The 60,948-nt window shown below is 33.6% G+C and overlaps 3 protein-coding genes across 3 annotated transcripts; all 3 read left to right on the forward strand.

Annotated features, from left to right (window-relative positions):
- Positions 1-10,572: 10,572 nt before the first annotated feature.
- On the forward strand, positions 10,573-36,189 carry LOC129945691 (uncharacterized). Its single transcript, XM_056055546.1, has 6 exons — positions 10,573-11,437; positions 11,562-11,685; positions 23,206-23,373; positions 34,797-34,930; positions 34,998-35,207; positions 35,273-36,189. Exons 1-6 carry the CDS (start codon positions 11,372-11,374, stop codon positions 35,975-35,977), a joined length of 1,407 nt encoding a protein of 468 aa, XP_055911521.1. The 5' UTR covers positions 10,573-11,371; the 3' UTR covers positions 35,978-36,189.
- Positions 36,190-44,020: 7,831 nt separating this feature from the next.
- On the forward strand, positions 44,021-54,070 carry LOC129947090 (uncharacterized). The gene is made up of 5 exons (XM_056057525.1): positions 44,021-44,544; positions 52,401-52,683; positions 52,947-53,275; positions 53,345-53,409; positions 53,469-54,070. Exons 1-5 carry the CDS (start codon positions 44,470-44,472, stop codon positions 53,785-53,787), a joined length of 1,071 nt encoding a protein of 356 aa, XP_055913500.1. The 5' UTR covers positions 44,021-44,469; the 3' UTR covers positions 53,788-54,070.
- Positions 54,071-58,772: 4,702 nt separating this feature from the next.
- On the forward strand, positions 58,773-60,243 carry LOC129947091 (glycine cleavage system H protein, mitochondrial). Its single transcript, XM_056057526.1, has 3 exons — positions 58,773-59,215; positions 59,642-59,917; positions 59,981-60,243. Exons 1-3 carry the CDS (start codon positions 59,095-59,097, stop codon positions 60,076-60,078), a joined length of 495 nt encoding a protein of 164 aa, XP_055913501.1. The 5' UTR covers positions 58,773-59,094; the 3' UTR covers positions 60,079-60,243.
- The last annotated feature ends 705 nt before the right edge of the window (positions 60,244-60,948 follow it).

Raw genomic sequence — 60,948 nt, forward strand, 5'->3', positions numbered from 1 at the left:
AGCAAAAATTGTGCAACGTAGCCCTTCCATTGAAAAGTAAAAATATTATTCATAATGTGAGCTAAGAACTAACAGGAAAGAAGATGGAGGTGTATGATGACAAGCTACTTTTAAGCAATTCAGCTAAAATATCTTCTTATCTTTGGAATCACTAAAGATTTTTTTTTGAAAAAAAAAGAACCGGCAAAGAAGTCAGCAACGAAATCATTAGAAGAAGAAGCATCACAAACAAAATAATGACCGAAAAGGCCGTGAAACCGTGTAGAAAAAGCTAAACCTCAGTAAAAAACCTTAAATGGTTTTGTGTTTGGAACTAACATTTTGTGGAATGTAAAATTTATCAAGTGGCTAACCTCAATTTTTAACTTCCCATAGGAAGTTATTGTAATGGGTCCGATTTGTCAAATTGAAAATTTTGACATTTCTCAACGTTTCAAGGTCCGTAGAGTCGAAATAAAAGATTTTTAGAAAGATGTCTGTGCGTGCGTGTGTACGTACGTCCGTACGTTTCGTCCCCCCTAGCTCAAGAAGCAGAAGAGATATCGACTTCAAATAAATTTTGTTATACAGATAATAAGGCAGAAAGATGCAGAAAGGGCTCTCAAGAAAATTGCGTGGGTGTTTTTTTTACCATAGCAGTTTGAAAAAAAGCTGAAAATTTTGGTTAACCCTAAATATCTTACGAACCAAAAACGCTTTGAATTAAATTTTATATAATATATTGTAACGTAAGATCAAAGAAGTATATTTTTGAAAAAAAAAATCTATTTAACGGTTTTTTTTATAAATCAATAAAACAAAAAAAAAATTGTCACCTCCAAAATTTTACGACTGAAATATGATTTCATCTCTAAAACAATTTTGTGCAACGCTGAATAATGTTTTTGACATCTGATAAAATTTTGAGAAAAATCGAATTGACAGTTTTTTTTACAAAAAATAAAAACCTAAAAAAAAATGTATAAAAGTTGATAAAAATTGATTTTCGACTCAAATATCTCTTCAAAAATTTTAAATATTGGCTTCAAACTAATTTTATCTTATAAGAAATATTGTTTTCAACATTTGGTAAAATTTTAAAAAAGTTCGAAATGACAGATTTTTTACAAAAAATAAAACTCTAAAAAAAAACAATACTAAAACTTGGTAAAATATTGCTTTCGGCTCAAACAGCTTTTCAAAAACTAAAAATATTGGCTTCAAACTTATTTTATTTCACAGAAAATATTGTTTTCAATATTTAGTAACTTTTATGTAAAAATCCACCAGTCCGTTTTTTCATAAAAAATAAAATCTACAAAAAACAGTGCGCAAATTTGGTAAAAATACATGTAGATAAACTTTTAAGCAAGACAAATCGACAGACGGGATGTTAAGTTATCAGTGTGGGTCGCATCCCAACCTCTTTTTTAAGCACCCTTTGGGGTACAGTGTCATTGAGTTCGGAATACAAGTTAATTTCATCTTTTATCAGGACGACTACCCAAAGCACACATCTTGTACAGCAAGTTCGTGGTTATTGTATGACTGCTACTTCGAGTTTTTCAAAATAACTTTAGAAACATTTACGACCTTAAGACTTCGACACATTGAGGAAGCCATTAAATGGAAGGGATGTGCAAATAAGTATACTAAACTTTACTTGCCCAATTATGGGTGAGATGTTTAATTATAGAGTTGCTTTTGTTTTTAATATGAATTAGCTTTTTAATGGCTTAAATTGTAATTTTGGCTTAGTTAAAATCAAAAAATTTCGGAATATGCAAGTAAAATTGTTTTTAAGTTATTTTCTTAGAGAAATTGCATTGCAAAAACATATATATTTCACTGAGTCAATGTATATAACATATTTAATGTTTTTATGTTAAGGTTTTCTAGTTGTTTTTGAGAACATATGTATGTAGAGTTTTAAGTATACTTATTTTTCATTTTACACAAAGTTACAGAAGTCACTTACAATAATTTTGAAACTCTGCTAAACGAAAAAATAACAGGATATGAATATGATTCGTATTTATTAGACTCCCGTTCTGTAAGATTTTCTTTGATCTCATTTATTTCCTGACATACCAAAAATCAAGAAGTTGAGTTATCGTTTTGGATACGTACAATGAAAAATACATTTTTTTTAAAGAAAATATTTTACCACCCTTTGCAAATTTTCAACTCTAGAATTAGTCTTAACCAAGAAAATAATTTAAATACGATATTACAGTTTTATTTGTTGTACATTATTATATTTCTGGATGTTGTAAGGTTCTTGATTCGAAAAGCTAAGTTATTAGAGAAATGCCTTCTGTATTTTTCTGCAGTTTAGTACATTCGGAAAATCTTTTAAAAGTCCTACAAAATAAAATACTATTATTTGGTTCATCGTTTCAAACACCTTGAGAAAGTGGGGTTGACGGTTTGGCTTTTTATAAAAGATACCACTAGCAATTTTTTAAGGGCATAAATGGGAAATGATTAGTTTGAGCCGCATCTCATTCTTTTTTTTTAACTCTAGAAATCATTGAAATATCATAAATCTTAATTTAATAGTTTATTTATTTTGTAAGTAGATTTGATAACTTAAAAACAATTTTTAACAAATTTTAAGTGCCGTCTGCTTAGAGGTAAAAGTGACTAAGTGCAATTTAAAAACTCATTTGGTGCGAAAATTAAATTTTCGTCTACTATGAGCCAAGTGTTCATTTAAAAAAGTTTATTGAGCGTATCCCCGTTTTTTTGCTTTCCTGAAAAAAATTTGATTTTGTTAATTAACGACTTTTACCTCCAAGCAGACAAAATGGAACAGAGAAATGAAACTATAACTTTTTTGACATATTATGATTTTGAATTTTAAAATAAGAAATATTGAAAACAACATTGATAATCTACAAAAAATTAAAGGTGATTCTGATTTTTTTTTCACTTTTAATAAAAGTCGTAACAACCAAATTTACACCTTTTTTTAAGTTATTGAGATTTTGTATTCTGACCAAAATAATACTCAACAATTACAAAATTTGCTGTGCTTTTGCTTAAATCAAAACTTTTTAAAACTTATAGTTTGTATGTTTATTTTTAAATGTTCACTATGGCGTATACGCAATATTTTATGATAGAAATTATCGAAAAGTTGCAATCCAATACAAAAACTTATAAAAGTTCAAACGTTTTGCCTTTCAAAAGAGGTATAGCAATAAGTTTTGTTTATTTGGTTAAATTAAAAATAAAATAGTCACTCAAGGAACCGGATCTTGCACTTAAAGGAAGCTTAACTCAAGTGATTAGGTAAAAATCAACAAAAGCAAGGTCCTGAGGTTTTGTTTTAAGAATGTCTCAGAGTCACTCAACGTGTTTATACAGCATATGTACGCACATACATATCATTATTTCAATTTTGAATGACAAATTATTTGTAGGTTATCAAAACTGATGTCCGTTTTAATTCCATATTCTTTCACGTTATACCAGTCATTTCAATATTCCATTGCGGTGACCTTCCTAACAATAATTCCTGAAAAAAAAACATTTTTTAGTAAACAACGTTCTAACGCAAAATTCTTTCGTTTTTGTATGTTTTTTTATGAAGCTGTTTGAATTGTAGAGTTAATTATATCTTTAGTGTACATATTTATCCAACTTCAAATAAATGTTTGAACTACACATAAGAATACATATAGTATTTATTTGCTTAGCTAAAAGTATGTAGTTGGGAGTTTATTCATGTTCAACGAATATCTGATATATTAGCTCTCAGCAATCAAAAGCTTTTATTGGAAATTATTACGCTTACAGTAAAGACAAAATGATAATCTCATCCAAATATCCAACAATATTTTATAGTCCGGGACAGTATTAGATATTCAAATCGAAAAAAATTCAAAGAAGATCAATTCCGGTGGAAGTAAACTGTTTTTGCAAATTACTCAAAAACTATAGTTTTTTTTTTTTGAAAACATCAGAAGGTACACATTGTAGACCATGTGTTTTACATAAAAAAAATATCACACTTTTTTTGTAAAGTTAATAAATTTTGGAGAATATTGGTTGAATAAATTTTGGGTGTATTTTTGTGTTTGGAATTTTTGTTGTTGAGCTATAACTGCTAAAATAAATAATTGTTCTGTAATATCGCTTGGTTTTTGTTTTTGGATAATGCTTATGACTTTTTTAATAGCCATTTAACAAGCTTTAAAATAAGCGTTACATCATGAATATCTGTCAACGAATCGTTTGATTCCCAAAAATTGACTAAAACGAAGGAAGCAAGGAAGAACTCTGGAGGACCTTTATGCTATTTGACGCAATGTTTGAAATTAGTTCAATTTAAAAAAGTGCTTAAGAATTGATAATCCCAATTGAGTTCTTTTCTTAAAGAAATTTGTTTTGGTTCATGCATTTTATACTAGAGGCCACAGACATGAATACTATTTGACAGCTAAAATGTAACGAGGTTCATGCATTTTATACTAAATGTCACATAAAAGACTGGAATACTATTTTGCAGCTGTCATTTTTGAAGATGTTATCTTGTCATATTTGAATGTGAAAAGTTCACCATTACTTAAAATGAACGATACACTCTTAAATAACGTATTAAAATTTGTCAAAATATTGGATCATGTAAGTATACTAAACGGTGATTTTTTAAGAGCTTGAGAACTTTAAAAAAAAAAAAACGCATAAAATTTGCAAAATCTCATCGATTCTTTATTTGAAACGTTAGACTGGTCCATGACATTTACTTTTTGAAGATAATTTCATTTAAATGTTGACCGCGGCTGCGTCTCAGGTGGTCCATTCGGAAAAACCAATTTTGGGTAACTTTTTCGAGCATTTCGGCCGGAATAGCCCGAATTTCTTCGGAAATGTTGTCTTCCAAAGCTGGAATAGTTGCTGGCTTATTTGTGTAGACTTTAGACTTGACGTAGCCCCACAAAAATAGTCTAAAGGCGTCAAATCGCATGATCTTGGTGGCCAACTTACCGATCCATTCCTTGAGATGAATTGTTCTCCGAAGTTTTCCCTCAAAATGGCCATAGAATCGCAAGCTGTGTGGCATGTAGCGCCATCTTGTTGAAACCACATGTCAACCAAGTTCAGTTCTTCCATTTTTGGCAACCAAAAATTTTGTTAGTATTGAACGATAGCGATCGCCATTCACCGTAACGTTGCGTCCAACAGCATCTTTGAAAAAATACGGTCCAATGATTCCACCACCGTACAAACCACACCAAACAGTGCATTTTTCGGGATGCATGCGCAGTTCTTGAACGGCTTCTGGTTGCTCTTCACTCCAAATGCGGCAATTTTGCTTATTTACGTAGCCATTCAACCAGAAATGAGCCTCATCGCTGAACAAAATTTGTCGATAAAAAAGCGGATTTTCTGCTAACTTTTCTAGGGCCCCTTCACTGAAAATTCGACGTTGTGGCAGATCGTTCGGCTTCAGTTCTTGCACGAGCTGTATTTTATACGGTTTTACACCAAGATCTTTGCGTAAAATCTTCCATGTGGTCGAATAACACAAACCCAATTGCTGCGAACGGCGACGAATCGACATTTCACGGTCTTCAGCAACACTCTCAGAAACAGACGCAATATTCTCTTCTGTATGCTCTGTACGCTCTGTACGCATTCGTGTGGTTGGTTTAATGTCCAATAAAGTAAACTGAGTGCGAAACTTGGTCACAATCGAATTAATTGTTTGCTCACTTGGTCGATTATGTAGACCATAAATCGGACGTAAAGCGCGAAACACTTTTCGAACCGAACACTGATTTTGGTAATAAAATTCAATGATTTGCAAGCGTTGCTCGTTAGTAAGTCTATTCATGATGAAATGTCAAAGCATACTGAGCATCTTTCTCTTTGACACCATGTCTGAAATCCCGCGTGATCTGTCAAATACTAATGCATGAAAATCCTAACCTCAAAAAAATCACCCTTTAGTATCGAAAAAATTGCAATTTATCAAAAAAAAGTTTTCTTGTTCGTTTCGAAAAAAAGCTTGTGGAGCTTATGAATCTCGTGAAACAATATGAAAAACTTCACCGCCGCAGAAATTTATTGAATTTTATAACCCTTTTAATAACTTTAAAAAAAATCTATGTGGCAGTATTTGGGAGATAACATCAATTGTAACTTTTTGCTTCGAGATTCTTGTTTCAAAACCAACTTGTGGAAAGAAAAAATAAACAAATTTATTCTATAAAACTATTGGAATGTCTTGCTTCAACTTTTCACTTCTATTCCCAATTTGGTAACTTGTTATGTAGAGTTTCGGGAGTTTTAGTACTATTTTTTTCAAAAAATGTATAGTTTTCTAAAATGTAATTAATCATCTTTCCTTTTCTCTAAAATATTTATTACTGTAAGACGAATTATAAGGGAGTTTTAAAGATCCAAAATTCAGCTTTGTCCATTTTTTGTATCTTATTTTCCTGGACTATTAAACTTTCAATACGATGAAATCAACAGCAACATTGACACACAGAAAAAACTCTGTTTCGCACGTCACAAAATATGTACCGATGTACATAAAATGTATCGCTGATGTATTTGTTTTCAATACACCCCCAATGGTTCTCTATACTAACAAAATAAATTTAAGTAGCTCGCGCTGACACCACCTATCTGAGATTATATTATTTATAATAAAAAAGAACAACTGGCGTCTGGCTGAAAAATATATGTAAAATCGAATAAAGTACATGTCTCAGTTGAATGAATATGTTGTCATAATTTATTTTCTGACTTTACTTACTGAACTGCAAGAACTTGGATAAAAAATGGTTTTGATGATAGACGTCATAATTCTTAAAACCGCATGTTTTCACTTTGGACCTTTTTAGGAACAGGTTATTTCAATTTCACATAATATGCCAATGACAGTTTTCCATCAGAAAAAAACTTCCATAGGATTTCAACCATGAACTATTTTCAATGACAGACATTTTCAATGATCGCTAAAAGCGACCTGTCAAAAAAATCCAATGATTGGCTTCAATGGTATAACTTGTTCATTAGGTTCGCTATTCTGACGTTTTATGATTTTATCTAGGTTTCACTTATTTTTCTTCAAATTAAAGAATTCCAAAACTTCCATATTTCTTTTTATTCGTGGTGAAACGTCAAAACGATAGTCGCCTGAAAAAGTATTCACATTGATCTCTCTTCATCCCACAAGTACTAATTTCTTAAAAAACATTAAAATAGTGTTTCATTTGTCATTGTTTTTTTTCAAAAATTAATTGGAAATAATATAAAATACTTATATGTCAAATTGAGTCACCACAAATGATTCTAATGTGAGCAGTGCCTTAAATATAACCACAGACAAAATTAAATTTGTTAAACCTTGTTCAAATTGAAATCTCTAGATGTCGCTTATTTTGTAGTATTGTGGCGACACTCTAACGACAGTCACGCTCCTTTTGGTGAATTCCAACATTCAACATTTTATCTTCAAAGTGTACAAAAAACTGAACTAGAAAATTCCAGAGCAAAACAAATTTACAGTTCAAAGTGTACAAAAACCAAACTGCCAAAGTGAGCACATACAAACTGAATTTTTGAATATTCCTACTTCATACTTTCATTTTTTTTTTGAACTCGATCTGGTTTTCTGATATCCCACAACACAGTCTCTTTAATTTGAAAATTAGTATTCATTTAGCTTTACTTAATTGTTGAATTATTATTCTTATTATTTTTATTAAAATTGTTTAACAAGTGTTTCTTTTCTTCAGTTCACTTGCTTTTGTGGTGACTTTCGCACTTGTTTAGTTGGTGTCAATAAAAGACACCACATCACTTCATCCAACCCCATTTTTCGAAACGTCAAATTAAAAAGGAAACAATCACAGACATTCACAGTAAGGGGGCAGTTAGAGCTATCATTGGTTTTCATCATTGAAACCAATCTTGGAATTTTGTTTGACAGGTTGGTTGTAGCTTTCATTGAAAATATCTGTCATTGAAAAAAAAAATCCTAATTTAAATCCAACCACAATTTTCTATTGACAGGAATCTGTCATTGGAATGGCCTGATATTGAAACAAAAATCAATGAAACAATTCGTTTCACTTATCGCTGTTTAAGAAGAAGAATTTCCGTCCGAAAAATGGAAACAAACGTTTTAGTTCTAATCTATTAAAGGAAACTTTCAATTTTTTAAGTTTCTAAAAGGTCGGATAAATTCATGGGTAAACTCATGGAACATGGAACACTATTTGAATTGTTTTTATTACTTCCCATAGGAAGTTTTTGTAATGGGTCCGATTTGTCAAAATTTTGACATTTCTCGATGTTTTAATGTCCCTAGAGTCGAAATAAAAGATTTTTAGAAAGTTGTCTGTGCGTGATTGTGTACGTACGTTCGTACGTCCGTACATTCGCGATGTTTTTATCGTCGTCCATAGCTCAAGAACCAGGAGAGATATCGATTTCAAATAAAGGGCTTTCAAGAAAATTGCGTGAGTGGTTTTTTTACCATAGCAGTTTGAAAAAAGGTAAACATTTTGGTTAGCCATAAATATCTTACGAACCAAAAACGCTAGAGACTTGAATTAAATTTTATATAATATATTGTAACGTGATATTAAAGAAGTATATTTTTTGAAAAAAATCCATTTAAAGTTTTTTTTATAAATCAAAAAAAACTGAAAAAAAATTGTCACCTCCAAAATTTTACGACATAAATATGATTTCATCTTCAAAACAATTTTGTGCAACGAAGAAAAATGTTTTTGACATCTGATAAGATTTTGAAAAAAATCGAATTGACAGTTTTTTTATAAAAATAAAAATCTAAAAAAAAACATTACTCAAAGTTGGTAAAAATTGAATATTGATTCAAATATCTTTTCAAAAACTTGAAATTTAGGCTTCAAACTCATTTTATCTTATAAGAAATATTGTTTTTAACATTTTGAAAAATGTCGAGAAAAATCGAATTGACAGTTTTTTTACAAAAAATAAAAACTTAAAAAATAATTAATAAAAACTGGTAAAAATTAATTTTCGACTCAAATATCTTTTCAAAACTTTGAGATCCTAGCTATACTTTAATTTATCTTTCAAAAAATATTGTTGTACACATTCAGTAAAATTTTGAAAAAAATCGAATATACAGTTTTTTTACATAAAATTAAAAACCGAGAAAAAAATTAACAAAAGTTGGTAAAAATTGATTTTCGACTCAAATATCTTTTCAAAAATTTAAGATAATAGCTTCTAACTAAGTTTTACTTATAAGAAATATTGTTTTCAACATTAGGACAAATTTTGAGAAAAATCGAACTGATAGTTTTTTTTACAAAAAATAAAAACCTAAAACAAAATTTAAAAAAAGTTGGTAAAAATTGATTTTCGAGTCAAATATCTTTTCAAAAATTGTAGATATTGGCTTTAAACTACTTTTATCTTTAAAAAAATATTGTTGTTAACATTCAGTAAAATTTTGAAAAAAATCGAATCGACAGTTTTTTTACAAAAAATAAAAACCTAAAAAAAAATTAATAAAAGTTGGTAAAAATTAATTTTCTACTCAAATATCTTTTTAAAACTTTTTTAATTTACTTTTATCTTTCAAAAAATATTGTTGTACACATTCAGTAAAATTTTGAAAAAAACTGAATTGACAGTTTTTTTACAAAAAATTGATTTTGGACTCAAATACCTTTTCAAAAATTCGAGATAAAAGCTTCTTACTAATTTTTACTTATAAGAAGAAATATTGTTTTCAACATTAGGACAAATTTTGAGAAAAATCGAATTGACAGTTTTTGTACAAAAAATAAAAAACTTAAAAAAATGTAACAAAAGTTGGTAAAAAATGAATTTCGAGTCAAATATCTTTTACAAAATTTGAAATATTGGCTTCAAACTTATTTTAATTCACAGAAAATATTGTTTTCGATATTCAGTAATTTTTATATAAAAATCGAACACACCGTTTATTTTCAAAAAAAAATAAAATCTACAAAAAATAGTACGCAAATAGTACAAACTTTTAAGGAAGATAAATCGACAGACGGGATGGGAAGTTATCAGTATGGGTCGCATCCCAGCCTCTTTTTTTTTGTCACTGTATAAGTGTAAATTCTTGTACGTTTTAACGAGTGTAGCAGAGCTGTCAAATTCCCATCTTAATATGTTTTAAATATTGTATATAAATCTGACGAAAAATCCAGATTTGATCTTAAATCAAAAATAAATCAATTTATTTTGCCCCATGGAACACAAAAACTGTTAAAATTTGTGTTTTGACAGATCTAGATTAAGAATAAATTAATTTATTATACCCCTGGAAAATGCCATAAGTAAGCTTGATTTTTCATAAACCACTTGACAGACCTTAAGATTATATCGTGACTTAAAATCGTTAATTTCACGTTAATCATTTCAAATATGTGTGTAGTATATTGTTATCTTATCGTCGCCACCGATATTGAGAATATCTCGAAAAAATGAGAACAATGCGAAAATAAAATTCGAATCTTATCATATCAACAATTAACAGCAAACAAAAAAAAAGAAGAAAAACAAAAAGTCAAACCATAATGTTTGTCCAAAAAGCACCTTAACTATAATACCTTGTGGATTGGTTTAGTTTCAAGCACACAAACTGGGTGACTTTAACCCTCTCAGTTCGTAAATTGTTCCGCTATTCACCTGAATTTTATTTTATTTTGAATATAATTCTGTACAGACCCGCCGCCGAGATTGTGACGGACACAGAAGCGGTATTGTACCTAAATACCTACCAACCTACATAATTTAACAAACGACAAGTCGCGACGTACGAAGACTGAAATACTGCGTCCAGAGAGAGCTTTATTTTTGTATTTTGTATCTTTCTTGCAAACAATAAATTTGTTAAAAACTGAAATTCAAATTAAAATAAAAACAAAAAAAAAAAACAGCATTACGTGTAGAATCGATCGTCATTATTATTTGTGGTATTTACTTAGTTTTTGAATCTCTCAGATACGAGCACGGGCGGGCACTCATTTGTTGCATTCAACGCTCGCTGATCCGGTGCGGTGTGTCTGCCTCTGTGTCACTGATGTTGGCTTTGGCTTCAGATCCGAAAATAAAAAAAATAAATTGTTTATATTTAAAAAATTGTACATAAACTATGCAGAGAGAGGGTGTGTTTTTGTATTATAATTGATTCTTGATGTTACTCATCATCGCATCACACTCGCAGTGTAAATAAACAAGTTTTTTATCTGTTGGATGCAAACAACTCGAAGCATGTGAAGTTTGTATCTAAGTTTGTGATTTATAAGATTGTTTAATCCGACTGTATAAAAAATATTCACAGGAAAGTGAATACGATATTTTTTAAGACAAAATAAAAATTTTATTTACAACAATGTCCAAAAGTGTTAATACAAAATTTGCAAAATGTTTTATAATATTTATGGCAACCGTTATTCTGGTTAGTAGCTAAATAATTGAAGTTCTTCTTCATCAATAAAAATGTGTAGTGTTATAATAAAGTGTCTTATCGACTGTTATTAAACTTGAACTTAAAAACCGTCTTTAATTATGTCCGATTACAGGTGCAAGGAGTTGTTTACATTGGACTTGCGATACAGGGGATTAGATTGCACAATTGTTCGGGAGAAAACTCAGATCCTGTTGGAAAAACATTCGAGTTTATATTGAATTTGATATATTTTTCAAGTGAGTATAGAAGAGAGTGTTAATCATTCAAGTTCACTAGATAGTATAGATACGATTGGGTTAAACCGTTTTTTTTTTTTAATTTTCTTTAAAGAGATAAACATATTTTTTTTGTGATTGATTTAATTCTAGGCACATGACCATAGGGTATCTCTATCATATTGTTATACGTGATAAGATACATACATATATATATTTTTTTAATAGAAAATTTGAAATAAGATATTCATACATTATTCATGTACTTTTTATTTCGTTGAAAACTTGCTTGAAAAAAAAACACGTGCTTAATGACATTTAATTATAATCTAAAAGTGAAACTATTTTTTACTGTTATTTTATATGAGCTGTTTTAGATATTTCGATTTTAACAACTGGTTTGATGCATTTTTTAAATTATGAGACTAAATGTCAAACTTTGAAGCTAAACACATATATAAAATTCTTTCTTTGATGCATACATATAAAGAGATAGTTACACTCAATCAAGTTTATTTGGTTTCTTAAGACTTTAATAAAATAAAGTCGATGTAGCCAAACCATTTATAGTTCAAAATCAGCTGATCTCTCAAAGATACCTCATTAGTTGGAACCTTCTCAACTCGAATAGAGAAAAAGGTACTTATCAATGATAAAATTATACAAACAATTATTTTTTTAAATATAAAAACCATCTTTCATTATTATCACGTCACGCACTCTTACACACACTCGATGACTGCGTTCTAGTGTTAGACAGGATATCCTGGCAAGATGAAATTTAAGATACCTTATTGAACTAGTTGGATACCTAAATTGAGATAGCTGTCAAAAAATAAACAACTGTTCACAAAAAGACGAAAAACTATTTTATTATTATTTTATCGATAGTTGCATTCCTCCCTTCAAAGAATTCAACCCGTTCCTCTAGGAATGCCCTTGAGCCCGATTTCGGACGTACTGCAAAATACAGAGATTGCTTCTTTAGTCGCACTACACGAATGTGGAATGGTTTACCAGACTCAATATTTCCCACTCATTGCAATGTGCTTAGTATCCCCGCTATTGTTCTGAAGAGGTGTTCTTCAACGCTAGCAAAACCACTGCGTAAGCTTTTCCAACTGTCCTATTCTAAAGGTCTCTTTCTGAGTGGATGGATAACTGCATTTGTCCAGCCTGTCCCTAAAAAAGGCGAATCCTCCTCACCATCGAACTATCGTCCAATTGCACTTACATCCCTTCTTTCCATGGTCATGAAAACGCTGATCAATTTTCAGATTAAGAAATTTTTTGAAGAACGAAAGCTTCTTAATGACCGGCAGTATGGCTTTCGTCGCAATAGGGCCACTGGTGATCTCATGGTTTATCTCACCGAACAATGGAACAAATCTTTACATCGTTTTGGAGAAATGGAGATTATTGCACTTGATGTTTCAAAAGCATTTGATGAAGTTTGGCACCAAGCTCTCTTATTTAAAATGCGTGCTTTTGGTATTGATTAATCCCTTCTTAGATGGATTAGAAATTAACTTTCTAACCGTTCAATACAAATTGTATTGGATGGTTTCAAGTCTGAAATTCATAAAATAAATGCTGGTGTCCCCCTGGGCTCCGTTTTGTCTACGACGCTCTTTCTCATTTTTATAAATGATCTTTTGTCTGAAACTTCTAACCCACTAAATTGTTTCGCAGATGACAGTACCCTCAGCTTTTCATATTCGTTTTTAGATTCTCGTCCTTGTTCTTAGGATGTGGACTACCAACGGTAGCGTATGATAAGCTCATTAAATTCTGATCTTGACAGCATTGTTCAATGGGGAATCAAAAACCGTGTAGAATTTAATGCTTTGAAAACTCAATGCTGTCTTCTGTCGCAAAATCGTAACCCTCCTCCAATGCCACTATCCATGAGTGGTACCTGTATCGAGCAGACTGAACAGCTATCAGTCTTAGGTATGTGTATTACAAACCGCCTGTTGTGTAGTGATCACATATTTGACATCGCCAAAAATTCTGCTAAGTGTTTAGGTTTTCTCCGACGATGCAAGAAGCTTTTTACCCTTCTGATCTGGTTATAATTTATAAAGCCTATGTTTGTCCAATTTGGGCAGGTGCTCCTATAACCCACTAGAGTCTCTTGGACAGAATTCAAAAGAGAGCTCTAAAAATGATTGGTGACCGTTGTCTAACTGAAACGTATGCATCTCTCGAGCACCGTCGTAAGGTTTCATGTCTCTCATTATTTTATCACTACTTCCATAAGCAATGCTCTAATGAAAAAGCCAGTTGCATTCCTCCCTTCAAACAATTCAACCGTAATAATCGTTCTTTTAGGAATGCCCATCAGTTTACCCTTGAGGAGCCCAATTTCGGTCGTACTGTAAAGTACAGAGATTCTTTTTTTAGTCGCACTACACGAATGTGGAATGCAATATGCAGACAGGCAAAACTAATGTGAATCGTTATCTCCTTTTTAATCCTGTCCTTAATTTCTAATTGCTCACACTGTGTTATAATTGTAAGGGTATTCATATCCCCTTAAGTGCCAGCATAATATATATAAAAAAAAAAACATAAAATGAAAAAAAAATAATAGGCTGGGATGCGACCCGTCTGTCGATTTGTCTTGCTTAAAAATTTGTAGGGTTGCACAGTGGGTACAAACCGCGGTGAAAAATGTTTAAACTTACAAAATAAAAAAGAAAAATTTAACAAATTTTAAAAAAAAAATATTTTGGAAACTAAATTTTTAACAATTCTTGTGCATTTTTTATTAAAAATTGACTTTTTTTTACAAACAATTTTCTCAAATTTGAAATATGCGGGTCGGAACATAAAAAAAGTCTATTTAAAAGGTCCTTATTAGTGATGACCCGTGATATTTTTCTTGTGTGATTCAATCGGTAGTTTTTGATGTCCTTATTTCTGGATTCAGTGGCTTCCTCACTTATCTCGCCTATCGAAATAAGTCCATGATGCTCAATCACGGATGCACCATGCAATAATTGTGAATTGAAGCAGGTAAATAGTACCATGGATATGCTTCGATTATTTGTTCAGCTGTATTTAAGGCGAAAACTCTGAACTTATCTGCATCGATATTATGACCTGAATTCAAAGCCTGCAAAATAGTTGCACATCTCTCAATCAATATTTCCATCATTTGAAGAACCACTTCCTCCCGGGTTCGGTCTGTCTACCATTAATCCAAGTTTTGCTCTGAATTCAGCTTGTTATATTTTCATTTTTTTTTTTCAAATTCTGTTTGAACAAGAAACTAATCCAAACATGGAGTGGGGATAGATCAAAACATAAACTTTTCTCATTGACCTCTTTTTGAAGGCATAATTCAATGTTGTCCATTTCCTTTGGTGTCAGTCCACATATGTAACATTTTGAAGATGTTGTTTCGTTAAGTGCGCTGCAGACTTTTCCATCAACCACAGTTAAACATAAGTTATTAGTGATTGTCCATTCTTTATCATTAATAGTTATAAAGGCTGCAAGGTCTTTATTTTGTCAGTATAATATTGTTCTTCAAAAACAGATACAGCAGTTGTTTCTTTTTTAAATTGAAATCTAATTGACCGACAGTATCGTGTTGAGGCAGGTCGAGGATTTTTCCAAACAACAACATCTTCATTATTGTCATTTTTTTTAATGAAAGCTTCAGTGGAACATAAGATGTAACAAATAAATCGCTGTCTTTAGCATTAGGATCATGATAGCTTTGTTTGTGCTCGCTTTGGCCTGTAGTTCCATCAAATCCCCATTTCCCTTGTAACTGTAGGCTGTTATATGAGTCCCTGTTGAGAGTTTCAAGAACTTTTTCCGAAGTAAGAATTCTTGTTGCCGTGTGGTTAAGTAAAGCCTGTAAATATACTCCGGCACCTATCTCGGTGACAATAATTTTGTCGGCATGAGGATAGCAGTTCTTTTTTTCCTTCTCAATAATTTTGTAGCTAGGCATTCCATTTTTTTTAATCTTGGTGTTGACAAAAATCTGAATAAGTAAGTACTGGTTCTTTGTAACCCTTGCTTCTACAAACAGCGATAGTACTTCACAAGGCGTTGCACTCATTGTATTTTCTTTTATATAATATGACGTTTTACGCAAAGCTGAAGCAATTGATTCGTCGGTTCTCGATATTTCAGCCACACGTTTACTCCGCGCAGAACATTCTTGAAAACTTTTTTTAGGACGACGGCGTTGTTGTGATGTACTTGGATAATCTTCGTCAGGATAACTGAAAAAGACAGTCTCAGCCAAGATGAATAATTTCTTATAATTGAATTTTGTAGGGCTTTATTGTTCTTCCGAAATTCTGTTAACTTCTTGCATACGAAATAAATTCGGTCATATATAGGTGATCAAATTCAATATTCAATATTATCAACACTTTCATAAGGCCAACTTTGTTTAATGTTTTCCAGGATTTGGAACGCATTGATAACCTGCACCTACCAAAGATAAAAAGATTAGTTAAAACCGTTTTTTCTTTAAACCGAAAATTCACAAAATATGGTTTTTAAGTTACCATAACTAAAAAAATTCTTCTTTTTTGAGAAGCTAGAACACTCTTTTACATTTTAGTACCTCTTTTGTAGTGAACACTCTAAGGCAAACCAACTAAATCTTTAATTTACTGTTACTTGAGCTCAATAAAAATTTACAAAAAGTACATCGGGTAGGGGTTCTATTACATATTTTAAGTTATTAAAATACAAAATGTATGTTTTTAGAAAGTACTTATCTTTTTGTTTAATATTAATAACAAAAACACTTAATTTAAAATAGTTATCAGCATCACAAGTTCCCTAATAAAAAAGTGCACCGTTAAGCGAGCTAAATATTTACTCATGTTTTAGCTTTGAATGGCTAAAAAAAAATGAAAAAAAAAAATACAAAAATTAACAGGATTTTTAAGAACCTGATTAACACTTTGAGTTCTTGATTAGTGACATTTATTTTTTTAATTTGGGCTGTTTTAGGTTAAGAAAGCTGTTAGTTGAATTATTCTTAAAAAATTTTAAATTACCTACAATATTTTTCATATAAAGAAATAGTTAAGTTTGAAAATCTTTTTTTTTAAATAGATTTTTAATCAAAAACAATTTTTTACCAATTTTAGTAGCATTTCTTAAATTTTAACAAATTTGGTTAATGAAATTAATTTGAGATATAAATATCTAGAACCGATCATCAATTTTTACCAAATTTGCGTACTAATACTTGTAGATTTTTTTTTATGAAAAACGGACTGTTTATAAAAAAAAATTACCGAATATCGAAAACAATATTTTCTGTGAAATAAAAAAGTTTCAAGACAATATTTTTAATTTTTGAAAAGTATATTTTTACCAAGTTTTAGTTTTGTTTTTTGTTAGGTTTTTATTTTTTGTAAAAAAACTGTCAATTAGATTTTTCTCAAAATTTTACTGAATATTGACAACAATATTGTTTAAAAGATAAAAATACTTCAAAGCTAATATTTCAAAGTTTTAAAAAGTTATTTGAGTCGAAAATCAATTTTATTAACTTTTATTAATTTTCTTGTTTAGGTTTTTTAATTTTTTTTAAAAAAATTGTCAATTAGATTTTTATCGAAATTTTTCAGAATTTTGAAAACTATAATTCTTATAAGATAATATTATTTGGAAGCCATAATCTCAAGTTATTGGAAAGGTATTTGAGTCGAAAATTAAATATTACCAACTTTTGTTATTTTTTTTTAAGTTTTTATTTTTTGTAAAAAAAAACTGTCAATTAGATTTTTGTCAAAATCTTACTGAATGTTGACAACAATTTTTTTTTAAACATTAAAGTAGTTTAAAGCCAATATCTCTAGGTTTTGAAAAGATATTTGAGTCGAGAATAAATTTTTACCAACTTTTATTAATTTTTTTGTTTAGGTTTTTATTTTTTATAAAAAAATATCAATTCGATTTTTCTTAAAATCCAGCTGTTTTGTGAGATCCCAACTTATACCAAATATTCTTGGCTATCTTTGAATTCACTTTTTTGAAATCAAATCTGTTGACAGAAAACACAAAGCATAAGAAAAACTCTCATCGAAAGGTTTTCAAGTCGTTTGGCTAATACAGAATGTATTGAAATACTAGACATGGGCTGCTAGTCCTATAGAAAATTCATTTTAAAAATGTTACCACCTCTTAAGCAATTTTTTGCCATTTTCTAGGTTTTGTGGAACATTTTTGTAATTAATTTTAAAACACGTTCCTTTGCCTCACTAACCTTTTTTTTCTAGGAAACTAAGGAGATCTATTATTACAAAGTTATTACAAGTTTGTGTTGTAAATAAAATATAAAAATCAAAAGTTTCTCTATATTTCCGCTGAACCTACAGAGCGGCTAGTAGCGTTACGATGCCACCAACGCGAAGTTGGCTACTAGCAGTCCATATCTAATTATCTAATATGTCAATGAAAGAATATATGGAAATGACAGGTTCAAGTGACATAAGGGATTTAAGAAGAAGACAATTTTTTCGTCATTGAAAAAATTAGTTTTTCAATTAAGGAAAGTTTTTTTAGAATGTTGACTGAAAAGTTTGTACGTCAAAAATATTTTTCTTTATAATATCAGATGATTATATTTTTTTTATTAAACTAAAAGCTGAACTTTTCAAGACTCGGACATATTTATTTTTCATAAACATTTTATAAAGTATTACCTTCTAAAAGATGAAATAGAATTTTATTAAAAAATATTCTTGGTTTGTGTGAGAGGTGTTTTCAAGATTTTGTACTTACAGCACGACTACTGAAAGTAAAAGTTTGTTAAGTAAAGTTCCAAACTTGCAGAACTTTGTGAGTGAACACAACTTTTGCATCGAAAGACCATGATTTGCCGCTATCTTAAATTTAAAAGTAATCGGAACTCGTTATATACTTTTTTCTTTTAACAAAAAAACAAGATAAATTAGCCATTTAGAGAAGACTTAGCTACTACAAATGATTGCACTGGTCGACAAGGTAATGTAGATGGTAATCAAATTATACTTTTTCTAGGGTTTTGTTTTAGGTCAAATACGACTTCAAAGCAAGACTATCACGTCAGGTTTTTGACATACAACTTTTTATAATTCGAAAAAAAACTTTATATTCTTTTGGCTATGTACATTCATGACGTAAATTTTCAGTAAAATACGTAATTATTTTCGAAATCTACAATCCCTTACTTCGTGCTTCCGTTTGAAAATGTTCAGTATCTTTATTTATTTGTTATAAATCTACACCTGCTATAAATGAACCTTAAAAGAATGCTGAACTATTTATGATAAAGTGGTTCTTAACAGAAAAAATAAAAGGGTATAAAAACATAAGGTTATAACATCAAGTTTCTGGAATATATTTAAGGTTCAATTTTGAATTTGTGGGTTCCAATGTTTTTTCTACGTTTTTAGATTGACTTTATAAAAACAAAAAGGTAATAATTTTCCACGTCAAAATTCAATTTGTGTGAACCATTCACTACATACAATATTTGACAGTTCATTCAATAAAAGACATATTTATGGACATGGTTGAATATTAAATACCCTTAATATTAAAAACAGTGACATCCTTAAAATAAAATGCACGACTGGGTCGCACGAACGCGTGATTCATCCCAAGATACTCATCCTAGGACATTTTATCCCGGAAGTGAAATATACTTTTAAGCGTACTTAACGAAAACAGTTGTTTGTGTATTCAACTATTTCGTTCAAAGCTCTTTCCTTTGGATAGCCTTAATTTAATTTCATATTAGAAGAACCAGGATGGAAAGTAAATTATCTGATGATTAGAAAGAGGAGGAATATGTATACATACATATGTTTATATTGTAAATTGGTTTTGTAGTTAGGTAGGTGTCTAAAACGAACATAGAATAGTTCAGCGTGCTTAGCATTTTGCAGATAATGACATGACATGTTTATGATGATAGTGAAAGAATGTTATTGGTGGATAGAAGGTACCTTCTACAATCCAATCACATTCCTTCTTTCCTACAAGTTTTCAGCTCAAACATGGAGCTATTTCTTTCAGTTTATTTTTTTCGTTAAAGTACAAGAAATTGCTATTGGTTACAGTCAGGCTCTTGTGCGTTTTGAATTTTAGTTATGAAGTGACACGTAAGCAGTAGTTGTAGAGGTTGTACGTTTCTTTAACTAGTACTAAGTATTTATTCTTATATATAGGCAAAGGCAAGTAAAATATGTGTTAAAAAACCTTATTCTTAAAGAATAATATTTTAAAATCGTATATACATACAAAAGTTCGAAGATATTCTTGATAGACACTTTAAAATAGATTGTTGATTAAAAATATCATATTCGTTAATCCGGTGCAGTGGCGCTACACGGCCATAGTTGGTATTTACAATAGTTATAATCATAAAAATACATAAATATTTACCAAATGCATTCATTTGGATAAAAGATAGGAATGTAATTAAAACTTTGTCAAAATAATTTCTTTTAAATACCGTTAAAATAATTAAAACAAATATTTTAACATTCAAAATTTTACCTGAAAAATAAGTTTGTTTTCAAAAATTTACATGCGATTTTTTAAATCAAAAAACTATTGATTTTTCAATTTTTTTTTAAATCGTTAGAGCGTTTTTTTTTTAAATTAATTTATTATATATAAATTTTTTCACTTTTGTTCTAAAAATATTGTTGGTATGCAGTTGTTTAGTGATTCTAAATATACGCTCTACATTAAAATTTCGTAAACAAATGTTAACCCGTTTTTGAGATATGGAATTATGAAAAAAAAAAAATCAATATTTTTTTTAAAAATCCAAACAATACAAAATTGTACTTTTGATAATCAAATATTGTTAAGGCAATATAAGAGCTTATTCAAAAAAAAAAATGTTGAAATCAGTTCATAAGTTGCTGAAAAAATTACAAAACAAAAAAAGAGGCTGGGATGCGACCCACACTGATAACTTCAAATCCCGTCTGTCCTTTTGTCTTGCTTAAAAGTTTGTCTATATGTACTCGTATCAATTTTTACCAAGTTTGCGCACTATTTTTTGTAGATTTTATTTTTTATGAAAAAAACGGACTGTTGGATTTTTATATAAAAATTACTGAATATTGAAAATAATATTTTCTGTGAAATAAAATCAGTTTGAAGCCGATATTTAAAATTTTTAAAGAGATATTTGAGTCGAAAATCTATTTTTACCAACTTTTATGCGTTTTTTTTTAGGTTTTTATTTTTTGTAAAGAAAACTGTCAATTCGATTTTTCTCAAAATTTTACCAAATGTTGAAAACAATATTTCTTATAAGAAAAAATTAGTTAGAAGCTATTACCTCAAAGTTTTGAAAAGATATTTGAGTTGAAAATCATTTTTTACCAACTTTTGTTAATTTTTTTTTTGGTTTTTAATTTTTTGTACAAAAACTGTCAATTCGATTTTTTTCAAACTTTAATTGAATGTTGACAACAAGATTTTTTGAAAGATAAAAGTAAATTTAAGTCAATACCTCAAAGTTTTGAAAAGATATTTGAGTCAAAATCAATTTTTACCAACTTTATACATTTTTTTTAGGTTTTTATTAAAACAACTGTCAATTCGATTTTTCTCAAAATTTTTCAAAATGTTGACAATAATATTTCTTAAAAGATAAAATAAGCTTGAAGCCTAAATTTCAAGTTTTTGAAAAGATATTTGAATCGATATTAAATTTTTACGAACTTGGAGTAATGTTTTTTTTAGATTTTTATTTTTTATAAAAAAAACTGTCAATTAGATTTTTCTCAAAATTTTATCAGATGTCAAAAAAATTATTTTTCGTTGCACAAAATTGTTTTAGGGATGAAATCATATTTCAGTCGTTAAATTTTGGAGGTGACAAATTTTGTTTTCAGTTTTATTGATTTATAAAAAAAACCGTTATATTGATTTTTTTTTTTTTTAAATATACATGTTTGGTATCCCGTTACAATATATTATATTAAATTTAATTCAAGTCTCTAGCGTTTTTGGTTCGTAAGATATTTAGGGTTAACCAAAATGTTCACCTTTTTTTCGAACTGCTATGAGCCCTTTCTGCATCTTTCTGCCTTATTGTCTGTATAACAAAATGTATTTGAAATCGATACCTCTTCTGGTTCTTGAGCTATGGACGACGAAAAAACGTTGCGATCCTACGGACGTACGGACGTACGGACGCACGGACGTACGGACGTACGTACACACGCACGCACTGACATCTTTCTAAAAATCTTTTATTTCGACTCTAGGGACCTTGAAACGTGGAAAAATGTCAAAATTTTCAATTTGACAAATCGGACCCATTACAATAACTTCCTATGGGAAGTTAATAATGGTTCTATGAGCGGTACCATTCCTGAGCAATACAAAAATATGTTTTTCTTATTAAAAGAAGCCAAGTTAAAAAATAAAATTTTAGAGAAAATTAAAAAAAATATAGGTTTGTTTTTGAGAAAATTCGAATTTTCGTTTTTTGACAAAAAAAATTGTATGGGGGCCGTTGTTACTTTTGATCTTAAAAACAAATTAAAAAAACGGCTAACGCAAACCTACTCAAAACTTAAACTCAATCGACCCCAATAATTAAGCTATAGGAGCGTGGACAGATAGACAAAACAGACCGGACGGAATCGCGGGAACCATTTTTTTTTGAAAATCGTAATATCATGTTTGATTAAAATCTCGAGTTCGAAATTGTGCACGAATGCAAAACTTGCCATATATGTAGTTTCTATATGTCGCAAGTAAAAAGCCTGAAAACTCATGCTTTTAGTATAAGGGGAGGGCACTTAATATTGTAATAATTTTTCTAAAAGCCAAAAAAGTTTCAATGTCATGATTTTAAGAAAAAATTCGATGGTTCTTGTTTATTCAAAAATTAAATTTGTCGAATTAAAAATGTTTTAACGTACGTTTTATACCTAAGTAATCATGCGTAGTAACCTTGATTATTGTTTTATTAACTGTTTATTTGATTAGCTTAAGTATACTTTAATAAGAAAAGTTGTTGAGAAAAAAAAAATAATTAATTGAATTGTAAAATAGATAAACATTCAACTTCATGTTAACTTGTAATTATTGTTTAAAAAATACCTCGAAATCTTGAAATAAATATTCTACAAATAAAAAGATGAAAAGAAGTAGAAAGAGACAAGACAGATAAAATAACAGACCTTTTGTTTTGCAAAATAATAATTATTACTTATCTTATCTCATAAGAAAAAAAGTAGTTAAATTGTTAAGAAAAATCGATATACATGTGTACAAAACATGTATTTAATGTACATACACACTTTTAATTAAGTTTAACTACCGACAAAAAAGTAAAGAAATTGGTTTTTGATCAGTCATCTTTATATTTGTTTTTTAATCTTAATAAAAACCAATAAACAAAAATAAATTGTTAACTATAATACATAATTTATAGATATGTTTCAATAAAATTTACTATTATTTAGTACTTTTTTCCTGCCAACAAACTGAAAGTCACTTACATATTTTATTTTTTTTTATTTACAATAGGTGAAGAATGTGGAGAACCAACACTGCATATTCCGGAAGCAAATCAAGATTTAAAATTAACAATAGATTTTAAAAAAGCAAATGTTTTGAGCGATCGAGAGTACATATTCTTTATAAGTTATGCAGTCATAAGTGCTCTTTGGGTGATTACGTCACTTTTAGTACTGGGTAAGTTTTGAGATGATTAAGTATGACATAAAGCCTGACAAAATCAAGCAAAAGACATGTGGTTTTCAAGAAGAAAAAAAAACGCAAATTGATAGATAGATAGATAAATTCTTTATTTTTTCCTCATTAAAGTTTAACAATAATTTTTACTTAAGAACAAGGACTTGGCAAATTCTGCCGTTGCATCTGCCTGATTTGACGTTTCATAATACAAAAAAAAAAATATAAAAGTAAAATAATTGAACTAAATAATTAATTTATAATTTAAGAAATTAAAAAAACTCACAAGAATTGAGGGCTCTCTGAGGCTCTCAAGATTAACTCCAAAGCCACTTTGTCAAGATGTTCAACCAAATAAATGCAATAAATCTTCGCTTAATGTATACTTTCATAATGCTAGCGGCATTCGTACAAAGATATCTAAACTGTTCAATAACTCAAGTCATCTGGGCTACGATGTAATTAAAGGAAGATTTTTTTGAGGTTAGGATTTTCATGCATTAGTATTTGACAGATCACCCGGGATTTCAGACATGGTGTCAAAGAGAAAGATGCTCAGTATGCTTTGACATTTCATCATGAATAGACTTACTAACGAGCAACGCTTGCAAATCATTGAATTTTATTACCAAAATCAGTGTTCGGTTCGAAATGTGTTTCGCGCTTTACGTCCGATTTATGGTCTACATAATCGACCAAGTGAGCAAACAATTAATGCGATTGTGACCAAGTTTCGCACTCAGTTTACTTTATTGGACATTAAACCAACCACACGAATGCGTACAGTGCGTACAGAAGAGAATATTGCATCTGTTTCTGAGAGTGTTGCTGAAGACCGTGAAATGTCGATTCGTCGCCGTTCGCAGCAATTGGGTTTGTGTTATTCGACCACATGGAAGATTTTACGCAAAGATCTTGGTGTAAAACCGCATAAAATACAGCTCGTGCAAGAACTGAAGCCGAACGATCTGCCACAACGTCGAATTTTCAGTGAATGGGCCCTAGAAAAGTTGGCAGAAAATCCGCTTTTTTATCGACAAATTTTGTTCAGCGATGAGGCTCATTTTTGGTTGAATGGCTACGTAAATAAGCAAAATTGCCGCATTTGGAGTGAAGAGCAACCAGAAGCCGTTCAAGACTGCCCATGCATCCCGAAAAATGCACTGTTTGGTGTGGTTTGTACGCTGGTGGAATCATTGGACCGTATTTTTTTAAAGATTTTTGTTGCCAAAAATGGAAGAACTGAACTTGGTTGACATGTGGTTTCAACAAGATGGCGCTACATGCCACACAGCTCGCGATTCTATGGCCATTTTGAGGGAAAACTTCGGAGAACAATTCATCTCAAGGAATGAACCGGTAAGTTGGCCACCAAGATCATGCGATTTGACACCTTTAGACTATTTTTTTGTGGGGCTACGTCAAGTCTTAAGTCTACACAAATAAGCCAGCAACTATTCCAGCTTTGGAAGACAACATTTCCGAAGAAATTCGGGCTATTCCGGCCGAAATGCTCGAAAAAGTTACCCAAAATTGGACTTTTCGAATGGACCACCTAAGACGCAGCCGCGGTCAACATTTAAATGAAATTATCTTCAAAAGCAAATGTCATGGACCAATCTAACGTTTCAAATAAAGAATCGATGAGATTTTGCAAATTGTATGCGTTTTTTTTTTAAAAGTTCTCAAGCTCTTAAAAAATCATCGTTTATAATTGTCTCTAATTCATTAGATAACATTTTAGATCTTGTCTTTATTTGTAATGATTTATTGAATTGTAAAGTTTCAACTGTTCCTTTTTCACTTTTAAATGAGTCCACTCACCATAAAGAATTATGTATTGAAATTGAAATGTATATATTATTTTCTAGTGCAATAACTACTCAGCTTTCAAATTGTTTTTACTTTAAAAAGGCAAACTTAATTGAGCCTAATAATTTCCTAAATACTATTGATTGGTACAGTGAATTTTTAAATTTAACGCTTGAACAAATGTATACTCGATTCTCGTCAATAATTTTTGAAAGTTTTTCCAAATTCATACCTCTGGCCCACTAATCGAAATCAAATCAACAACAAAAGCTCCCGTGGTACAATAAGCATCTATCTAACCTTAAAAATGCGAAACTAAAAGCTTTTAATAAATATAAACAGTCTAGATTAGATTATGCTAATTTTAGTAAATTGCGTAAAGATTTTTTTATTCTGAATAAGTTCCTTCGTAGGGGTTATATCATGAATATTGAAAATAACGTTAAGTGTAATAGTAACTCTTTTTGGTCTTTTATAAATGCGAAAAGAAAAAAAAGAAAAATAAACAAACCATTTTGTACTTTTAATAAAGTTAGAGAGATGTTTTGTGTCAATCGTTGCCAGTTCACTGGTGTTATCGAAGAAGAGATTACTGAGGAAGTTATTCCTTCTAATGGAGAGTGCTGGACATGTACATAGAAGGTGTTGGACCGTTTCCTCTTCCTCCTCGTCCATGCAGTTTCTACAGAAGTCATTTGTGTAGACCCCTAGCCTCAGAGCATTACTTCCTATGAGGCAGTGTCCCGTTACTCCAAATGTAGAGCTTATACTTTGTCTGCTCAGGGATATCAAGCCTTTTGACCGTTTTAAGTCAATACTTGGCCATATTTGCTTGGTTGTTAGGCAGGTGTTACTTTGTGACCATCTAGCATTTGTTGTTTCTAGAGCATATTGCTTGAGAAGATATTTGCATGTAGCAAGTGGTGTTCCTATATTATGTTTTTGTCTAACATGAAGCCGAAGTGTTCCGTTTTTGGCGAGCTCATGGGCTTTACAATTTCCCGGAATGTCTATGTGGCCCGGCACCCAAATGAGGTGAATGTTAAACTGTTCCGTCATCTCATTCAGAGATGATCGACAATTGTGGACTGTTTGAGAGTTTGTGGAGACAGACGCGAGAGATTTAAGAGCGACCTGGCTGTCTGAGAAGATTCGTATATCCTTACAAGATATAACGTTTTCTTAGAGCCATGATAGTGCTTCTTTAATCGCCATTACTTCGGCCTGAACTACACTACATTGATTGGGAAGTCTATAGGATAGACTGAGATTCAGTTGTTCAGAATAAATACCACTTCTAACTCCGTGATCGGTCTTTGAACCGTCAGTATAGAAGTGTATCGCATCGTCTTCCAGGGGTCTCTCTTCTTCCCAGGAGGATCTTGAAGGGATGGACACATGGAAGCTTTTACCGAATACCATTTTTGGGGTGGTATAGTCGAAGCGATCTGGGATAGATCTGAAACTGTCTAAAATAGTAGTATGTCCAGTATTGTTACTGGTCCATTGAGAGGTGGCTCTAAGCCTTACACATGAGTTGGCGGCCACCTTTTTGGTGAAGATGGCAAGTGGTGTTAGGTTATTGAAAGCAATTCCAGTGCTGCGGTTGGTATTGAGCGAAGTGCTCCTGTGATGCACATACCTGCTGACCGCTGGACTTTGATGAGCTTATTTAGATTTACCATCCTTTTTGACTCTTTCATTTATATTTGCTTTCCAATTTAGTTTTTTTTCTAAAATGAGGCCCAAATATTTAGCTTGATCGGAAAAGCTGAATGGTATTCCTCTAATCTTGGGTACGCTAATCTGATAAATTTTATATCTTCTCGAAAAGAGTATTAATTCTGTTTTGTGCGGGTTGACGTCCAATCCACATTGCTTAGCCCATTTAGTTAGCCTGTTTAGGGCATTTTGTAGGAGTTCCGAGAGAACTTGGGGGTGCTTCCCAGATACGGATATCGCAACGTCGTCAGCATAGGTAATCACCTTGAAACCCTCTGCTTCCAATGCTATATCTGAATTGCAACACGGATTTATATCTGGCCGATCCACCACTACAAATATGGCTCTTTTTTTCAACATACGTAAATAATTCTATTGAGGCATTGAGTCAGGTAGATGCTGTATACACAGATTTTAGCAAAGCCTTTGATTCTGATATTTGGATTCCACTCTAAGTTTCTCAGTTGGATATCGTCATACCTCATAGGTAGGTCTCAAAAACTTGTCAATATATAACTTCCTATCGAGGTCTATAGAATGTACTTCTGGTATCCCGCAGGGCAGTCATTTGGGTCCTCTTCTTTTTAATATTTTTATCAATGACATTACGTTAGCCATAAAGCACTCCCAGTGTCTCCTATATGCCGATGATCTAAAATTATATCTTGAGATAAAAAGTGTTGAAGACTGCTATCGTGTTCAGTCCGAAATCGGGTTATTTAAATATAAAAAAATGTAATGTTATCTCTTTTTTTTAAATCAAACACTCATATTGACTTTAAATACTTGATCGAGTCTAACACACTCTCCCGTGTAGAAAATATCAAAGATCTTGTTATAATTCTTGATTCAACTTTTTCTTTTAAATTTCATGTTGACTATATAGTTGGTAGAGCGAATTCACTTATTGGTTTTATTAAACGAAATTGCGTTGATTTTTGTGAACCCTTGTCAGATCAATACTTGAGTACGCAGATGTTATTTAAAATCCGACCGTTAAGACCTTTTCTAGTCGCATCGAAAAAGTCCAAAGGCGTTTCAAAAAATTCATATTTTTCAAAATGAAATGGAGTTTTGTCCCCGATTATAAAGCCAGATGCCTATTGCTAGGAATTAAGTCCCTGAAATCAAGACGAAACATTCATGATATAATGCTTGTGAGGGACGTGTTATGCTATCATATAAGGTGGTCTCCTTTTCTTTCTTTAATACTAATCTATGCACCATCAAGATTACTTCGCTTAAGGCATTTGCTTTTTGTACGATACCATCGGACCTGCTTTGGTGGTAATAAGCCAATTTCTAGGGCTTTAAAACAGTTCAATGAAGTTCGTCAATTAATTGATTTAAGTTCATCGAGAGATGCTTTTAAGGCTAGTCTTTTATTTATATTTACTTTTTAATAATGTTATATACATATATTAATATATATTTTTACCATAATCTGTTAGCTGTAAGACTGCTTGTAGATGTTACATAAATAAATAAATAAATAACTCCCAAAACCTTCCTTATGACATCTTTGCCTTACCGAAACCAACCTCACACCTGATATCCTTAGTACTAAACTCTTCACTAACGACTATTCCATCTATCTAACGGATGTCGTGGAATATGCTTGTGATACACACGGTCGTGGTGTGTTTTTAGCTATCACTAGTAGTTTTGAAAGTTCATTTCTCCGTATTCCCACTTCAATCGAATTTGAAGGTGTATCAGCTAAGGTTACACTCCCTAAGTTGTGTCTTTTTGTGCTTTGTTGTTATATTCAACCGGCCCAACAAATTAATGCATACCCAGCTTCTGTTAATGCCATTGATTATCTGCTTGAACTAGTGCAACCTAATGATTTGATTATCGTTCTCGGAGACTTTAATCTTCCCCATCTCAATTGGTCTACCTCAGATGATCAGACATCCTTCTTTCCAACTAACATCTCTTCTGAATCTGAATCGCTGTTCATTGATAGTTTATCTGATTGTGGTCTTTTTCAAGAAAATGGAGTAGCAAATTTTATGGGGAGACACCTCGATCTCATATTCTCATCTGATTGCGATAAATGTGTTGTCTCCGCGAGCCCTCACTTTCTCTCAACCTTGGATCGCTTTCATCCTCCCCTTAATCTCTCCTTCCCCATTGAGTTTGAAAACAATTTTTTTGAAATGGAGAATTGCTGTTATGATTTCCGTAGGACTGATTTCTTCAAACTTAGCAATCTTCTTAGCTCAGCTGACTTTTAATTAAGAACCCTCCACTTAACAGTTGAGTCCCTTACAAATTGGCATTATTTGATTCTTTCATATTGTATTGAAGAATCAGTACCGTTCTCTCGTAAAAAAGATTTCACCTCTGCTCCCCCTTGGTACAATAGAGAGCTCCGTAGCCTAAGAAATACCCGTAACAAGCTTTAGAAGATCTTTTTACAGTAAAAATCTGATACTGATCACAACAACTATCTTCTCGCCTATAATTCTTATTCTGAATTAAGGGAATCCCTTTATAACCAATACTTTAAATAACCTTTTTTCTGATGTAAGGCAAATTTTCAAGTTCAAAGCAAGTGTGCTGAAAAATTCGCTAATTCCACTTTGAAATCTGTAATTGTATTCCGCCAATCTCCCACTATTTCTCCGATGTCAATTACGGATTGTCCTTGACCACAAATAATTTAACTGTACATGTTATGGCAAACCTAACTGAGAGTTATTCAAGTGACAGCTGTCAAGGGTAGGTAGGTAGAAATGGCAATCTCAAGGCAACCTAGCCTGAGATCCAATTAGCGCTGTAGTGCGCCGTTTTGATACCAAAAACTCGTTTGACCCGTGATAGAAAGGGAAAGATTTATAGAGAAACTTTATAGCGACTATGTTAGAGCCATTTTGTCGCATTGAGAAAAAAAATTAGATTCTTAATCTTTGTCTCAGATAGCTCATTAAGTTCGTGAAAGAATGCTTTTCTAAAGTATTTCATTCTAGTGTTTGCCAAAGCAGGACATTTGCAGAGGAAATGTATTATCGTTTCACTTTCTCTTTGGTCACTACAACAACAGCAAAAGGTGTTGTAAGAGATACCCAACTTCTCTACATGAACTCCTATAGGCCAATGTCCGGTACAAACCGCAACAATCCTGGCTATGTCTTGAAGAAGATCGTTTGTAGGGGTTTTATTATAGATGGGCCATATCTTAATAGATATAATGAAGTTGGGTAAATTGCTTCACCTTCGGTTTGATTCAGTTTTGTAGATAGAAAAGATTTTACCCTTCACAGCACCAAGAGGAATGTTAACCATTTTCGCAAGTGAGCTATGAAGGGCCGATCCTTACCCGTTCATTTCTCATGATACCACTATGGCCCGGAACCCAGATCAGGGTGACACCGAGGTTAATATTCAGGTTCGCAAGCTCATCGCGATATTGCTGGACCAATTTAGATGAGGATATGGCCGAGTTAATGGCTTTGACAGCTGCCTGACTGTCTGTAAAGATAGCAGCATTTCGGTTTTGGTTTGAGTTTTGTTTAAGTATCTTACATGCCTCCTTTATTGCCAGCAGTTCAGCCTTAAAAACGCTAGCAAAGTCAGGAAGCCTGAAGGATTTAGCTACATTTAGGGAAAAGATCCCAGAACCTACTCCATCTTTGAGCCGTCAGTAAAGATGGTTGTGTCGAAACCTATCGACACGATGTCATCCTCCCAATCTTCTCTCGATGGGAAAATAACCTTAAAACACTTACTAAGATTCAAAGTAGGAGTGCAGTAGTCAGTGTCTACCGAGATAATATCTGAGGGAATCAATTTCGTAGTGTTGCTGTGACCATAAGGTTTTGACAACCAGCTATTTGATTCCTTCAGCCTAATAGCGCTACAGGAAACTATGTATTTAATAAAAAGGTCGATTGGTAGAAGATCCAAAATAACGTTTAAGGCGTCCGTTGGGCAAGTACGCATGGCCCCTGTGGTGCCCACGCAAGCTGTTCTCTAAACCTTGTAAAGATACGGCTGTGTACGTCCATAAAATCATCTTCGACTGAAGTCCCCACTTTTTGCAAAAAAGTTTTGCCGCAGGCGTAGAAGGCAACACAAACCTTCTTAACCCGTACTTAAATATTTAGTTTAGGGTCGAGTATAACTCCCAAATATTTTGCACTGGAAGACAATGATAGGATTTGGCCATTGAGTCGAGGTAGCGTAAGGGCGGTACTTTAGTTTTGGTGGTAAAGAGCAACAGTTCAGTTTTATTTTAGTTAACTCCTAGTCCACAACTAGGAGTTGCTAACTTTCTTCAAAGCTGAATCCGTGATTTCACTTATCACAGAGGTGTACTTTCCTGACACCAATAGCACCAAATCATCCGCGTAGGCTACCGCCTTTACTCCACATCTCTCTAATTTAACGAGAATTGTATCCATGACCAGAAGCCATAGAAGAGGCGAAAGGACACCACCCTGGTGTGTTCCCCTACTCACGTGTTTTGTTGCGATTGTAATGCCTAGAGTGGCTCGAATCTTCCAACCACTGAGCATGGAATAATCCATTCTCAAATGAAGTCTTCTATACCGAACTTAACGAGCGATTCTTCTATGGATTCTGTAAGGACGTTGTTAAAAGCACCTTCTATGTCTAGGAAGGTGGCAAGAGTAAATTCTTTATAATGGATTGTTTGTTCTACAGTACGCACTACCTCATGGAGGGCAGTCTCCGTAGATTTACCCTTAAGATAAGCATGCTGAGAGCTTTCGAGAGGTCGTCCAACTAGGATTTCTCTAATATGGTAATCAAGAATGCGCTCCAAGGTTTTAAGCACAAAAGATGTTAAGCTTATTGGTCTGAAATCCTTCGCAGATTCGTGATCTCGCCTACCCACTTTCGGGATAAAAACTACTTTGACCTGTCTCAACGACATGGGCACATGTTTGAGAAGGAGACATCCTTTGAAAATTTGTTCCAGCCATGGAGCTGCCACATCATGCAACTTTTGAAGCATAACTGGCAGTATGCCATCCATGCCAGGGGATTTATATGGAGAAAAAGTATTGATGGCCCACAAAATATTTTCTCTGGTTATAACGGAATTGACTTGCTCCACATGAGCTACGTTTAACTCTGTGGTTTCAAGCGATTCGGGGTTATCACTCTCACAACCCGGAAAGTTCGTCTTCATCAGTAGCTCAAGAGATTCGGCTGGAGAGGCTGTGCAGGTTCCATCAGGCTTTTTTAGAAATGAAGGATTACAATGTTCCTTCGATAAAACTTTGCTGAGCCTTGCGGAGTCCTTTATGTCTACGATTGATTGACAGTATTCTCTCCAGCCTTGTCTTTTGGCTGATGACAGGGCTTGCTTGTAAATTTTAAGAGAGTCTTTATACGGTTGGTAAAATTTATGTTTGTAGCAGATATTGAAAATTGTCCTCGTCATTTTCCTAATACTGGACATTTCTTCATTCCACCAAGAAGGAAGGGTTTTACGGCTATATTTAACTGGGCAAGAGACTCTAAAAGCTTTATTTATAGAAGTTTCAAAGGTTTTCACCTTTGATTCAAGGTCTCCTATCGATTCAGTGAGATTCGGTTCGTTGCTTAGTTTGGAATTAGCAATTTAACTAAATTTTGTCCAGTCAGTTCTTTTGAGATTTCTGTAAGGCGGAGGGTTTTTCGACTCGAAATTAATTTGAAAAAGAATCCACTTGTGATCCGAAAACGAATTCAAAGGGGAAACTCTCCAACTATCCACTAATAAATTACGGTTGTTTACTAAAGTAACATCAAGCACATTCTTCATAATTTTCCGAGCTCGGAAGGACGAAAGTGGAAGTATTGCCTCTGTTAAAAATGGTCATATTTTTTCAATAATAAAATCAAAAAGTGACTCACCTCGTTCGTTGATCACAGAACTTCCCCAAAGGGTATGCCGAGCATTTGCGTCGCTTCCGATCAGAAGGTTTGCCTTTTTGATTTTAGCTTCGGTTATGATTTTGCACACCTCCTCCAGAGGTGATGGTGCATTATGGGCAGAGTAAAAACAGGCCAACAGCAAACCCTGTGTATTCTTATCTTCAAATGTGAAAACCTTTTAAATGTTTCTTAGCTAAGATACAAGTTCTGCGATGTCCTTGGTCTTGAACTGCGGTTTTATGGATAACGCCAATGTCGAAGTTTTCCTCCCTTAGGAAAACTCTCCTTCAGCGGGTTTTTTTAATTATTATTAGCTGCAGAGCTGGGGCCCGGCAACTCGCTGGAGATCTCGACTCCGCTTATAACATCGTCAACCTCGACGTTGTCATCAGCTTTGTCGGTGTCTGTTCCCCGACTCTGCAGAATTTTAATTTTGGCATTCCTTGTGCCAAAACTGAGTTTGTACTCGGCCTTTTCGAGAGCCCCTAGACTCTCCTCGCTTATCCTCAGAATGTAAGAGGGGCTGGTCTTCTGCGGTTGCCTCTAAAGACCGCTGATCAGGTCCTGTCCGCTTGGCTTTATGCTCATGAGCGGCAACCAAATGCGAGCCTTCGGTTGTCTAGGGATGTCCTTAGCTGGGATAAGCTTGAGCTTCATAAGGAGAGCTCATCCACAACTGCTACGTGGAGGTCATCCCTGACAACCGCACTAAGAGTACGCAATTGCGCTGCTCCAGAAGATGGTGCTTTCACTGGCTTTGTCCGGTCGTCAAGCTTGCTTTTTTTCTGAGACGTGCAGATCTCTACCTCAGATCTGTTTCGCTTAACGGCTGGCTGGCCAGAAGGTTGTTGTATTCATCAACATATTTTATCTTGGGTGTCCCTCTCATGAATCACTCCGGTAATCTACTTTGGCAATCTTGGCAAGAATGTAAGAGGCCGTTTTGAAGCGGTTCCTGCGAAGAGCCCCTTTGCGATGGTTTTTTGGTTCCTCGAGTTGCACTGCTACTCAAGGGTTTCAGTTTTGTATACGGTTTAGGAAGTATATTACTGGAACTACTAGCGCTAAATGAGCTCCCCTTCAAGGTCTTCTGGCTGGAGGCCAAGAGTTCATCCTCCAAGCCTGTGGATGGTTGTACGTTTGTCATGTCTAGTTCGTCCATTTTGTAAAAGTTTTTTTTAATTGTTGGTCCCACGAGTGGGTCGGAAAAAAGAGGTCAGCACCGGCAGAGCCGATATACCGGGGTAAGGCAGAAGATAAGACGAACCCTACCAAGTCATCCGAATGAGCTCGCTAGCGACTGGTTTGACCCCAGCCTTTCATTCTTCGGCACGGATTATGCAAGATGCTCACACCACCATTGAAATTAGGGACCCCGTATCTATAGTCAAATTGCATTGCTAAGGCTTGCAACTATTAAGCACTAGGAAACTTCAGCAATTCAACCTGACCTTAGCTGGTCCCCATCTTGACAACGTTCAAGACAACTGTGGTGATCATTACCGCCCGGCACCCACTGGGAGGGTTTGAAACGAGGATTTTTGCCAGGCCTACAGCTGTCAAAAAGATCAATTTAAAAAAACTATTGCCATATTGAAAACTACGGTTCCCTTTTTAAAACCTAAGCGGGAACAAGAAATTTATTATTAGACGTTAAAATCAATAAAAAAATGTTCACAACTCTTTACAATAAAAAAACATTTATGCTATTTACAGAATCTTATGATGGGTTCGAAATGATTTTTGACACTTGATTATGGTAAAAATGTCAAAATTAACATTTTCATACCGTCTACAGTATGCACATTGGATTATGATTCTGTAGTCAACGTGATTGTCAAAAAATTGTTAAACATTCACGTTAATTAATAAGTAATAAACAATTTTTAGAAATATAATGTTCAAAGCTGGTTTTAAATAAATGTTGTTTTAACAAATCAGGCTACTAAAAATTGTTTTAATAAGATTTATTTATTTTTTTTTTAACCGTGATTAAGTGACAATCTGCTGCACTCTGACGAAATTAGTTGCTCTGATATGCTTCTGGCCATGGTTGATCTCTGTTATGCTTGGAAGTATTTTAGATACAATCGCTACTGGTTTTCACATAAAAGACATTGTCCAAACAACGGTAAGAATCATAATTTTTATTAAAATTATCTATTTGCAATGTTTAATTAACTTCTCTTTAAATTTAGTCAGCAAGTAATACTTTTGAGTACGTCGGAGTAACAAACACCGGAGAAGCACTTGATTATTTCAAGGATTATCTTAAGGACTATGACATATTTTTCATCGTTCCAGCCGTTGTATTCGCATGTATAACCTCAAGGATTGTTCTTATTTGGTTATTAAATATCTTCGGTTCGATCTTCTGTCTGTCTTTGGCTACAATTTTGTCTTCAAATGTGAGTGTTTTTTATTTTAAGATAATTTTCAATTTAAATATTTCGTGTGTTTTTTTAAATTGTAGAATGAAGAAGAACATAAACAACAACCAAGACGTCCAAGTTCGGCAGACACTGTGCTTCCATCTGATTCTCCGACAGAAATAAGGGAAGAACCAATTGGAGTACAATTTCGTCCATCTCCAGAAACAGTACGTAAAGTTCGCAGTACTTTGGAGCATGTACCGACTGCTCCATCAGTTGGAACACCATCACCAGAACCAATGGAACAATATGCCTTGCCTGTGGCTCCTCAGCAAAGTCACAAAAACTCGCGTATCAGTATGCCCAAGAGTCCATCAAGCAATCCTGCCGAAGCATCTACTTACCAAATATCCGATGCTCATCCTGAGAAATTAGATTATCCAGCACCAGCACCAAATCGATATAGCACACAAACATCACAGACAAGATCAGTCACTCCAGAGCTTTCAGCCATTTCACCTCTTAATCTTCGTTATTCCACTGTTGATGGTGCTTCATTATTCCCAAATCAACCCCACGTAAGCCAAGAGCTACGTGGTCAGCTTCCATGGTCCTATACAAACATCATGAATGATCCAATCGCTCAAAAGAGAATTCAGGCACATTTACCGCCTGATGAAAGTAAGGATAACCATGAGGACTTTCCGCCAATTCCAGTGCCAGATTATACTCTGCATCCGCCCAAAAAAGAACGAACGCCTGTGGGACAAGAGAGACTATCCCAAACGGGATATTCTAGGTGGTAGTGATGTTGTTTTGGTCCTTCGTCGTCCTCGCCATATTGAATTTGTTAATTTTTCTTAATTTATATTTAATATTTAATGTTAAATGGTTATGTAATGAGGAGTCTTGAGTATTTTATAAAGGTGCTTCTTTTGATTTGATTTGCGTACATAAGATTAAGCCCTTTTGTACTTGTCCAAAGAAAACTAAAATTATGTATAAAGAATTTATTTAAGATTGATTGTTTTTATTACATATGATTGATCAATAATTATGATCGTAAAGGTAAGGAATTTAATTGTGTCTCCTAGATTCAAAAACGACGTATTCCACTTTTTCTAGTTTTGAGATAATGAAAAAAAACGTTTGTAGAGACGAGGCCTTAGTAAAAGTAGAAATCGATTTCTTTTTATGTTTCATCTTATATCTTCAACGCTTATTGCTTATCATTTGGCTTTGGCAGTCCAAACGTCTTTGAAATATTTAACAATGCATTTTGGAATAGCGTTGTTTTGAAATTCATTGAATGGAATAGATGCATTTTGAAATTTTCTTTTCGGAATAGTTTGTTTTTGAAAATGAAACACATATAATTTGGTTAATTTTTTTATATTTTTTCAGGTTAAATAAGTAATTTAAAAATTAAAGAAAAACATTAACAAAATTATTAATAATAATAAGAATAAATTAATATAGTTGAAATTAAATCCTGATGGCTACATCCGGTGCGTGAGGTTCACAAATTGGGTCACCTTCGATGTTGTCTTCAACATGAGTTGTATTTACTTCGATAATATCCTTATAAAAATTCAGCAATTGTAGGGATTTCCAATTGCATCCAAAGTGTTTTTGGAGTAAATTATCAACGTCATTTAGCTTTGCCTCCTTTAATTTTACACCTAAAGGGAGTCTTTTTGGAGCCATGGAAGAAAAAAGTTTGCCCTTCTTTGTGTTTGGTTTTGCTTCTCCAATATCTGACTTATAAAAGGGTTCACCCCGAACGCCAATTAAGCCTAGTTTTCCTCTTTTTAAAATAAATCTTTTTGATGCGTTGAATTTAAAATGCCAAGTGGATGGTGGCTTTGTAAATTTTAAAATTTCATCTTTAAAGTCTAAGACCGGACATTCATCAGATCCCAAGTTCAGTACAGTTCCGTGTTCCTGGTAAATGGACAAATACTCATCAACAGCCACGATGGTTTCCTTAGTTTTAACTTTTTTCTCGATTTGAGCAAACACTCTATCAGGTGGTATGTAGGAGTGCCCAGGAATGGGGAAAATCAATTCGACGGAGTTAATGTGACGTGGTGCTCTATTTGCCAGCCAGTACTCACACATACCTATCATAATCGAGTTTTTATTCTGCCCACCACATCCATCAGCAACCAAACGAATTGTTTTAATGCCTTCCAAATTTGTAAAGCAAAGCTGGTGAAATACAGCAGATGCAATTTCGTTTGATCCTTTGGGTCTGTTGTTTTCCGTCCAATAGTATAAAAAAACATTTTCTTTGGTTAGAGATGAGTGCGAATTACCTACGACGAGACCAAAAAGATACAGATATATCTGCCGACTATAATAAGCTGCTTGGTCAGAAACTTTGGGTAGTGTCATATTTTTCTGACAGTCGAAAGACATTGTCAACAAATCTTCTCTTTCCTCTCTTAATAGGTCAAAAAATGCTTTTCCCCGCAACTTATGGATACGAAGTTTTGTCATTAGTTGAACCTTTTTTTCATCTTCTCTTTCAATTTTTAAAAGTTCCTTAATTTGAAGACATGTCGAGCAGACATCTGATGAAGGGGGTTTAAAACAAAGATTGAAGCATGTGTTGAAAACCATACGAAAAAAGCTTAACTTAGCTTGGTTGAGTTGATGGCTCTGATTGAAACCTTTCCACATTTTAGTAATGGAAAGATCGCCAGGTAGGTACTGTCGTTTTGCGGTTCTACTCCTACAATAATGCACTTCCATGGTTTTATAATTTTTTATAAACTTAATTATGAGTTCCTTCGTCTCTCTTAGCTTAGAGCTTTTGTGGTCACCACCACGTTTCTCCGAAGGAACTGATCCTGTTTTGAAATGATTATTGCAAATATTTCTTACTCGACTGGCTGTAACTCCAATAATATTTAAAAAAGTCTTCTGGCAAACTTTAACGGTATGCTTTTGTTTTGTTCTGACAACATAAGTTACAGAGAACTGTTTCCTTGGCCCATTCTTCAAATTGCGGTCCGAACGTTCAGGCTTTTGAATGTTGCAATAGCTTAAAATAAATGCATCCTGGGAAACTTTTGAGGGTATTGTATAAAAGCCATTTGAAAAATATAATGCATCTGCTGTTGTCAATTTTCTACATTTATAAGATCCACCTTTATGGTTGCATGTAGGCATTATTGGTAATTGTTTCCTTTTGTACCTACATGGTGAAGAAAATGAAAAACATGCTTTATTTTGCCTTAAAAGATTTACTTACCGCTCTACTTTAGCTAGCTGACGCTTTGTATTTTCTTTATTTATTTTTTTTTTGCGTGGATATGCTGTAAGAACAGGTGATTCGATCGATTCCATACTGACTTTTTATAAAATTGCATCCGCACTTAATAGCTTTATAGATCGAACTAAAAATAATTACTAAATCCATGCACAATATTTTGACAGTAATTGATTTTTGCACCAAAACTTGGAATACATATGTTTTGATTCAAAAAAAAAAAATTTTGAATTTACTCTGGAATAGAGCTACTTTGGTTCAAAACAGGAATAGAGTCGTTTTGATTCAAAAATGCCTACGGAATACGTTGTTTTTGATTCTAACCCTAGTATTCAAAACAAAATATCTTTGGAATAAGAACACTTTTGAAAGTTTCAATCACATTGAAAGATAGATTTCAAAAAAATGAAGAAAACTGCGTCGTTAACTTTGTTTTCTAGAAAAGTGGAATACGTTGCTTTTGATTTTAGGAGACACAATTGTAGTTCACCTTTTTTTAGAGGATTTTAGAGATTATGTTTTGTCCAGTTTGATTGATCACGAGGGGATCAAGCGTCAACACTATCAATAAACATAATTTAGTAATATTTGATATGATAGCAAATTTACGACCGTATGGAATGTTGGCATAGTGCTTAGGTGACTCTCAGTAAATTTATCAGCCCTATTCTGCTATCCGATAAGAATGAATATTTTGTTTAATTTTCCAGAGAAATTACTAAATTTGTAGTACAAAAGTTTAACATAATGAATTTCTTCCAAAAAAAATTTAAAACAGTCGCAAAAAGAAAGATTACAATTCAGTTTCCATTGGTTTAATAAATCAATTTATTTTATTTCTCTTTTTCGGGTTTCTTTTGGGAAAAAATTGATTGATTTTTTATTTTAAAAACAAAATAAAATGTCAGATTTGGTTATAACTTCAACACATTTTTCATCTGTCAGTTTGACTGATGTGTTATATGATATGTCCGATTGTGGAAATTGTTTTGAAAAAATTATATTTTAGCTGTCAGCTGTCAAACATTTGCCTTCCAACTAAAGCAACTTTCTTGGAAATTATCAATTCAAATCTGCTGATGTATGTCAAAATATCAGCTGAACTTACTTACTTACTTAAGGTCGCGCTACAGTCCTGTGTGAACTAGGGCCTCACCCAACAAACTTCTCCTTCTAGCTCGGTCCCTAGCTAGATGTCTCCAGTTTCGCGCTCCAAGTTGGGTGAGGTCATCTTCCACTTGTGCGCGCCACCTGATCCGCGGTCTTCCTCTACTGCGCTGTCCTGTGGATGTGGATTCGAAGACTTTCCGGGCCGGAGCATTGGTTTCCATGCGCTCTACGTGACCCAGCCATCTTAGTCGTTGGACTTTTACCCTTCTGGCTAAGTCTACCTCGCTGTACAGCCCGTACAGCTCGTCGTTCCATCTTCTCCTCCACTCCCCTTCGATGCATACGGGACCGTAGATCACACGAAGAACTTTTCTCTCGAAGCGACCCAAGGTGCTTTCATCCGCTTTTGTCATAGTCCATGCTTCTGCACCGTATAGCAGGACGGGGATTATAAGCGTCTTATATAGCAACGCTTTGGTCCCTCGAGAGAGGACTTTACCACTCAATTGCTTTCTTAATCCAAAGCAACAGCGGTTAACAAGAGTTATTCTGCGTTTGATCTCAGCGCTGGTGTTGTTTTCTGCGTTTACAGTGGAGCCTAGGTAAACGAAGTCCTTGACTACCTCAAAGTTACGTTTGTCGATGGTGACGTTTTGACCAAGACGTCGGTGTTGTATGTCCTTTCTTTACGACAGCATGTACTTTGCTTTGCCCTCATTAACCGGTAAACCCATTTTTGCCGCCTCTGCCTCAATACTCACAAAAACCCCATTCACATTACGCTGAGTTCTTCCGATTATGTAAATGTCATCAGCATATGTTAGTAATTGGACAGCCTTTTGAAAGGTAGTGCCTGTAGTGTTGACGTGTGAGCTCTGCACTATTCTTTCAAGCACGATGTAAAAAAAATCACATGACAGCGAATGGTCCTCCTGCACAAACGGACGAGTTTGACATAGATGCCAAAACTAGACATGGCTCTATACAGCTCGTCCCTGTAGATGCTGTCATATGCGGCCTTGAAATTGATGAAAAGATGTTGGGTGTCGATTTGGCGTTCTTGCGTTTTTTCCAGGATCTGCGTAATGTGAATATTTGATCAACTGTGGACTTTCCTGGTCTAAAACCACACTGATAAGGACCTATCAGGTTGTTGACGATGGGCTTTAGACGTTCACGTATTACGGCAGAGAAGATTTTATAGGCGATGTTAAGTAGACTTATTCCTCTATAGTTGGTGCAGTTTAAAGGGTCTCCTTTTTTCAGGATCGGGAAACAATACTGGGGTTCCATTCATCGGGCATGTTTTCTTCCGACCATATCTTACAGATAAGTTGGTGCATGCTCCTAACCAACTTATCTCCAGCTGCTTTAAACAGCTCGGAATTCAAGCCATCCGCTCCAGCGGCTTTATTAGACTTCAGCTTAGATATGGCAATCTTTACTTCTTCTAAGTCGGGAGGACGGGATTGTTGGCTTTCGTCGTCTATATTGAATAGATCATCCTGCCTGAAAGCGGAATTCAGTTCGTCGTCGCCGTTATACAGTCTGCAGAAGTGGTCCTTCCATATCCTCAGCATTGACTGCGGTTCCACTATGATGTTTTCACTTTACTCTTTGCAGCCTTCGGTTCTAGGTTTATGTACCTGTGAATTTCGTTTCAGCTGTTCATAAAACTTTCCTCATTCCTGCTTCTATCTTCGACCGCACGCTTCACATGCCTTCTCTTTTTCCTTCTGAAAAGTCGGCGTTCCTCTCACCTCTCCTGCTCATAGAGCTCACGAGCAGCTCTCGTAATTTTATGCAGCGCCGCTTTGCGTTCCTGTTGTTTGGCTGCATTTGCCTGCCGACATTCCTCATCAAACCAGGAGTTCCTTGTTGGTGGCTGCTTGAAACCCAGCACATCAGAGTCGGCTTTTTTGATTGCATCTTGGCAATGTTGCCACTGGTTTTCGATACATTGTGTTGGCGGCAGAGAACTTCGAGAGAGGTTACTGGTAACTCGGTTGGAAAAGGATTTGGCGATCTCTGGTGATTGTAGCCGTTCGACGTTGTACCTTCTCCCAGCACCTCCCTGTTTTGCCTTTGATCTGAAAATCCGAAGTGCTACCTTGGCTACAACGAGGTAGTGGGCCGAGTCGATGTTAGCTCCTCGGAAAGTTCGTACATCCGTAATGCTGGAAGCGTGTCTGGCGTCGATCGCAATATTGTCAATCTGATTGACGGTAGATTGATCTGGAGAAGTCCAAGTTCCTTTGTGGATGTTGAGGTTTGGAAAACGCGTACTGTCTACCATGACGTTTCGCCCCGCAGCAAAATCTATGAGCCTGAATCCGTTGTAGGAAGTGTTGGCCTGCAGTCTGTTTTTCCCGATTATTTCACCAAAGATGTCTTCCCTTCCAAGCTTGGTATTAAAATCGCCCAGGGAAATTTTAATATCGTAGCTAGGACACTGCTCATATGTTTTGTCTAGGAGCTCGAAGAACATATCTTTGGTGTTGTCGTCTTTCTCTTCTGTGGGGGCGTGCGCGCATATCAGGCTAATGTTGCCGAATTTAGCCTTGATGCGTATGGTCATGAGGCGCTCATTGATGCACCTATAGCTCAAGACTTCTTGCCTAAGTCTGGCTCCAATGACGAATCCGCATCCAAATAAGCGCTGTTGGTTTTCGTGGTAGCAGTCATCATGTAAATATCGTAGTTTTTCATCCTCTTTTTGCCCGGCCCATCCCATCGTATTTCCTGGATGGCGGTGATATCTGCTTTATAGCGGTCTAGGGCCTCCGCTAATTCTTCGGCCACACGTGGTCTGACATTCCACGTGCATATCCGAAGTTCGTTGTCCTTTATTCGTTTGCGATGGTTGTCAACAGTAAATCCGTCCGTATCCGAGGCTTGTTGGTGCTTCGCAACTATGAAAGCTTTTACGTGGCCAGGAAGTCACCCCGACGGCACAACCCCCAACCTGGAGGGCTAGATCCTAGGTATAACTTCAAGAAAGGGGAGCCAGATAAACCGCTCCTTACAGACCTGGGCTCCGAATAAGTCGAAGAAGCCCTATAAGATGTTCACTAAGCAGTTCAACCTTACTGGAATTGTAGACGCCACCGTTGATTCCATCTCGAGAATTCGTCCGCTGCCGCCTGGATAAGCAGAGGTGCCTTAGTGGAAACACCTCTCCCCCTCTCTCGTTTGCTGCCCCAACAACTTTACACTGGGGTTGGAACCCAATCTCCAGTTGAGGTACTAGGCAGCCGATGTTCAGGGGAGGTGAGAGTAGGAGTTGATATACAGAGGTGGGTTTTGAGAAAAACCTGTGGACGCTTGTGTCCTCTTGAATGCACATGTCTACCATTTCAACATCTGATGATTTATGTATTTAGTGCACAACTTTAAAGTTTAGTGTAAAATAGTTCCTTGAAGTATTGAAAAGGGAGCAAGGGTCTGGCAAGCTATGGAAGAGGATTATGTTTGTAGACAATAATTTAAAATTAATAACATTTGAAAAAATTGACATTTGAGTGAATGCTATCTGAACCTGCCCATTATCTTTAGCGTCAAACATTGTATTGTATATTTTTCCGATTGATTTTAAGTGGACAAAATTATAAAATCCGATTTTTTCATGTTTTCTTGAGTCAAATTCCAACGTTATAAGCTTTAAAAATATTCTTACAATGATGTGTCATGCAATATCATAACATTTTTTTAAAATAAAATCGTTGGTGAATTTTGTGCCAATCACAATTTTCCCTTCTGTTTCAATTAAAGATAATTTTTATTTTATTCCAACTGAAATTACAGTTAAAAAAGAAAAACAAACAATCGCTTTTGTTCGAAATCAAAATATTTGTTCTTTTTACTGCAAACAAAAAAAAGTTCAATGCCATTACTACGCGCCCGATAAAAAAGTAAGACAAATCTAGGCCAAGTCTTACTGCGAAATATGTATGCGAAGATATTGCCTTAAAAATAAGATCATTTCTATAAATATTTTTTAATAAACTTATCCAAAAGTATGTATAGACGCCTGTGTAATGCAACAACGTCTTTCCCGAGAAATTGTAGTGTACGAATGTGGCAAGTAGAATATCTTTGAAGACAGAACGATGCGTCATTTCAATTGGCCTCTAGAACAGAATATACTATTTTCAAGTGGATTGGTTGTGGCTTGTGAATTCACCTGTCATAACACCAAATCTGACACATGCGTCCCGTTATGGTTACAATAACTTTTCCACACATACACACAACCAAAGAGTAATGGATATTTACTCATACAAATTAATTCATTATTATCAGTAGCTTTTTGATATCTAAGTTTTCAAAGCTGATAAGGAGTTATATTGTTTTTTGTGTTGTGCTATCAGTAGTGCAAATGTGGTGCTGCCATCTGATAAGTGTAAGAGTATCAAAATATGTACATCTGATAAGCTGTCACTACACCTTTCATTTAAAGAGCTTCCAGTGACAATAGGAGAGAGAGAAAAGAACTTAAAATACGAGTTGACTTTTGTTCTTCAATTCATTAGAAAAGAGTGTAATTTGATCTAAGTTAAGGCACTAATCAATTTGATATTGAAGATCGTAGTCGGTTAATAACAATAAATACTTTTTATATTTACAAGTTTTTGGATGTGAACTATCAAAATCGTCTCAAAACTATGAACAATAGTAACTACATTTCTGTTTGATAATAATTCTTATCTAAGTTACGCAGTGTTGTACATAAGTTTTTCGAAACCAGACTGACTGTAGAGATATTTTGGTTACGTTTGTGGCAGTTATATCGGACAGGTGTGAAGTTAAGTGCGCGCGCGTCTTTTACGTGCCTAAATTGTGTGACTCACAATTAATTTTTTAGGTTTAAACGACTTATTTCGAAACGACCCGAATACACAATTCGAAACAATGGATTTGTCAAGAACGTATTCAAGCTTTTCAATGATCCAAACTGTGGCAAGATGGGCTGGAGTTCTTGGTGCGGTTCGTATAATGTTCTAATTTTTGTTGTTCATGTTTTCTAAAAACAAATTGCAAATCTCGTAAATTGTTGACACGTGTAAAAATATCATATTAAATATTTCCTAACACTCAAAATAAGTCGTTGAAACTTATCAAATATTCTTTGGTTTACAAGAATGTTTGGTTTGATTTATGTGTCATTCTTGTTACTATCTTCAAAACTATGTCAAGTTGTGTTGAACAACTCCATTAAAGATAATCAAAAATTTCTGAAGAGACTATTTTCAATCCACTCAATAATTGTTTTGAAAAGTTTACCCCTACTCAAGCGAAAATTTTTAGTGCGAATTCTTAGGCATTGAGTCAGTATTTTTGTGTTTTTTGTATTACAAATAGTCTTGGTTTATGTTTTTAAGTGTACACTTAAGATTTTTTACTTTAGAGATTTTCCAAGAAATATTTCAATCATAATTTTATTTTATTGATTGTTAAACAATTGTTTCGTCATTTGGGACTTGACATTTATAGTGAACATATGTACAGTGAACCAAAAACAAAGTTGTACAGTTGATTTTCTTATGAGTTAATTGCAATAAAAAAAACAAAATACTTACCAAAAATAGGGATTTTTTTTTAAATCCAGATTAAGTAAAACACATTTTTTTTAATAAATTATTTTAATAAATAAAAGATGCTGGGATGCGACCATCCCGTCTGTCGATTTGTCTTTCTTAAAAGTTTGTCTATATGTACTCGTATCAATTTTTACCAAATTTGCGTACTATTTTTTGTAGATTTTATTTTTTTATGAAAAAAGGGATTGTTGGATTTTTATATAAAAAATACTGAATATCGAAATATTTTTAAGTTTTGAAAAGCTATTTGAGTCGAAAATCAATTTTTACCAACTTTTGTTATTTTTTTTTAGGTTTTTAATTTTTTGTACAAAAACTGTCAATTCGATTTTTTTCAAAATTTTACTGAATGTTGAAAACAATATTTCTTATGAGATAAAATTAGTTTGGAGCCAATACCTACAACTTTTGAAAAGATATTTAAGACGAAAACCGATTTTTTTTACTTTTTTGTAAGAAAAACTGTGCATTCGATTTTTCTCAAAATTTGTCCTAATGTTGAAAACAATATTTCCTATAAGTAAAAATTAGCTAGAAGCTATTATCTCAAATTTTTGAAAAGATATTTGAGTCGAAAATCATTTTTCACCACCTTTTTTTAATTTGCTTCGGTTTTTTATTTTTTGTTAAAAAACTGTCAATTCGATTTTTTTTAAATTTTACTGAATGCTTAAAACAATATTTTTTGAAAGATAAAAGTTAATTAAAGCCAATGTCTCAAAATTTTGAATAAATATTTGAGTCGAAAACCAACTGTTAGCAACTTTTATTAATTTTTTTTTAGATTTTTTTTTTTTATAAAAAAAACTGTCAATTCAATTTTTCTCAAAATTTTATCAGAAGTCAAAAACATTATTTTTCGTTGCACAAAATTGTTTTAGAGATGAAATCATATTTTAGTCGTAAAATTTTGGAGGTGACAATTTTTTTTTCAGTTTTATTGATTTATAAAAAAACCGTTAAATTGAGTTTTTCCAAAAAATATACTTGTTTGGTACACCGTTACAATATATTATTTAAAATATTTAAGCTTAAAAAATGTTCACCTTTTTTCAAACTGCTATTGTAAGAAAACCACCCACGCAATTTTCTTGCGAGCCCTTTCTGAAATCGATACCTCTTCTGGTTCTTGAGCTACGGACGACGAAAAAAACGTCACGAACGTACGTACACACGCACGCACAGACATCTTTCTAAAAATCTTTTATTTCGACTCTAGGGACATTGAAACGTCGAGAAATGTCAAAATTTTCAATTTGACAAATCGGACCCATTACAATAACTTCCTATGGGAAGTTAATAAAACAAAACGGCTTTCAATATCAACGTGATAATATATTTAACTAAACTTCTAATAACAAACTAAAATATTTTATTCATAATAACAGAAAATAAGTATTATCGATTTTTTACCGCTAGCTTTGTCACAGTAAATCCGTTTTTTAAATATATGGCTGTTCGTAAAAATAGCAGTGCATGACAAAGTACTAGATCTATTACGTAAGAAGTAAGAAAAACTGTAATAAGTTATATAAAAGTATAGAAATATTGTGAGCTTACAAATAGTTCTTAGGTGGCACCGAGTCTACTAAAACCTGACACCTCTCGACTGGTATTGCGTTCCTCGAATCACGCACTGCTTCCCACAACTTTTTCGAATTCTTTGGTTTTGCTTTATGAACCGCGTTCTTAACATCCCTCCACAAATTTGCGATGGGGTTAAGGTCGGGGGATTGATCGGGCCACTCCATAACGGATAACTCCTTCTGCGCAAACCATGATTTTGCCTTTTTTGACGTATGCTTTTGGTCATAGTGTTGTTGGTATACCCAAACCAACGTCATTTTCTCTTCAACATAGGGTAACATAACCTCCTCGAGAATTTTCAAATACTCGGTTGCATCTCTTATACCCCCCATTGGGATTAATAGGCCCGACCCCGTAATATGAAAAGCAAGCCCATTTCATAACTTTTCCTCCACCATGCTTCACTGTTTTATAGTATACCGTGGATCGTATGCTGCATTTTAGAGTCTTCTCACATATTCTCGACGACTCTTTGACCCAAAAAGTACGACTTTGCATTCACCGTTCCACAAAACATTTCCCATTTCTTTTTTGCACAATCTCTATGCGCTTTAACAAACTCAATTCTCTTCACAACATGCCTTTTCTTCAATAATGGTGCCTTGCGTGGACTTTGGGCTGGTAACTTCGCTTATAAAATACGTGACAGCGCTAACAGACAGTTGAAGTAAATTTTGTATTTTCCTAGAGCTTATGGAAGGGTTCTGTTTCGCTAACTGAACAATTTTTCTGCCAGTTCTTTCAGTAGTCATCCGTTTTGGGCCTCGTATTTTCGGTTTATTTTGCCATTTTTGCTGAGGAGCCTAGGATGTCTTGAATATTTTTGTAGGTTTTTCCCTCCAAACTGAGTTTTCGAATAAGTTTTCGAATTTCTTCGGTTCAGTTTTCTATATGCAAGTATGTTACAAATACTTAAAACTTTATATACTAAAATATTTATTTACCGAAAATTTAAAAAAAAAAAATTGAATTTTTAACACTTTTTAAGTATAAAATCAAAATCACTGCTATTTTTATGAACACTCTATATCCTTGTAAAAACCGTCCCTTCACTATCAACGAGGAATAAATTGGGTCATTGTCATGAACGAAACTAAAATTATCTCCGAGGTCCAATTTTGATGCATTAAGTACTTCTTAAATTATTTTTCAAGATGTTCAGGTGATGGAACTTATTCATTGTTCCTTCCACTAATTGAAAATTTTTAACTCCATTTTCTCCCATTGCACCCCACGCCGTAACGCTGCCACCGCCATGTTTTACTGTGCAATTTACATTCTTAGGATCTAACGCTGTACCCCTTTTTCTCCAAACAAACGTCGCGTCGCCTATCGGATCCAAAAATGTTGAATTGTAATTCGTCGGTATAAATAACGGAATTCCATAACTCTATCGCCTTATTTATATATTCTCTAGCAAATTGTAGGATCTTCTTTACATTTATGGCGGATACAAGTGGTTTGCTTCAAGGCGTAAAACCTATTAACTCTTCCGAATGTAAAAAAATGTCTTACCGTCTGTGGATGAACTTGGACAGTTTTGTTTCTATTGAGGTGTTCCGATTTTTCCACTGCCGACATTTTGGGGTTAATTTGTACAATTCTTACTATACGCCTCTTGGTTTGTTTAGTATACATTTTTCTCGGTCTCCCATTTCCACTTGGTCTTGTTAAAAATCTGTTTTTTTTTTGTAAGAATTAATAACGTACTGAACTGTGGAATGTGGCTTTTTCACAATATCAGCGATTTGTCTTAGACTTTTCTTTTCGTCTCAAAACTTAACAATAAATTCCATTCCATACCATTTTTTTCAATTTCTCTTATAAATTTTTAACAAATTATTACTTTTGCAACATGAAAACAACTAAACCTGTCAAAAAAAGATTATCTGATAAAGCCTACTGGATAACGGTTCTATACAGTAATGTAACTACAAAGTGTACAAGTTTTTTTTGGTTTCATACAACAGACTTTATTCATTGAATTTTTTTTATTAAAATAATTTATTTAAAAAAATGTGTTTTACTTAAGGCCCAACTATAAAGGCCCAACTATAGTAGGCATAAGCTAGCATATGCGCGCATAAGTAAACGTGCGAATACAAAGAATCTCAATACAAGTGAACATAATGGAGCCTAGCTCCGTTTCGTTCATTTTTTCTCAGTTTCGTTAACTTAAGCAAACTTAAGCAAGAGCGATCCCAGTCGCTCGCCGCATAAGTGAAATCTGACATTTAGATACGTGATCAAAATTGCATTATGGCTATGCAGTAATTTCGCTAACTTAAGTGAATTATCGTTGGGTTTTTGACATAAGCTTATGTTTGCTTATGCCTATTATAGTTGAGCCTTAATAGGCATAAGCAAACATAAGCTTATGTCAAAAACCCAACGAAAATTCATTTAAGTTTGTGAAATTACTGCGGATAGCCATAATGCAATTTTGCTCAAGTATCTACATGTCAGATTTTACTTATGCGCCGAGGGACTGGGTTCGCTCTTACTTAAGTTAACGAAACTGAGAAAAATTGAACGAAACAGTGCTAGACTCCATTATGTTAACTCGTATTGAAGGTCCAACTATAATAGGCATAAGCAAACATAAGCTTTGCAAAGTTAATGAGGCTAGCCATAATGCAATTTTGCTCACGTATCTATTAGTTAGGCCTTGAGATTCTTTGTATTCGCACGTTTACTTATGCGCGCATATGCTAGCTTATGACTATTATAGTTGAGCCTTTAATCTGGAGGTCAAAAAATTCCCTATTTTTGGTAAGTATTTTTTTTTTTTTTTTTATCGCAATTTACTCCATAGATAATTCCATTTTAACAAAAGAAAATCTACTGTACAACTTTTGTTTTGGTTCACTGTATGTAGAAAATGAAAGATGAAACTGTGCTTCCAAATACAAAAAATGGATTATTTGACTTTTATTTGTCATAGTTTTTAAAATATTGTTTTAAAATATTGTTTTTAATATTGAAAGTTGTCACTAAACATTCTTACATATTTGGAATCGAACAAAATTTTTTACACATGAACTTTTTAATGGAGTATTGTATTTTCATAGAATAGCCGTTGTATCCATTCGGGTACAAAAAAATAGTCATTTCATTTTCAAGTAGCCGTTATGCCGAAACGTAATGAGTTTTTTGACAGTTTTGTTTTGTTTCGCTCACGCAAATTGTGCTTTACAACTTCGCTTACAAAAAATAACTGCAGCAAATCCCGTTACTTTCTAGTTTGCTTTCTTTTGCTTCGTATTAGTCAGTTTTGCGTGATTTCAGTAGGCTAGTCATCATTTGTCAGTGTCAAAGGAAATTCTCATTTTAATTGAAAGCAATATAACTGAATTTAGAACGTTAATGGCTTTTGTTTTCATTTTGTTAATAAGTTTTATTGAAAAAAAATTCTTTTGATAGCATTCGGTAAGTAATAAAAGTATTGTATTCGCTTGGGTACAATGGCTAGTTAAGCACACATATTTTCTAGATAATTACTCACATTGATATGAAATTTCAAAGCATCAAACCAGCAAGTTTTTACGGCAGAAACTTTCAGAGTTTAGGACGTGCCTTAGACTTCGTTGAAACGTCTTCAAGCCATAGCAATTTAGACATTGTGTTACTTCCACCAAAACCAGATTATAATACGGATGTGGAGGAGGGTGATGCTGAAGATCTTGTTGCTGGCACCATGCCGCAAGTTGTTCCAGGTGAAGTAAAGGTGTTTTGTAGCAGTGACAGTGAAGATGATTTACCGCTTCAAGAGCTACGGCGCAGAATTCAAACCGCAAATCGTTGTGAAAATTTTCCAAAATGGTCCAAAAAACCATATGCAGTTGAAATGCCAAAAAGCAGTTTTTTTTCGGGACAAAAAGTAAACTTGGTAACTATTACTAGATGGAAAGTCGGAACTTGAAGCTTTGGAAACTTTATTTGATGAAGAAGTTAATTTGATTGTTGAGCAGTCTCGCCTTTATGCAGTCTAATGCCCACAATTTTTCATTCACCGAACACGATTTGAAAGTCTTTTTGGGTATCTTGCTTTACAGCGGCTACCACTCTATACCAAGAGAGAATATGTACTGTCAAACAGATGAAGACACTCGGGTACCATTTGTTGCTAACAATATGTCCCTAACCAGATTCAAGGAAATCAAAAAATATCTCCACCTTGCTGACAATAATAATATGGTTCTTACCGACAAAATGGCAAAAATAAGGCTTCTAGCAACCCTTCTAAATGAAAAATTTTACCAGTTTGGATATATACACGAAAAACTTTCATTTGACGAGTCGATGGTAAAATACTATGGAAGTCACTATTGGAAGCAATTCATTAGAGGCAAACCTGTACGATTTGGCTTTAAAAATTGGATGCTGACGAGCAGTTGTGGTTATTTGTACCAATTCGAAACCTATTGTGGATCTAAAAACGTCACTATGGCAAAACAGCAAATGCCGCTCGGATCCAGAGTTGTTGTTGATTTTTTGGACAAAGTAACCCATCCTTCAGATCACATTGTATCGTTTGATAATTTTTTTACGTCACATGACGTCAGTTGAGCTATTGGGACTGTATGCGAGTGTAGAACAAAAAAATGTCCGCTGAAATCGAATGCAGAGTTCAAAAAAGAAAATAGAGGATTCTATGATCACAGAATGACAACAGCGCTGTGAGTGTGGGCTCAAACTTTGGAGGTATCGAACCGATGCATTCAGTCAACCGATGGTGCTCGAAGGAAAAAGCAAAAGTAAATGTAAAGCAGCCGAAAATGATCGCAGAGTACAACTCAGGGATGGGAGGCGTTGACCTTCATGATCAAGCCATCAATAATTACCGAATGAAATTTTGTGGCAAAAAGTGGTGGTGGCCACTTTTTATAGTAATGATGAATTCTGTGATGGTCAATGCCTGGAAGTTGCATAAAATGGTCTACAACAGCAACATAGACCTATTGCAGGTTCATCGTGCTATTGTTCGTCACTACTTGCAAAATTATACACAGCGTCATCCAAGCGATCGGTAGTTCCCTCTGTAGCATTTTTTAGTGGAAACCATTTTCCGAAGCGAATAGCTAAACAACTACGCTGTCAACAATGTTATAACCGAATAAGATGGACTTGCGAAGGATTGTTTCATTGTATTTTTCATTAAAATAAAAGAAATGAACCTTAAAAGTTTTTGTTTTAAAGAAATTCGGCTCTTAATGGGTTAATAATTTAACAAGTGTCAGTGTAGCTGTCAAAATTGAATGTAAATTTGTTTAAAATTAGTGCAGTAAATTATGTTGATGTTAACGATGGTTTATTTGACTTACATCCGTCAAACAAATGTCAATTTATTTTCTCAATAGACATTAAAATTAGAGACAATCATTGTTTTGACAAGTGCAAATCAGAAATAAACTGATTTTCATATACATATACACATATTCAACTCATAAATTGATTTATTTTAACAATAAATTTTAAATTCTTAAATTTTTGCTTTATTCCGTTACTGATTTTTTAATTGTTGTATTGTTGAAGTAGTTTAAAAAAGAACAGTTTTTGATTGTTTTGCAAATTGTTTGTCAAACATTGAATTTTACTTATTAATAATTGTTTGATTAAAAACCGCATGATTTTTTAAATATTTTTTTTTAATAGATTCAATCAGTGACATGGATTATTTTATCGATAATTACAATTTTATTGTATCTCTGTATCTTTGATCTGGATGAATTAGTTAGTTATGGATCAATTACGAAATTTGTTCTCTATGAGATGTACTTTAGAGGCAGTTGTGAATTGGATCCAAGTCCTGATATTAATTTCACCCAATTGAAAAGCGTGAAAACCGTTTTAAACTCAACCCAGATACTTATTTGGGCTTGTGTTTATTTGGCTGTTTCTTTGGTTTGGTTTACAAGCTCGTGTTTACTTTCTACTCGTAAGTATTTTTAATTTTTAAATACAAAATAATTCTCCTTTTTTTATTTAAAAATACTTGCAAGTGACTCAAAAGTTGTCATCCGATTTGTTGAAGTTTACTTGTCAAAATAGAATTGACACTTTCCGCCATTTGCAATAATGATATGATCTTCCAACAAAGCGATGACATTTGTGTCACTTTGTGTTTAAACGTCAATTTACATTTTGTCGATGCTTTTTTTTGACAGAATAATAAGAATTTACTATAATTTTATTTGACAGATGTTAAGAAACGTAACATAAATGTTAGCATAGCAGTTTTATGCACTTGGGCAAGTGCTGCACTTATAACTTGCTGCATGGATTTGGCTCTGGGAATTATGTTTGGTATTGATTTTGGTCGATATCAACGGAAAGCATATCAATATAGCATGTCAAGCTCTCAACCTGGACCTGTAAATACTGACATCAATATAGCACAGATACTTGCAGCTGAATATTCAGCTATTTTCATGATGTTAATTTCGATGAAAGGATTCGTTTTATGGTTGATTAATTTTGGTTTGATGATTTATGTATTTATTGGAGCATATGTTGCAAGAGACCTTGTGGTAAGTTTAGAAACTTTATTAAATCAATAAACATTTCTTTAATTTAATGAATTTTTTTTTATTATTTAGCATGACTTTATCAATCATACTTTCAATAACAGTCACACCTCACCTATTCACGCTTTTGAACCGAAGTAAGTTATCCAAATGTTTGATAAATAGTTACGTAATTTTATGACAATTTGTATTACAGAGATGAAACTGGTTTTGATAATGCAGCTTTTGTTGTAGAACCACGGCAGCACAATAAACCAGTTGAATTGAACGAAGAATCAATTAAACGAGCTGCTCGCATGTCTACGGATAATCTTCAAGAGAGACGCTTCCGTAATATTGACAGTTTTGAGCAATATCCTCCAGTGAAAGTACCACAGTTACCATTGCAACAGCAGCCACACCAACAATTCGCTCAAACTAATAGCTTTGAGCCAACACTCCCAGCACCTGATTATACTCCGCCAATGCCGAGATCAAATCAAAACGGTCAAGTTCGGAATTCAAGATACCAATAGCCACCATGGCGAACAAATCCTGATTTTTTTCAATAATTTTAATTTTATTTGTATTTCATTTCTCTGCCATGTAGGGCTGAGCTGACGTATGTACATCACAGAATTCTAAGACTATTTTACATTATGTATTTTTTTTCTTAATTTCATTTATAAATAACACAAACTTTAGACAGATAAATAATTTAATAAAAATTACCAACAAATCTATTATGAGATTCAATAACGCTACTGCAATATTGTTGATTATAATACAAAATTGAACTTATAAATATTATTTACTTTATTTGCGCCTGTTTACTATTTTTCTCGAATGCTTTGCATTGTTTTTATTTGTTCAAACTGATAAGACCAGCCGAGAGCCCCCAGCAGAGATTTTTTGTTCCGTAATAGCGTCAGATAGTCATAGAGGTTATCTAAAAATGAAAAACACCATCAATGACAGTATCTATGACATGGATTTGGAATGAATTGATTTTGTTTACGTAAATTGTATTGGTAAATATTGTTCGTATGCTTGAAACTGGCTGGAAAAAACCCAGAACTAATCGTTAAATACTTAATAGTTTGTCAAATTTGATCGTTGTTTGTAAAACAATCGATTTCAATTTGACACAAATCTTAACGAGACATTTATCTCACGAATTTGATAAAGAAAGTCGAACTTCAAAACTTATAAACTAAGAATAATCAATTTTGACATTTAAAACAAAACTTCCATAAATATTCTTTTATTTCCATAAATATTTCTTGGGGCGTTCATCCAAACGTGTGGCAGAAAATTGTACTATTCTGAAAAGAGGACATTTATATCGTTACAGGACTAAATGTAATCGTTAATAATCAAATGCCAGTTTTGACATTTCTACCATAGAAAAGGTGTCATTATTAATCCATCCACAACTTATTCATGGGTTTCTGTAATCGGAATAAATATAATCTTACCATCCGTTGTATAAAAGTAATCATTAAAAATGCTAAAAATCACAAAAACGTTTCAGACAGTAAAGCAGCATTCACATGAGCGCGACCAACGAACGACGAATGACTTACAAAATGTGAGTTTATATACGTTTGAAGACATATTTTAACACAAATTCTTAACAAAACGATAGCAATATAGTTTATATTTGATTTATGATACATACTTTTACTTTTCAATATAATATATGATTAAATTTAAGAAAACAAATTTATTCGTCGCGAAAAAAATTATAGTTGATACGAACTTTCAAACTTTATTCGCGTTCCACATAATCCACACTCGCAACGAATAAAATAATCGCGCGTACTTAACCTAAAAAATCATTCTTATTTTGGTTTCGGTGGTGAATGGTGTTCGGCTGTGGCTTCATTCGCGACGAATTAAAAACTCTCATGTGAAAGAAACGTCAAAATCGACGAATATTCGTTCATTCGTTGGTCGTTGGTCGTGCTCATGTGAATAGTACTTAAGGGTTTAGTCAAACAGAAAGCGGGACGTGTCTTTCCTGTTTTCTATAAAAATAAACGTTTTTGTTTAAACAGAACGCGATCAAGTTAAGCGCTTACAAATAGAACGCGATGGACATATTAAAATTACAGCTTTTTACAAGGAACGCGACGGTCAAACGTCAAAACAGAAACAACAAAAAAACAGTGATTTTTTCAATGTAGTCATAGGTGATTCGTATTAGAAAAATTAATAAGTAAGTTTCAATTTTAAAAATGTTAAAAGTATGTTTTTTGTTCGTTTAGCAATGCAGTCTACACTCAACAGTTTAGGGAATCCGGTCATCTTTTCTTGGGCTTCTTAAAGGAAAAAGATCTCACTAATGTAGATGTACAATCGTCGAGCCAATCAGATCAAAATAAAGTAAACCATTTTTTTACTCGAGTTTTTCAATAAATAATTTATTGAAATCCAGTTTTTGGAGTAAATTGCTTTCAATGATCAGGAGAGAAACATCGATAGGCGGTTTTGTCCCATCGTGGTTCAAATGACTTTTTTTATAATTTTTATTTTTGAAAATGAGCGATCTCCAGTGCAATTTGTTACCATCAAAACCAAATACATCTCAATGCAATTTCGAGGTTTGGGAATGTAGGCCTGAAATTTTGATTTTCGAGAACTTGGTAATAAAATAGTAACGGCGATTGATCTGTTCCATAGTCCTTTTCCTTTTTGTATGAGGCAATCAAAGACACAAATTGAACCAACTCATTACCAAGACTAGGCTCTAAATCATCCAAATACACTTTCACCAATGACTCTTTTGCAGCGTGCAATTTTTCAGCATCCATCTCCTCGATGTGATTCAAGAATCTAAATCTCTAATCTAATCTAATCTCTAATCTACAGCTTCAGAGGCGTGCAATCTTTCAGTAAGATAAACGGATAGCTGGTCAATCACTGGGATGAAGGCGGATACTTTGTATTTTTCCATGGGTGACAGATTTGCGTCTTGTGCTTTCACGTAATCGAGCGGATTCAACCTCACATTTCTCGTTCTCGTGCGGGTGCGTGATTGTACATATTCATCAGTATGGGATATGTTTTTGGCTGCTTCCTCCTATTTATCAAAATTATTTTGTTTGGATTCCACGAATGATTTCAATCTTGTTTGTAGCGTTGAATCGCTCCAAGATATCGTTACAAAATGTTGAAAATAAAGCGGTTTCGAGACCACTCACCTTCTGTAGAAGGTACGTTGCTTCATTCCTCACTATGTCTTTTTGGTCTTTATTGAAAGATATGCTGGTTAGAGCTTCTTCGATTTCCGAATAGCCGTTGACTAAGGCTTTCCTAGCTTCAGCCCGACAAGACCAATGAGTGTCGCTGAGCTTTTTCAAGACTAAAAACTGGCCGCTTTTCTTCTCCGATAATTTTTCAATCAGAATTCGGTGCCACTCTGTACTGGCTTTGATCGCAAATTTTGAAGTTCTGTGGAACCTTTTTTCGCCCAATATTCGATCATTTAATTTGTTATCTTAGCAGGTAATTTTCGAGATTACAAACTCCTCCGAGGTTGCGGGCAAGTACCACCCCACTCAGCCATTAAACGATTGGGGTACTCCCTCAAGTTGGGTAGTGAGTTGGAACTGCGTCTACTTAAAATAGAGTACTAGAGTGCTATATAATAATTGTAATAGAATATCATCTTCTTTTAAGCTTCTTCTTTATCATTTAACCTCTGGCAGACACTTTGTCTTTCGCGATATTGGTTGCACGATGTGTTGTAGTATTTGGGAGGACGGCGGCGAAACGTCGTACTCTGGACAGGCTCCGTAGGCTCTATCCAGGAGGTCGTAGAAATTCTCCTTGCTAGACTCCTCAGCATCATCGGTAGGGTCGTGTGTTCATATTATACTTATGTTCTGTAATGTGGCCTTGATGCGGATCACAGCCAGGCGATCATTTATTGGTTTGAAATCCATGGCTTTCGATCTCAGCCGATTTCCCACGACCCACGATCCGCAATATCTGCCTTATACTGCGAGAGGACAGATTCAAGTTTCTTAGTCGCACCTGGAGTGTAGAGGGTTCTTACATTCTAGGTACAAACTCTCAATGCGTAGTCCGTTGTCGTTCCGGGTCTGATTACCATAAGAGTGGGTTCATTATCCGAGGCTGGTATCTCTCCCATAACTTTCAAGTTTTTCACTGTGGAGGGGTTGTTAGCCCCTCGCACTAACCTCCAATTGATAAAGTGCGTAGGAAAAGTTGCAGCATAAGCCCCCAGATCCTTCAACACCCCACCACCAGAAAAAGATGTTTACTAGTTTGAATTTGACACTAAAATTTTCCGAAGTATCTATTGTGGGGGCCCCCGTTTGTAAAGGATACCCCGGTTGCCCTCCCCTCAATTCGGCCCTAAAGCCAAGAGAACGCTAAGAGCTGACTTCATTAGCTTCGTTCAATCTCAGACAAATAGGGTATCCGGATACCTTTTTGTTAGTGTTTTACGTGTAAAATAACAGCTGATCAAAAACAGCTGAGATGTCAAAAAAGGAATCCAAAGGTATCCAAGAATTTCTGGGGTATGTAGGTATCTGACAGAACAACTGATTCAACACATGGTTGAATATTAAGAAACTTGGAAACAAAAAGATACAAAATGTTAGTTAAAGTTGTATTTGAGGATGTTCTGTACATAATAGACGATGAAGAAGCTTTTTGCCTTCGAATTTTAGAAGGTAATTATGATCTATTTTTTTAAAACTTCCAATTGAGCTAAGAGGAAATTTAACATAGATTGCAGATAAATGCTATCTATTGTTTATTAAATTGTTACGCACCTATCAATTCATCATCGTCCGACTTATCAGTTGAATTATCCATTAAATGTTTTATCTTACAACAATTTTGACTTCGAAGCTTAAATGTTTCTCTGCTTTTTGTGAACAGCTGAAAGTTTTTTTTTTTTTAATTTTTGACAGCTATCCAACTCTTTCAACAAGGTATCAAAAAATCCACCTATCCAACACGTGATTGAACACAGCCATTGAAACTAAACTTTTCTTTTTGTAGAATGTTATTTATTATTGCAGGCTTAGTTTATTTGGCTTATTTTACAGTTTAAGCATAGCCAAAAACATTTACGAATATTCTGTAGTGTATCAAAAGTCTTCTTAAAAACTATTTCTTGACGAATTTACTTACATTTTGGATAGCCTCAAAAAGCTGCGAAAGGAATTCTTTTTCTGCAGTCCATTTCAAGTCTAAATCATCAAAAACTTTCGAAAAATTGCTTATATTAGGACGTTTTTAACTTGATAACAATTCATCAAAACATTTATATAATTAATTTCTAATGTAAGTGACCTTTTTTGTATCAAAATTTACAAACAGCGACAAAAGTTCATCATGATAACGTAAATATTAAATATTTTAATCATAATATTGAATCAAGACTGATTATTTTCTTCCCTACATCATCAACTTTTTATCTCTACTGTGTCTGTCACTTTGTGTTATTGTGTGTTGTGCTGTTAACTACTACTGTCACTGTTCCTGCGACCAACCACGAAGTTGAAAGCAACCTTTCGTCTTTATACAATTTTTTCATTTCTATATTTATTGATAACCTTTTGGATTGTGGTGTCAATTGAATTCGTTTTTACTTTTATATTCGCTATTCTGATTCGAAACAAATTTCAATTTCTATCTTATCAATAAATTACTTTTCTTGCTGTGTTTCAAGATTTTTTGCAAAAGCAACAAATTCATTCGATCTCGAACTATCAAAGTTGACAGACGACGACGACGACTACGAAGAGAAGACGGTGTCGGTGTTTTTAAGAAAAGTGTAAAAATATTCTTGCCAAATTATGTCCATAACCGCAAAAGTTTTTCGGGGTGGCATGCGAATTGCCAGTGGTGTTTCTAGAATCAGATATACCACCAATCAGCAGTTGAGGTGTTTAAGTTTAACCAGTGTGAGAGCTGCAGGTATAAATTAAAATTTTATTTCATAAATTATGTAAAATTAAAAATATATTCGATGACATTATGAACATAGTAGAAAAACCTATTCACAGTGCGAGTGTTGGGAAATTTGTAGTATTTACTGTCAACTATTGTGAATAAAATAAAATTTGACATTTATCCAGTGGTTTGTGTCTCTGATAAAGAATGGATACAGTATGAACCAAAAGTGTGTTAAAATATGAGAGAAATATTAATTTATTTTTAAGAATGATATCGGTTTTTATTTTTAACTGAAAGATCAAGTGAATACCTCATTTTTTTAAATAAAATATTAATATCATTAAGCTTTTGAATATAAATTTCAGTTATTTCAAAACTTAAACTACTAGAATTATTGCAAAATGTCAAATTTGAGTTGTTTCACAAATGAAGCTTTATCCTTTTCAGAACGTCTGTACACCGACAAACACGAATGGGTAACAATTGAAAATAAAGTGGGCACAGTTGGTATTTCAAATTATGCTCAAGAAGCTCTAGGAGATGTTGTCTACGCCCAACTGCCTGATCCAGGCACAGAACTCACCCTACATCAAGAATGTGGAGCCTTAGAAAGTGTTAAAGCAGCAAGTGAAGTTTATTCACCAGTTTCTGGAACGGTTGTGGAGAAAAACACCCAAGTAGAAGAATCACCAGCGTTGATCAACACAAATTGTTTCGATAAAGGTTAAACCCTGTTGCTTACTTGAATTTGTTCCTTATTTATAAATCCTAATTTTTTCTCTACAGGTTGGTTATTTAAAGTTGCTATCGCTGATCCTAAGGAGTTGGAGAAGCTTATGAATGAAAAACAGTATGAAGAGTTTTTGAAGGCAGACGAACATTGATTTATATAAGTTCCCTTAAATTATTTATATTAAGTATGTACACCTAATTTTTATTTTGTTTGTTGCTGTAACTAATTATGTTTTAAGAAAAGTTATTGGAGATTTTTTTTCTTTTTAAAATTGAATATGTACAAAAATAAACTTGAGTTATCAGTTGTAAATAGATTTTTTGTTATAATTTGTTTCTTTTTTTATTGTATTGAAAAAGTAAGGCGTATTATAAGATGACACATAAACTGACCCCATAAGAAGAAGACAGCCACCACGTGACTTTGAAAATCTTGGATTTTGAGTTCTTATCACATTTTTTTCTAGCCAATTTCGACGGCATCAGACACTCTTGACGTGATATGGACTTATAATTATTATTTGTACGCTCATTGATTATTTTTTTTTTAAATATTTTGAATAAAAGTAAATTGCTTTTGTCTCTTATTGATTGGATTTTGTCTCTTTTTTTGAAATCTAACTTGAAGCCAAATTTTCGATACGGTATGTTGGCAGAAATTACCTGGAGTAAGATCGTCTAAGGCAATAGTTGATAGCAGACCATTGCTCTATCTTCATTTTACTGTCATAAGAACGTATATTTTTTGGCTCTCATCTACGATATTCTTAGGGATAAGGTAGCACTTGCAGAAACTTAGGACATTTGTTGAAAAATTTTGTCTAAAGAATTTATTTATATAAATAAGAATTAAAATTTCCTTGTAAATGGATGCCCTTGCCTTATAAACATTCAACTATGAATTATCAGGGTCGTCCTTAGACTTTTGGGGGCCCTGGGCTTTTAAGATCTCTATGTGAACCTTAACATACATTCAATTTATTCCAGTGATGGGTAGAAGCAGAAAAAAAGTTGTAAATTTT

The sequence above is a fragment of the Eupeodes corollae genome, chromosome 2, assembly GCF_945859685.1.
Source record: "Eupeodes corollae chromosome 2, idEupCoro1.1, whole genome shotgun sequence".
Taxonomy (NCBI): domain Eukaryota; kingdom Metazoa; phylum Arthropoda; class Insecta; order Diptera; family Syrphidae; genus Eupeodes; species Eupeodes corollae.

What these genes read in the sequence shown, in the direction of transcription:
- LOC129945691 (XM_056055546.1), top strand. Translation starts at nt 11,372, where the DNA reads ATGTCCAAAAGTGTTAATACAAAATTTGCAAAATGTTTTATAATATTT. An exon ending in TTATGGCAACCGTTATTCTG is followed by an intron (nt 11,438 to 11,561) that starts GTTAGTAGCTAA and finishes GTCCGATTACAG; the next exon opens with GTGCAAGGAGTTGTTTACAT. An exon ending in CTACAATTTTGTCTTCAAAT is followed by an intron (nt 35,208 to 35,272) that starts GTGAGTGTTTTT and finishes TTTAAATTGTAG; the next exon opens with AATGAAGAAGAACATAAACA.
- LOC129947090 (XM_056057525.1), top strand. Translation starts at nt 44,470, where the DNA reads ATGGATTTGTCAAGAACGTATTCAAGCTTTTCAATGATCCAAACTGTG. An exon ending in CTCGTGTTTACTTTCTACTC is followed by an intron (nt 52,684 to 52,946) that starts GTAAGTATTTTT and finishes TTTATTTGACAG; the next exon opens with ATGTTAAGAAACGTAACATA. An exon ending in ATTCACGCTTTTGAACCGAA is followed by an intron (nt 53,410 to 53,468) that starts GTAAGTTATCCA and finishes TTTGTATTACAG; the next exon opens with AGATGAAACTGGTTTTGATA.
- LOC129947091 (XM_056057526.1), top strand. Translation starts at nt 59,095, where the DNA reads ATGTCCATAACCGCAAAAGTTTTTCGGGGTGGCATGCGAATTGCCAGT. An exon ending in AACCAGTGTGAGAGCTGCAG is followed by an intron (nt 59,216 to 59,641) that starts GTATAAATTAAA and finishes TATCCTTTTCAG; the next exon opens with AACGTCTGTACACCGACAAA. An exon ending in CACAAATTGTTTCGATAAAG is followed by an intron (nt 59,918 to 59,980) that starts GTTAAACCCTGT and finishes TTTTCTCTACAG; the next exon opens with GTTGGTTATTTAAAGTTGCT.